Source organism: Talpa europaea (assembly GCF_964194135.1).
Source record: "Talpa europaea genome assembly, chromosome: 7".
NCBI lineage: Eukaryota > Metazoa > Chordata > Mammalia > Eulipotyphla > Talpidae > Talpa > Talpa europaea.
Window position 1 is genome coordinate 5293549 of NC_140074.1, and position 51884 is coordinate 5345432.

At 62.2% G+C, this 51884-nt stretch overlaps 1 protein-coding gene across 1 annotated transcript; it reads left to right on the forward strand.

Moving 5' to 3' along the window:
• Positions 1-5406: 5406 nt before the first annotated feature.
• Positions 5407-49600, forward strand: NIBAN2 (niban apoptosis regulator 2; the record flags this gene model as incomplete). Its single annotated transcript, XM_084237315.1, has 14 exons — positions 5407-5461; positions 33438-33568; positions 37285-37413; positions 39503-39608; positions 40770-40937; positions 44762-44877; positions 45339-45443; positions 45534-45696; positions 46586-46773; positions 47397-47552; positions 48082-48198; positions 48330-48437; positions 48592-48703; positions 49014-49600. 14 exons carry the CDS (start codon positions 5407-5409, stop codon positions 49598-49600), a joined length of 2241 nt encoding a protein of 746 aa, XP_084093441.1.
• Between the last annotated feature and the right edge of the window lie 2284 nt (positions 49601-51884).

Here is a 51884-nt window from a genome sequence, read left to right on the forward strand (position 1 = left end):
GCCCTGACGTGAGATGGAGCATGGCTGGTTTGAGGATGTGAAAGTTGAGAGAATGACAAGGAGAAAAGGAGAGGCTGCCAGAACCCTAGTGCCATGCTGAGGAGTTAACAGTATTTTTATATTGGGGTTTGCCCTGTAACATTTTGAGGACAGTGGGAACCACAGATCTGAAATGGGCTGACAGCGTCAGATGTGTATTTTAGAACAATCCAGCTCGTTACCCAGTGAGGGAGTAATAGGAGGCTGGAAGCCAGGAGGCCAGTAAAACATTGGGCAGTCAACCAAGATGGCGGCCATGGCCTGGACTTGGGTGTGGCAGGGACCTGGCTGCTGCAGGAGCAAGTAGGGAGTTGAGCAGCCAGAGGCCAGGTGACAGATGGAAAAGGCTGTGAGCTGAGTCTCCTTCCACCACCCAACAGTTAATGAAGAGGGGAGGTCCGGGCGGGGTGCCAGGGTCCCTTCCGCACAACGGGCCAGGCCAACTGGGTAAACAGCAGTGGACACATGATATTCCTTAAAAACAAAATCCTGATTCATTCACATTCCCTGTTGTTTACCTGAGGTGTTTGTTTTTTTTTCTCCCGGGCTATTTCAGGTCTGACAGGTTTGTGGGGAGAGCAGAGCTGGGGCTCAGAGCCAAGGGGAGGGCAAGGGACCAGTGGGGCTAGGAAGGGCCACTCCCTCTTCCTGCAAGACCAGGAGGGGTACCGGCCTGGGCCCCTTCTCTATCGTCTGGAGACTACACCAACCTCTTCCCTTCTCCAGGCCTCATCCAAGCTCTGGCTCTGACCTTCTGGACCCTCTCCTCTCTTTCAAAGTCAAATATTGCTATTCTTTAGCTTTTTGTCCTTGGTTCCAGAAGTGCTTTAGGGAGGGGCAGGGTGGGGCAGCTCTGCAGGATGGCAATGTGGCAGAAGCCACTTCCTAACAAAGAACTGGTGAATCAGGGGCTGTAGGTGGCATCCTCTGCCCTGAGGGGGCAGGCCCAGCAGGTGGGCAGAGGGAACCTCCACTCCCTGCTCCAGATCTGGATCACACCTATTCTTTGTCCACATGCCTGTTATCTTTTGCCAGGCTCTGAGCCCAGCCAAGGAAAGGGTGTGGGAGTACCAATGGAAAGAGAGGTCACCTGAGCCCTAGAAAAAGAGTAGAGACCTCCCCCTGCCTCACAGAGTCCAGATATTCTTTCTATAGAAAAAGCTCTGGCCTACACCCCAGCTCTTGTATGCATAAATAAAATAAGTCTTCAAGAAAAAAAAGAAAGAAAAAGCTCTTAAAAATCAATGAGGGCCTCCCTGGTGGCACAAGGGGTTAAGTCTCAGCACTGTCAAGCTATCCACAGCCACTACAGCAGGAGTTGGATCACCAGCTGGCCAGGGTGCTGACCCACACAGAGCAGCAGACCTCTCCTCTCTCCCCGCTGCTCCCCTCAGCAGGGTATTTCAGTCAGTCTGCCTGTTCTGTTTCCCTCTCTGTCTCTGGTGAATCCTCTGACCTCCCACACCTCTGGCCTACACTCCAGCTCTTGTATGCATACATAAAAATAAATCTTAAAAAAAATCAGTAAGAAAAAAGCTAAATATTCCAGTAGAAAAGCAGGCAGAACACATCAATTTGAAGAAAACAAGTAACAAAAATAACAACCCACAAATAGTCAATAAATGTATGAAAAGGTGCCCTAATTTACTCAAAACAAAAAACTGAACATGAAGCAGTCTCCAGAATAGGGGCAGGGGTCCCCCAAATTTTGGAATGAAGACATTTTCCTGAGCTCTAGCTTCCTGGATCTTTCTGTCTGCCTCATAGACTGCTGATGCCTATATTCATTTTCCTTTCCTTAAAAAAATGTTATTTTTCCTCCACCCAAAGATCATAACTGGCTTGATTTATTAACATAAAGTAGTGGAGTGCTGAGACCTTTCAGAAAACTTTACAACCTTCCCAGAATAAAATAAAACCCCTTTGTTCTGGACTTTCAAGCTCCCACCTGAATTGATGGGGGGGGGGGTGGTTCTCCTCTTTCCTGCTGGAGTCTAGAAATAGCCGGCAGGCCCCAGGGCCCAGAAGGCAGCCTCCGCCTTGCCTTTACTCACCCTGACACCTTCACTGGCTCACTCTCGCCCTTGGCAGGCCTGCTCAGCCAGCGTTTGAATGGGGATAGCTATATGGGTAGAATGGAATATTATCTTTTAAAGACCCTCACATCCACCAACAAAGCAGTTGTGAGAACTGGATGAGATGGAAGCCTTGGGCATGATAGCTGGTGTGTGCCACCTGGATCTCCAAGGAGCTGGCTTCTTCTTGCCAGTCAGACTCAAAGTCACCACCTCAGAGAAGCCTTCTTAGACTAACTTCCTAGGGGACATCCCTATATCTGTCACCTTAGGTCTGACTCTTGCTTTGTTTTATTAATGTTCATCACTCTCTAAAGCCATCTTAATTATTTATTGTCTTTCTTCTTCCAGCGTGAGAACACAACTTTGGGAAGGGCAGGCACCTTGACTATCTCACAGGGTGTGCCCTCCAGACTTAGAATAGTACCTGGCACTCGGCAGCTGTTCTTTTCATTTTTCATCTTTAAATCAACCTTTATTGATTTAAAGTTACTGAATTGAGGGCCTCCCCAGTGGCGCAGCGGTTGAGCGCTGGGTTGCGAAGCTGCCCGCGGCCTCTGCGGCGCCAGTTCCATCCCGGGCTGCTCCCCGGCCACCCACCAGAGGAGGGTCCCACATGGCACGCAGACCTCTCCTGCCGCCCGCTGCTCCCCTCAGCAGTGTACTTCGGTCCTTCTGCCTGCTCTGCTCCCCGCTCTGGCTCTGGTGAATTCTCTCACCCTCCCGTGCTGCTGACTGTACTTAGTACTTGTATAAATAAATAAATAAATCTTTAAAAAAAAAAATAAAGTTACCGAATTGATTTACACACTCAAATGCATCTGTTTTCAGTGGTGAAGTCTGATGGTTTGACAAATACGTACTCCTGTGTAACCATCACCCCAGCATAAACCATTCCCATCACCCAAAAGTTCTCTCCTGACTTTTTTGCAGTCCCCCCGCCCACCTCTCTCTAGACAAAGCCATTTTGTGTTTGTGAATTGAATGAATCATGAAATGGAAGGGACTGGCCCCAAGGTCAGTGGGGAGCTGGTCACATGTGGGCACAGCACCCCACAGTTTGCAATGCCCTTCTACTGCACGAACTCATTTGCCTTACACATGCGAGACCATGGGCGAACAGAGGGGCTAGCTGACACATGACAGAGTCCAAAGCCAAGAGGGAGGGCCGCCAGGTTGGTTTGTGGGTGCTCCAGGCTCATAGACCTGGGGATACCATGAAAGCTGGTGAAAAGCAGTCTGCGGCCCCACCTCTCCCCCAACTGGCCCAGGCCTTCAGCCCAGCCGAGGAGACGCCCCGGGATGTCCAGATGCCAGCTGGCTCCGGCTATCCCCTGCCGGCGCAGAGCAGGCCTTTCCAGCCCTGAGAGTTTGGCGGTGGGAAAAATGAAACGAGATTAGCAGCATCCCTGGCTTCTGCTGCTCAGAGACAACTGGATCTTGGGTGTTGGGAGACCTGGCCTCTGGCTGGGTTCTGCCTCCACCTTGCTGTGTGACTTTGGCAAGTCACTTTCCTTTTCTGGGCCTCAGTGTCCGTCTCTGGAAAAGGAAGCTAGTAATCGCTGCGGTTTGCTTCAGCTCCACCTGATGACACTGTTGCAGGAAGGCACCATGTCTTCTGCGGCCCGATCCCTCTCACTGCTGTCCCCACTCCCTGGAATGTTGTTCCCCAGTATCTACTGTCAAAATTCTGTTTTTTCAGCTCTGGTTCCCTCCCTCTGTGATCTTCCTCATAACAGAGTGTGCAAGCTTCCTGGGGCCAGGGACCCAGATGAATAGGACGGTGGGTGGTATGTTGTGAGGGGTGACTGACCCTATGCAGGACTCTGCATCTCAGCTAATCCTCACAACAAAGCATCACTCTGACAGGTGGGGAGGCTGAGGTTCAGCGCAAGGCCAACTTATCCAGGGTAACTTGTTTCAGCCTTACTTGACAGGGAGGCTAAGGTTCAATGGAAGGCCAAATTGTCCAGGGCCACAGAGCTGGTAGGGCAGCCTGGGCTTTCTCGTGCCTTTGCTCCCAGCATCTTGCAGAAGGCCTGGCTGGCAGGTGTGGATCACCTGTTTGCTGAATGACTGGTAAGTTACTGAAAGCATGAAAGAGTGCCAAGTGCCGATATCCCGTGAATCAACTTCAAAGCTTCCTTTTGTGGTGTTGACAGGGTGGAAGTGCCGGGGCTGGATAACGTTAGCTTTTATTGTCATCATTTTTGCCTGTCACAGCTGCAGTGAGAGCTGCCCAATCACAGGGCAGGATGCACAGGCAGGTGGTGAGTGCTCAGCCACCGGCGGGGTAAGGAGCAGAATCAGCAGCCCAGAAAGGCCTCTGCCACCCCGTCCATGATTTGGGAACCCCAGCTGTGAACCTGACTCTCTCCCCTACCGACTTGGGAGGCATGGGGGGTTGGAACGCAGACCCACGCCCAGCCCTGCAGACTCGGGTACCCAAAGTCCGTGCCACTGTTTTTAATCTGAGTCTTCCATAAACTGCAAAGTGGGGTTCCCCCATTCCTGACTCGCCCTGTCCCACAAGCAGCCCCCAAAGGCAATGGCCATCTGCTGAGCCAGAGGAAGGCCCGCCTGGCACTCGGACGGGTGTGGGGTGCTTTGGGTGCAAGTCCTCCACGAACACGCCCCTAACCCTGCAGATTGTGCAAGACGGGCCGGCACACCTCGGGGGCGTGTCCGATCAAGGGCGGGGAACTTCTTGAGAAAGGGCAGCGGCGGGAGGGCTGGGGGCAGAGGGGTGCAGGGGCAGGGGGCAGGGTGCAGGGGGCAGAGGGCGCCACGCCGCTCCCCGCACTTCTTCAGCCCAGGCGTCCCCACTCCCCCCGTCTTCCTCCGAGCGGCTCTTCTGGCGCCTGTCGGGGAGGGGGAGACACCCCGTCCTGCAGACGCCCCCACCCGCCTTCGTTGCGACCCGGGGCGGGGTGCGGCTCTCCGCGCGCCTCCCGCGGCCTCGGCCCTTCCCTTTGTCTCGGGCGCCCCGGCCCCCGGCCCCGCCCCGCCCACTAGCGGCCGGGGGCGGGGCTCCCAAAGGGGCGGGGCTTCCGCGTGGGCGGGGCTCTCCCGGGGTGGGCGGGGCGGGGCGGGGCGGGGCGCGCGGGGCGGCTGGGCCCCGGCTCTGGCGCGCGGCGCAGGCGGCCCCGGGAGCTTCGCGGCCGGAGCAGCAGCGCCAGCCGGAGCGGAGGCCACGGGAGGCGGCGGGGTCCGGGCGCGCCGGGATCATGGCGCCAGCGGCGTCCGCCTGAGCGGCGCGGGCAGCGGGGGCGGCCGGCGGCCCTTCCTCGCCATGGGGGACGTGCTGTCCACGCACCTGGACGACGCGCGGCGCCAGCACATCGCAGGTGGGTCCCGGGCGGCAGGACTCGCAGCGGGGTCGGCGGAGGCCCCCGGCCGCACCCCCACCCCGGCCCGCCGTGCTCGCGGGGCGCGGGGTCTCTGAGGGTCGGGCCCGGGCCGGCGGCGGCGGCGCCACCAGCCCGTCCGCGCGTCCCCGGCCCCTCCGCGGCGGGGCCCCTTCCCGCCCCTTTGTGCGCGCGTCCTTCCTCCCTTCGCGGGGTTCCGAGGCCACCCCGGCCCGTCTCCTCCGCCGGAAAGCCCTGCGAGCTGGTCTCCCGGGTCTCCAACACTGTCCCCAGCCCCCGCCCCCGCCTCGGGTACCCCGGCCTGGCGGCAGTCCAGGCCCCCTGCGCCGCCGAGGGCGCCCCGACCTGTCCCCAGCCGTCCCGGCCCCCCGCTGGCCTGGCCCCCGCCGCAGGACACGTGGCCGAGGCTTCAGGGGGCCAGCCCGGCGCGGCCCGGACTGCGGGCCGGGGCCGGGATAGCTGGGGAACGCTGGGGGAAGGGGGCGGCAGAGCTCAGCGTCTGGCACGGGCTCAGCCGAGCTCCTGCTGGCAGCCAAATCCAGGGGCTGGTCAAACCCCAAGCCCAGCCTCCTCAAATCCCTTCAGCCAGCCCTGCCCCCAGCCTGTCACTGAACGGCCACCACTTTCTCGCCAGGGCAGCTGCCCACTGGGCTCCCCGCCCCGGAGCACCAGAGGGTGCTGGGCTCCTCTCCCACCAACCCTGGAGAAGGGAGAGGTGGGGTGAGAATCTCAGACCATCTGGGACACTCCCTGCGGGGGCTCACCTGCCTGCCCTGCTCACCTGCCTGGCCCGGCTGGGGTGGAATCCCAGCATGTTTCCTGGGCGTGAGATCCTGGACAAGCCTCTCAAAGTCGGGGCACCTTGGTTTTCTCTTCTTTTTAGTGGGTCGAACGACTTCTTCCCTTGTGAGTTGTTGAGTCTTAAGTGACCTGATTCACGAGCTTGCTTAGCACAGGCCTGGCGCAGAGGAGGCACCGGTAGGCAGGGTGCCTGTTAGGGGAGGGCCGGGGCAGCCGATGGAGACAGGAGCCAGCTTCTCTTGGCTGAAGTTGCCTCTCCCTGTCCAGCGGCCCCAGAGCTCTGTGTCCACCTACACTTATTTGATGTGTCCTGCAGTCCTGTAGCTTTTCAGTTGTGTCCTGCCCGCTCATACCCCGTGAGATCAGGGACCAGGTGCCCTTAGCTCTGTGTCCCCACCCTGCTGAGCACAAAGGAGGTGCCGGGAAAGCTCGCCCACTGTCTGTGATCCAGGGCCTGTGTCCCGAGACCCCTCTCCCTCTTGTGCCGGGCCTGGGGCCAGGCCAGGGGGGAGGGTAATGTAGAAATGAGTCAGACCAAAGACGGACCAGCAGGGGGTTAAGTTCCCAGCTGCCTCCTTGTAGGGCAGCCCTGGACTCTGGGAGGAGGTAGGCGGGGCGGAGTCTTCCTGTCCCCTCCCTGTTGGTGGCAGCCTCCTGGGGCTCTGTAACAGTCTCTCCATTCACCACCTCCTGTGGCGGCCCCTCTCCGGTCTGGGTGGGGTATTCGATGGGGTTTTTCCTTCTTCCACCCCCAGCTCTGACTGTACCTCTGTACTTCCCACCTCCTGAGCTCACAACTGCCAGCTGCTTCCCCCTCTCCTGGCCATTTCACAGGGAGGAGACTGAGCCCACAAAAGGTGAAGTGTCCTCTCCCGGACAGGGTTAGGTTTGTTTTATGGACGCGGGGCTGGGTGAAGAGGGCTGTGCAATCAGAGCCTGCCGGCCTCTCTCTTCTCAACACTTCAGTGCTATTAATAACCCTCTTCAAATGCCTCACATTCCTGGTCCAGGCTCACCTGGGGGGCTCCTGAAGTGTGGCACGGCAGGAGGTTGGGGGAACCTCTATCCCCCTCCACAGCAGCAAACTGCCCTGGAAATCTCCAGTTCAGGGGAGTGAGGGCGAGCCCCAGCCACCTCTGGTAATCCGGGCGCCCTGCTCACCCCACCCCAGGAGCAGAACACTCTCATACCAGACAATTAAAATTCCAGAGCCCTCCCTACCTGGGCCTGCTCCTCCACCCCGAGGACCAGGACCGGGCCGCCCCTGTAGAAACGTCAGCTCTGGAACACCCCTTCCCTCCAGGCCGTGAGCGCCAAGGCCTGCGAGGTTTGTGGCTTGGCCAGCGGCTCCCGCAGCTTAGTGCCCGCCTGGAGCAGGTGAGCAGGTGAATGAATGCCAGCCTGCAAGTCCTGGCAGAGGTCAGGCACGCTTCTGCCCACGGTGCTGTTCTGCTGCCACAGTACCTTTCATCCTGGGATTCAAGGCCTCTGGCAAGCAGGGACTTGTTCCCACACCAGTGGCTCTGTGGAGCGGGTGCAAGATAGCTCCCACCTACTTTTGTGAGGGAGTTTGCGTGGAGGAAAGAGCCCTGGCCTGGGAGCCAGGACACCTGTGTGACAGGGGCGGGCCTCAGTTTCCCTAGTTGTGAACGGAAGTGGGTGTCTCCTGATGGCTGAAGTCCCTTCCTGCTCCAGGGGCTGAGTAGATCCCACTCTGCTCCAGACTTGAGCCAACTCGGGTCCCCACATTGATGCCACAGTGTGTTGGCTACCGTGACCGTGGGTAGCCTCTTCACCAGCTGCCTGCCCTGTAAAATGGGAATAGTGCCTTCCTGCTCGGCACCGTGGCAAGGACGTAATGAGCTGATATTCCGTGCTGGAGGCTTAGCGCGTGCTCTGCGCATTCACTACTGTTGCCGCAAACTGTCATTTACTCTGTTATTGATTCCCTGGTGGACGGGGGTGCAGGCAGATGTTTGGTGTTTGAGGGTTGTAGCTGTCGCCTCTGAGGTTTTCCCAGCCCTTGGGGTCAGGGTGGATGCAAAATCCCTCCTGGGATTTTCAAGCCCTTCACCGCGTGGGCCTCCTGCGTGGGCCTCCTGTGTCGGCACATGCGTGAGCTGGGTGTGGGTGACCTGGCGCGGCTCCAGAGGGCGGTGAGGGGGGCCCATGTGACTGGTGGCAGAAGGAACTAGGAGGAGCTTAGGTCCACCCACACCTTCCACCTGACCCAGAGGACGGGACTCACACAGGGGGTGGGTCAGGGCCGCGGGGAGCGTTTCTATCTATGGCCAGAGCGGTGCGAAGCGAGGAGGGCAGGTGAGGGAATGAGCTCGGCGCTGCAAGTAGGACCTGGGGTCTGCACCCTTGGCCGGGGACCTGCATCGGACCGGCATCTGCTTCTAGGACAGCCTTGACGCTCCCAGTAGTTCTGCTGGAAATTCTATTTGCCAGGATGAAATTCTGGGGGCATGGACATGCTCTCCCCCAGCCGCCATCACGGTTATTCCCAGTGAGGGCTGGCGAGGGGCTGACCCTACCTGTGCCCCTCCCTCTGCGGGGTTCACCTTCCCCCTGGCTAATTCTTCTTTAAAATACCAGCTTTCTTGAAACCTAATTCCCCTGCCGGAGGATTCAGCCCCTTAAAGCTTGTCTAGTCACAGAGTACGGCTTGCACCATCCAAGAGTGAAAAGCAAAAAACAAACCTCCCTCCATCTTCCCTCCCTGCTACCCCACGCCCCAGAAGAAACCCCTCGAGTGTGGCCTGGCCCCTCCAGACCTCCCCTGTCCCCCACGTCCACCTTGTCCATACGAGGGCGTTGAGTCGCACCTGTGCTGGGACTTTCACTCCGCTGTCGTGATCTCCCCCAACCCTGCGCCAGGGCACATGAGTACACCCCATCTTTATGGGGGGCTTCCCTCTCTGTGTCCCTCAGCCTAGTCCTTGAGTGGCGTGTGGGTCGCTGCCAGTGCTTGGCTGGTCCTCACCAACCGCCCAGCGCCTTACCCACCCGGCCGGGTTCCAGGGTCAGCACCCGACTCCCAGCTCACCTTGCGATGCACCGAGGCCTCTGGGGAGGCCCTGACCTCTGACCTCGCCCCTGCCTGTGCTGAGTGTGGGCAGTACTCCCGGCCTCGGCCCTGAGCGGCAGAGCCCCGGGACAGGCAGATGTGAGACAGGACAGCTCCTTTCTTGAGAATCTTTTCTCAAGTGGATGTGACAAACTTCCCTCTATTGGGAAGTGGCCAGAGGTCCTGGAGTGAAGGGGGGTGGTTTGGACACTTTGATGGAAGCGTGGCCCTAGGCTTTGCCGCCAGACCAGCCTGGCCGGAAGCGGCGACCGCCCCGCCTGGGCCACGGCCCTTTGCCGAGGTCTGGGTCAGCCCCCGGGGGTGAAGCGTCTGGGGATTCAGCTCCACTCTTGTGTCCTCTTACATAATGTCCTTTTGTTGGTGCTGACCCTGCTGCCCCCTCCCTCCAGCCTCCACGCCACCGGTGCCTCTCCCGCCCGGAGGCCTGGGATCCCTGCCTGGCCCCTCCGCCCTTCCCACACACACTGCCAAAGGGACCTTTCTAAACCCCCACTGGGCAGCGGCGCTCCCTCCCTGCCCCTGAGGAATGAAGCTTACGCTGAGAACGGGACTCACCACTAGCCGGCCGCCCCCTCTCCACGTAGCTCCCTCCCGTGTTGACGTTACACTTCGCTGGGATGACTCAAGGCCCGGTGTCTTGCTTCTGCCACTGGACGATGCCTGATAAACAGCTCTCCCAGGTCACTCCAACCTCCCTGGAAGCATTCCTGGGGCTGCTTCTTGCTCCCTCGACGCCGCGCATGCGGGTGCTTTCTTAGCCTTTTCCCAAGTGCTGGCTGTTGGGTAACTGCTGACACGGAGGCTGGTTCAGGACAGGCCGAGTCTGAGTCTGCCCTTCCCCGTCTGCTCGGCTTCCCTGCAGAAGACACATTCATCCTCTTGCCCGACCTGCTTCCTGGAACCTGGGCATTTTGAGGGAGACTTTCCCGGGAGCCCCTGGCACCTCTGAGCATCATCCCAATGGGAGTGGGCACCAAGGGGCCGCCCGTGAGCTGCGAACGTGGCCTGAGGATCTCACCTCTGGTGTGTGACCACGTGCCCACTTCCCCTGCGGCCCTGGCCACAGAACCACACCGTCTCTTGCCTGAGCACGGTGGAAGGACTCGAGCTCATTCAGGCCCTTACTCTGCTGTAACATGGGGTCTCGCGAGCACTCCCTGCGTGAGGCCTCCCTTTGCCTCTATCCTCTCACGGAAGGCTCACCCTCCCCTCCCGGCGTCCTACAGGTGGGGGAGAGCGGGCTGATGGCAGGCCCAGACCGGAGGGCCAGGCTTGCTGTTAAAACCAGGCCACACTGTGGCTCTACCGTCCCTGGTGCCCAGATCGGGCCGGGGGCATCGTGGAAGAGGCGCCAAAGAGAAGCAGGCTGTGGGGAAGGCGCTGGGGCAGGAGGCGCCGAGTAGGAAGAGGGTGGCTTGCGTCCCTGCCTCCTTCCTGGAGGTTGCACAAATGTGTCCCTCCCGCCATTACTCAGTCGGCTCTGCCACTCAAGACTCTCTTCGACCAGTTCTGTGCTCCTGCTGGTCCCGCCGCCCCCCCTGCAGCCAGAGCCCGTGACTCATTTCACCCCGGGTCTCCTGCAACATCATCTGCGGTTGCAGACATTCCTGAGCTGCTTTTTCCTGCCCCCTGCTCCTCCTCCCATCCACTTCCCTGCCCGGGAAGAAGGGTTTTCTGGAGCCAGGCTGGGCACAGTTTAAAGGGAAGATGAAGCAGAAGCCTGGGTTTAAAGCCCTCGGGGTGGAGCAGAGCTGTGCCCGCTCTTGGTAGAATCCTGCGGCCTGAGTCACAGAGGCCGCACTTTTGATGGTGTGGATTTTAAAACTGGAAGAACAGGAAGTGCCCATCTCCCGAGGCACCCAGTTCCACACCCTGGGAACCAGCCCAGATGGGAGATGCGCTGCTTCTGGCCCTTCGAGCTGCAGGGCCCCGCCCGGGGACACAGAGGCTGGTAAGCTGGAGGACGCAGGGAGTCAGAGGCCCAGGGCCAGCTCTCCGGGCAGACCCTTGGGCTCGAGGCCACTGGACAGCATGGTGCTTGTGTCTCAGCGTCCTCTGTAGAAGAGGCTTCTCAGGGGGTGCGGCCCCTGGGGGGCAGCACGAGGCTAGTGGGTGGTGAGAACACACCGCCTCAGGCCCCTCCCCAGCCCCTGGTCATGTGCCCCTGAAGCCGGCTTGCTCCAGCGTGGGGCGCCCCAGCCTGTGGCCCTGGACACCTCGGCGGTCAGAGGCACCTGGAGGGCAGCGAGACAGAGCCCCACAGCAGTCAGTCATTCAACACAGCGTCCTTTCTGTGCCAGGCACGGGGGATAGACGGAACAAGCCCCCTGCCTTGCATGGTCACGTGTCTGGAACTAGATTTGTGGGGCTCAATCCTGGCCCCTGGTTGCCCTTTGCTTTGTGGCTCTGGACCAATGGCGGTGCCTCCCTGTGCCTTCTCTCCCCATCCATGACCCCAAGGCCAGACTCTACTCGTGGGAATTCTCTGTCTCTAGGAGACCCCCTCCCTGGGGGTCTCAAGGTGCCTCCCAAAGGCGGGGTAGGTTTGGGTGTTAGAAGCTGAGCGGGCAGGTCCCTGTTTGTGTGAGGGGGTGTGCAGGGCTGGGATGGGCTCTGACCCCGGGCACACTTAGTCCTTCCTTTTTTTTTTTTTTTTTTTTTTTTTTTTTTTTTGTGGGACCCTCGCCGGCGGCCCGGGAACGAACCGGTGCTGCAGAGGCTGCGTACAGCCTCGCAGCCCAGCGCTCAACCACCGCTGCGCCACCAGGGAAGGCCCCACTTAGTCCTTCTTACATGCAGTCCATCATCATTACATGCACCTGCTGTGTGTCAGGCACCGCGTCAGCACCAGGAACACGCTGCTGTGCAGACCCCTGCATGGTCTTGCCTGCCTGCTGCCTTCCGGCTGGCCAGCCCCCCTCAGGGCAAGGCACGTTCTCGGGGGGCAAACCTTCTGAGGCAAAATGTGAGCGGGGGGTCTGGCCTCATGGGTGAGGGGGCGGGAGGTGAAGTGGAAGGAGCCGCCGGGATGGCCCTGGAGAAGGGGGCGACGTTGTCCTGAGGGCCCTGGGGAGGCCTCAGGTGTCTTTGGTCAGCTGTGCTGAAGGAGGATGGGCCTGGGCCAGGCTGGTGGGGTGGCGGGGACAGAGCTGCCAGGCCTCTGTGATGCCCACTGGGGTTAGAGATGTGGGTCTGTCCTTGGCCTGTAGGGGCGACACCCCCAGGCCTGCAGTCTCTGTTTCCCTCCCTCTGGCCATGGGAGGCCCTTAGGCAGGTCCCAGCTGAGAACCTTTGTCCCCCTTCCAAGAACGGCGTGGAGGGAGGGCCAGACCTGCGTTCTGAGATCCTGTAGCAGATGCCCTGTCACTTGGCAGCTGCCTCCCATTCTCTGGGCCTTGGGCGCCTCATCTGTGAAGTGGGTATCCCAGACTCATTATGCGGGCGGGGGCTAATGAGACAAGGTGACTCCTGGTGTGCATCACCCGTGGCAGTACATGCCAAGGTGTCCCTTCTCGGGAGACCCCAAGTGCTTGTGAGAGGGGCCAGGGTGCTGGGCATGGGCTTCATGCGCAGGGCTGCGAGCTCCAGTGGGAAACCTCGCGTCCAGGGCACAGGAAGAAAGAATTTTGGTTTGCAAAGTGTGAACCCCACTTTCCCACCCATACCTCTGCCTCTGGCCACGCCAACTGCAGCTGTGTCCATCCTCCCCATGCCCCACGCAGAACAGAGCTGGCTTGTGTCCAACCCACTTTGTTAAGACAGCATCTTCCAGAAGAGGAGGCCCTTGTGTAGGAAACTGCTCACGTCTTGTGCTCCACCCACCTTTAACCACCCCACCTGCCAGGAGCCTTTGTGGGTGCAGAGCCCAGGGCTGGCGACCTTAGGAAGCCTGTGCCCTCCTCGGGTGCTAGAACAGCCTCTGAGCCCTTCCAGCTCTGACCTCTTGGGAGCCAATAGCCCATGGACTGCATTGAAGGTACAGATCGGGGCCCAGGAAGTCCTCATGCGTGAAGCCACCTTGCTGTGGCAGGAGGAGCTCACTCTGAGTGTTGTCTTTGCCCAACCTGGGGCTGTGAGCCCTGACCTCCTGGGAAGGCCCCGTGCTGCGGGCTGGATGCAGTGGGTGGTGTGACAAAGGCAGCGGATCTCTGTGTCATCCAGAGCATGAGCTGGCTCGCTCATCCTGGTTAGCCCCACTCCAAGGGCAGCGTGTTTGGCTTGGTGGGGGGGGGGCAGCCGGCCTCGGCTCTGGGTGTGTGAAGATTCAGGGAGGTGGTACCATGGTCTACCTGGCCCCGGAAGGTGCTCAGGAGTTGGCAGATCCATTTTAGCTGAGTTTGGGGGGAGCTGTGTCACTTGCCTGGGCCTGCCAGGGCCTTCTGGACACCAGAGGGGGAGTGAGCACAGAGTTGCACTTGTCCTACCTTTTGTCTTTGCCTTTTTTGTGGCTTGGGGGTCATGGTGAAAGTGGGTCGGGGAGAAGAGAACATATCCTGCACCGGGCCTGGTGCACTGTGGGCTCCAGGGCACCCACAGAAGGCATGGCATGCCTGCGGCCTGCTGGGGCGACATCTCCCCTCAACCCGAGCTTGGTGCTTGCTGATGGGCAGTGGCTGCTTTTCTTACTCGGGCCCAGACCCTCTTCCCATTTGCGGCCGTCTCATCAATATCCTCCGCCATTTCCTTACTGAGTAAACTGAGGCCCAGAGAGTGGAGAGGACTCAGCCTGGGCCTCCGTGGCTGCAGAACCCAGGCCCGATTCTTTCCTCTCCTTCCTCCCCTGGCAACCAGCCCAGGACGACCCCAGACAGCAAGGCTGGCCAGGGACGGCGTGATTGGCCTGGGTGGGGCTGTGGAGGTTATAATTTTGAAAACCGAGTAAACAAACCCTTCGGGCGAGAGAAGCGGGCCCTGTGCCGGCTGCACAGATAGGCCTGTGTCTGGGGAGACAGCCCGACCTGTCCACAGGACAGCGAGGTGTGGCTATTCAGAGGAGCCCACCGTCCTCTCCCCCCCACCCCCCACTTGCGTATTTAAGACTGTGGGGAAGGGGGCGGGCGGGCTCCGGGGCCACCCTGCCCAGCCTGGCAGGGGCAGCCTGCTCTCGCTCTGCTCTGTCACAGCTGCTCTGTCACAGCTCGCGGTGGCTTCGGTTGGGGGGCAGCCCCTCTCGGCCTCAGTTCCGTCTCTAAGGTGGGGGTGACCCCATGGCTCCCGGGGGTGGCTCGGGTAGGGGTGGCGGAGCCAAGTGGTTGAATGCCCTGAGCCTCTCCCTCACCCTGACCGGAGGCCAGCTGGGATCTCAGAAATTTTTCCTTTCTTTGTGGCCTCAGGCGGGGCCTCTCTGAGCCGAAGGGTTACTTTCTCTGTGACCCGAGAGTCCAAACCTCCAATCCCAGCTAGTCGTAGCAGGCCGCCCAGCTCAGCTTTCCTGGTTTCCTGTTGAGATTGTGGCAGAATCTGAGAGGAGCTGCCTCTGGGGCCTGCCTGGCAGGCGTCGTGGGGAGGGGCGGGGGTGCTGGGCTGCTGTGTGACCTGGAGCCCCCCAGGGTGGGGCCCAGAGACTTCCTGGACGATTAGGGGCAGAGCCCCTCGGCTCCCCTCCCCTCTTTCTGCTTCTGAGAGTCCAGCTCTGTGGTGGGAGCAAAGTCTAGCCTCGCTCTGGGCCTCAGTTTCCCCAATGAAAGGGCCAGAGAGAGCCTCTGCAAGGCCTCTGGGTCAGGTTCCAGGCCCCATAGGACTGGCTGCTACAGCCAGGACACTCACTGGGCCCACCTGTGGCAGGTAGGTCACAGCCCCTGCAGACTTCTCGGGTGGTTGTGGCTGGGATTCTCGTCCTTGGTGAGCACACGAGGGCTGCGTTGGTCGCTGTGGCTCCCTGGGGTGGACACTGTGTTCTCTGGGGCCAGGGCCCCTCTGTCAGCCACTAGCCAAGTGCCCCTGGACAGTCCCTTTGGGTCTGTAGGCCTCAGTTTCATCAGCTGTAAAATGGGAATGAAGATAACCCGTCACTGGGTTGTGAGGTTTAAGTCACATCTTGTGGGTTTATAAATTTCATTTCTGTGTAATTAACACGGTGCCGGGCACAGTAAATGCTCGATAACCAGTAGCCAGACTTGGCGTCTGTCAGCTTAAGTTGCTTCAACGCCCTGCGAGCAGTGAGTGAGCGGACGTCTCTGCAGGGCTCGTCAGGCCCGAAGCTCCGTGGACGAAGGGCCTGGTGGGCAGCGTGGGCAGTGGGGCGGTCGGAGGGTGGGGCTCCCGTGGTGGGGTTCAGGCCCCCGCCAGGCGGTCAGACTTCCCCTCTGCCTCTCTGGAAGGAGCGGCTCGGGCCAGGCCACGTCTCAGCCCGCAGGCCGGAGCGCGTGCAGCCGCGCTGGCTTCCTTCCTCCAGCGCAGTCCTCTGTCTGACTCACCGGCCTTGAGCCCTTTGTTCTCGCCCTTGGGCTTCAAGGGTGAGGCCAGAGCCTGGGGATTCGCTCCCCGATGGGCTGACCCTCCCCCCGGCTCCTGACCCTCTGCAGCTCTGGGGTGCTGGGCCTCCAGGCCTGAGCCCGAAGCGTGACAGGACCGGAGCCCCGGTCCTGGTGTCCCCACAGACTCCCCGGGCGTCAGGCACCGGGACACTTGCTCACGGAGCCCTCATACGTGCTTGGCACCCAACCCGGCCCAGCCCGCGGAGAGCTCCTGGCTCGGCAGGAGAGGGGCGTCCAGCGGCTACAGTCAGTCATTATTCAGCAACTGGCAGAGGGCAAATGGTGGGGTGCCCAGCTCTGAGAGCCAGCCCGTGTGGCCCTGCGCGGGCTGTGGGCAGGGCGCCCTCGGCCTGTCCCCGCCATGCTCTTGTTTGCTCTCCTGTCACAATGAGGGAACAGGCTCCGCAGGCCTGGGGGCTCGCCCTGTGAGCGGAGTGGGTGGGAGAGGCCGCTCTGGTCCCCTCCCTCGTGACCCTGGTTCCTTGTCAGGAAAACGGACCGTCTGGGGTGGCGGGTGTCTTGACAGCCACACAGGGCTGAGCCCGGGGGACACCAGCCTGGGGCCGGCGTGACGGCGGGGCCGAGCCGCAGTCCTTTCTCTGCGACCCTCGGCAGAAAGACGGGCGCTCAGGCCCCTCAGACGCTGGGTCTCTAAAAGCTAGGGGGGCAGGGGCTGCCGGGAAGGGGGTCCTCACCATCCCTACCCCACAGTGGGCGCAGCGGCAGACAAGTGGCCCGGAGCCTCTTGGGGAACCCACCACCTTTCCCGGCGGGAGGCAGCCTGGGTGCCCGGGAGGAGGGGAGAGCCGGCGCCGCGGGCGTGGTCAGTGGCGCGTACGCAGCCCGGGAAAGCGGCCGCATCGCTGTGTCTGCAGGGGTATTCGTGGAACAGAGGGTGGAAGGAGTCAGCGAGATGTTAGTAGGGGTTTTGGGGGGATGGTGGGATAATGGAGTGTTTACATTTTTATCTTCATTCTTTCTTTTTCATGGTGGTGTCTTAAGTCAGGAGGAAGAGCTCCACTGACTATATTTTGGGAAAAAAATTTGATTCTTCTTGTCTGACTCCAGAAATCTGAGCTACCCTGCCCCAACGAGAGCACCAAGGGGGTCGCAAAGTGCTGAGTGCACCTGGGAGAGAGGGAGAGAGCAGGGAAGATTCTGGAAGGGGGTTGTTGGAGCTGGGTGGGTCGGGGCTACCTTAGTCGGGGTGCAGGCAGGTGGAAGGAGTGGCCTGACATTGCTGCCTATCTGCGGTGGGGGTGGCGGGGTGGGGGCAGAGCCCCGGGGGTACAGCCTGAGGGCCAGGCAAAGGAACTTGGGGTGGGGCCCCGTCTCATCAGCACTTGCTGGCTGGGCTTCAGAAGGAGGATTTCATCTCTGCTGCTATGGTCAGGAATGACAGTGAACATTTACTGGGCACCTTGAGCCTGGCCTGGGAGGCGCCGCTGGCCTCGCATGGGTGAGGCTGAGATGTGGATTGATTCCACAACATGGAGTCTCCCAATGAAGGTCAGGTGTGGGTGGGGGCAGTGGGGTGGAGAGACTGGTGGGTTCTCATCTAACTGGGAGAGTCTTTGACCCCCAGCCTCCAGCCTTAGGGGCCCCGGGCCCCCGGTGATAGCCGTGCTGCTGAAGGAGTGTGGGGAGAGGCTGGGCTCGTGGGCCCCTCCGCAGGCTCGAGGCTTCTCCTTCCGCCTGTCTTGGCCACCTCAGTGCTCCGTGCCTCTGTTTCCCCATCTGTAAAGTGGGGGCAGCTGTAACTTCCTTCGGGAGTCTTGTGGGCCTTATAAGGGATGCCTGGTGCCTGGCGCACGGCAAACACCCAGAGGAGAGTTTCTGCCCTTGAGGGAAGGTGCCATTGTCCCCACCAAGGTGAGGGCTTCCGTCCTGGACGAGGCCTGGCAGACTGGACTCGAGTGACAGCTCAGTGGTGAGCTCTGCCCTCCGGCTCAGTCCTGTAGCAGCTCCTACCTCCTGGCACCTGCCAAGGGTGCTGTCCTCACAGCCCCGAATGTGTTAGCAGGTGGCCAAGGGGCACCCCAGCACCCCCAAATTTGCAACCACAGAGTTGAGTCTGGCCATCCATGTGCACAAGAGTACTCTGTGTAAAGGAACTTGAATAGAATTGGGGAGAGAGGAGAGAGGAAAGGATTACAACTCCCCCATAGAATACCCGCTTACCGGTAGAACACCCGCTTACCCGTCCCCTTGTGGCTAAATGGCCCAGTCTGACGGGATTGGCCTCAAGCGGGTGTCCGGGGCCTGAAAGCTTGCCTGCCACAGGGAAGGCGCTCCTGGTGGGGGACCAGAGGGAAGAGGCGGAAGGGAGCAGGCAAATCTGGGGCGAAAGTACAAATCAAGGTAGCTGCCGCCACCGCCAGCCTCCCCGCGGGCCCCTGACCCACAGGTCTCCTCCAGGAGCCTCTACATGTCTCTCGTCCCCGGGCCTGCTCCACGCTCCCCGAGTCCCCGGTACACGCGCGAAGCCTCCTCCGGGGCTCGCCCGAGCCCGCCTGCCGTCGGTGGCGCAGCTCACCTTGGCCGCTCGGCGCCGCCCTGGCCAGGCGGGGCTGGAAACGCGGTCTCTCTCCCGACAGTTGCTTGGCCTTGCCACGGGGGCGTCCTGGCGCGCCCCTCTCGCTGCCGTTGCTACACGAGCAATAGCTAATGATGAAGGAAAAATGAGAAAGTCAACATTCGTCATGGTGAAAAATGAAAATCGCCAATAATCCTACCACCCAGAGACAGTGGCTTTCAGGCATTTTCCTGATACATAATCACCGTGGATGGTGGGCCTACGCGCCTCCCCTGCAGCCGCTGACTACAGAATGTTCCACCTTAACCTGCACCTTAACCTGCTCAGCCCTTTTGCTGGGCACTGAGTTGTGAGCTTTCGCCGCTGGAAACAGGGCTGTGGTGGAAACCTTGGTCATTTCCTTGGGACAGACCCACCCATTCCCCCCCCACCCCCGAAGTTTGAGTCCAGGGCCCCGGGGTGCCGGGTGGGGAGGTGGTCTTCACCCTCCCAACGACCCCTTCTGGGAGGACAGGCCCCCAAGGAAGCCCAGTGGAGCTGGGAGCCGGGGAGCAGCTCCGCCCCAGACATCAGACTAAGCCGGCTGAGGGAGTGAAGGGGGGAAGGGGACAGGCAGGGGGCAGCACTGCAAAGGCCCAAAGCTGGGAGAGCACAGGTCCAGGGGGACCCCGGAATGCCCCAGAAGCCGGTGGTTTTGCTGAGGTTCTCTGGCTCTGCTGGCTGCTCCTCCACGTGTACAAGCTGCTGGTACCTCCGTCCCTTTCTTTGTGGGCTGCATTTTCTTAGTGGGGGAGCAGAAGCAGGGGAATGTGCCTGCCCCAGGAGGGGAGGGGAGGCTGGTAGACCAGGCAGTGCCTGCCTCTCAGTGTGGTCCCCGTCCCAGCGCCAGCCTAGAGGGGGCAGGGCCTGCCCAGCTCCTGTTTCCCAGGCCCTCTGCAGGTGCTGTATCGATTGACAGAATCTGCTGGAAGAGGAAACTGAGGATGCCAGCTTAGGTGACAGCTCAGTTTGCGTGACTGGGTGGCGACCTTTGCTGCTGCTGGCGTGTTGGCATGTGACCTTGGGGTGGCCTGGCCAGCTCCAGACTGGGCCCCAGCTGCACAGGGCTGGAGAGCCGCTGACTGGTGATGCCCGGGGCTGGGAAGCGTCCGTCCCAGACCTCGTGGGCCCTGCCCAGAAAACGCCATCCTCTTCCTGTCTCTTCAGAGGCCTGGGAGACTGCTTTGGGGGGCGCTGGTGTAATCTCACACAATCAGTAAACAAACATTTACGTGCTGGCTGCCAGGCCAGGCGCCGGCTCTGTCATGAATGAGACGGACAGAGTCCCTGCCCTTGCGGGGAAAACCACACCAAACAGTGCCTTATTAGAGCAAAGTGTGCTAATGACTAATGGGCTTCTGGCTTGAATGGGGGAGTGACGTCAGGCTGACAGGGGATCTGATCCCAAACTGGGCCACCCACGTGGTGCTGCGTGGACAGGGAACATGCCTGGATTGATCACCACAGCATATCAGGGCCTTGAGGGCCCAGCACTGGAGCCACTGGACAAAGGAGCCCAGTAGACAGCGGGGCCGGAAGGGTGAGGGACTTGCCGCAGGTCACCAGTGCCCTCTGGCGCTTGAACTCAGGGCCCAGGACTCAACCCACATCACCAGCCAGCGCTGGGGAGATGGTGAACCCCTGCTCTGGGCACCCTGGGGCAGCAGAGACCACGTGGGTCTGTTGGCTGAGGGCAGAGTTTCCCGTGAAGTCACGGTGGGGGTCATGCAGGCACCTGGGACAAGGAATGGGGTCTGGCAGGGCCTCTGATTTGTTCTAGTCCTTTCCCTGCTGGTCCCTGCTGGAGCTGGAGGAGACCTGCAGCTCTGACCCAAGGTCGGGCAGTGCTGGGAGGAGCAGGCCCAGGGAGTCTTGTTATTCGAATAAACTTTCCAACTTCTATTTGCATAGAGCCTCTGCATCCCGGCCCTGGGTTGGGTTTCCTTCTGGCCCAGCAGCAAGCAGGAGTGGATTTTCATACGGGCTCATCCTCTCTCCCTGCCCCGCCCGTCCCCCAGTTTGGGGAAGCGGGAGCCTCCCGGGCCTCCATCTCACTTGCTGTGAAGACCCAGAGAGCCAGAGGATCGGGCAGCAGAGAGTGTGTGCACGCACGCGAGCGTGAATGTAGGCACGTCCATGTACGAGTGTGCATGTGAGAGTGTGAGGGTGTGCGTGAGCGTGTGCTGTGTGAGGGAGATGGATGGGCGCCGGGCGTTGGGGTCCCCAGACCCTGAACAGGGTGCTGATGTCAGAGCGCTCGGCTAACGAGAGGCTGGGGTGTCTCCGTGTTACACCCACTTCTGTTGGGTTTGGGCCCCAGGAACTGGCGCTGGTGAGCGGCTCTAACCAAACAGTGGCGGACAGTCACCCGGCTCGCTGCAGCTCTCAGACAGGCCAGACGCCTCTCACGCCTTGTCTTATCCAGCCCTCACAACTCGGAGGTTCCTACTAGCAATATTTTTACGCCCGTTTTATGGTTGAAGAAGCCGAGGCTCGGAGGTTACGATTCGTAGCAGACTCGGGTCTGTCTGGTCCCAAAGCTCGTGTCTTCTCCTGGGACAGAAGCTTCTTGTAGTGCTTTGCTGACGGCCGTCCAGGCTCTGCCTGCACACCCCCCAGTGATGGCGGCTCCCCTCGGAGGGTCACCAGTCCAAGGTCAAGCGCTCACGCTGAGTCCTTGGCGGGTCCCTTGAGAAGAGACTCCAGTTTGGGCAGGGCCCCGGCCGGGGGCGCTCAGGCGCCTGCCTTCCCAGGAAATGATCCAACTCTTGTTTGAGGAGAGTGGCGACGTCCTGCCTTCTCCCCCTTAGCAGCCCTGCTCGGCCCCTCACAGCTTCATTCACCACACACTGAGCAAACTGAGGAAACTGATGTTAAGCCCAAGAGGAATTTTCATCAGAGTGGATCTGGACACGTCGTCAGCGCGGCAAGGAGACAGCGGGCGCAGGACACGCTCGGTCCACCGCCCGGAGCTCGGGCCCGGGGCACGGCTGTGGGTGTGCGGTCTATGGGGTGTTTGCTCTTAGAATCCTCGCCGGTGTTTCTCCTTTCTGATGAGTTAGCCTCAGATCAGGGTCCAGAAGAAACGGACCCCAAGTGTGTCCTCTTCCCCATCCTGGGTGACCTGCTGAGGGCTGGGTGCCTTTGCTGGCCCCCATTTCGTGGCATAAACATCGCAGAAAGTGACCATCAGCTTAGGTGGACGCGCTGTGGGGCCCTTGAGCTTGGGAGAGACCCCCCACCCGCCACTGGCCCTCAGGCAGGTGGCGCTCCCGCCGCTCTTCAGACACCACCTGTGACGGCACAGCCCCCAGCGGCTCAGGCTCTGGGGCCCATCACGTCTCTGAATCCTTTGACAGCCCAGCAGGGTGGTGTGCGGCCAGGACAACTGAGCTTCAGAGGGAGGGAGGCCCCAGGCCTGCCGCCAGCGAGCCGAGCTTTGGTCTGGAGCCTGGACGGCTCTGTCCGTGGAAGCACACCTACGCTACCTAGGAGCCGGCGTGGCACATGGGAGTTTGTGCTTTTCCCAGGTCTTCTGCTTGGCGCTCTCCCTGCCCCCTCCTCCCTCCCCAGCTGGCTCCTCCTCATGTCCCAGGAGCCACCTCCTTCGGGAAGTCTTCCTTCCCTGCCCCTGCAGGCCGGGCTAGCTGCCCCTCCCCCGGGTTCCCATGACTCCCCATGACTCTCCACGCCGGGGAGCGTAGGTTTATGACAGCCTGTCTCCCTAACTAGTCTGGAGACCCAGCGCCCGCAGTTTGCTGAGTGACTGAGGTCAGCACGAGCCCTTGGCCAACATGATTAAGCCCCTGAGACTCTCGTCTGGCCTTGGCTCTGCCCCCAGCCACTGCCTTGGTTGGCCCTGAGCTGGCTGACGGGGCACGTGGATTTGGGGCTGCCTCATGGAGGCTGGCGGTGGTGCTGGCTATCAGGCTGCTGAGGAGGGAGAAGCTACTTAGCCCGTGCACGGAGGAGAAGACCGAGGCTCAGAGGCAAGGCTGCTGACCAGGGGCAGAGCAGAGGCCTCGCCTGTCTGGCTCCCAAGCCAGGGCTCCTGCGGGGCTGAGGGGCGCGGGCCTGAGCAGGGGTGTGCTCAGGCAGCTGGTCCTCTTGGGGCACCTTGCAGCTCGGGGGGTCCTCTGGCCAACTTGACCCTCCTCTGGGTCTTCCTCCGTGGGGTTGGCCTTGGCCCTGGCGGGGCATGGTATGGGACCTCAGATGTGCCCCCTGGAGTGGAGGTGCAGCCCTCCAGGGCAGGCCCCCAGGTGGGCCCCGGGTAGCTCTGGGGAGATGGCTGCTGCCCTGGGCACTCCTTCACCCTTCCTGGCACCCTTCACCCTCACCAGCCTGGGTCTGTGTTCCCAGGGAGCAGGGGCACCTGGGTTCTGGGCTCCCAGACAAGCGCCAGTGCAGGCTGTGGGCACCGGGCCGCTGCCAGGCAGGCAGGGAGGGGCCGGAGGGGCTGAGAGGGCTTTTGTTTCCTTCTGTTTGTATCAAGATGGGAATGGACCTCCTCCCACGCAGCAGCCTGGAGGTGTAAAGGAAAGGGCATTCCCGGGTTGAACCGCCCTCTGGCCTGCCTTTTTTTGGTGTGGGGGGGCAGGTGTGGGGGCATTTCTCTGGCGTCCACTGAGCCACCTCCTTCCTTCCCTCCCTCTCAGGCCCTCCCGCCTCAAAGCACACTCTCCCCCACCAGACCTGGGTCGCTGGGCCTTGGTTAAATATTTGCTAACTGAGAAGAGTTTTAGAGGCAGCTTTGTGAGAACTCCGGGGGGGGGGGGGGGCTCCTCCTGGCCCCAAATCCGCCTTGGCAATGGGGAGACCCAGGCAGCCTCTGCCCTCCTCGGCATCCTTCCCAGGCCCCTGGCGGCCTCCTGGGCCATCTGGGCCTCCGAGCCTGGATGACCCCTCCCCCTGGGTGGTTCCCGTGGCGCCTGCTTGTGGAGCACCCATCCGGGTCAGGCAGGAGTGGGGTGCCTGTCTGTGGGGGCTGGTGGGCGACCCTTCCCAGGCTGCAGTGATTGAGGGGGTTCCCGGGAGATGTGAGCTGTGTGGTGGAGGCTGCTGGCTCTGACTCTGGTGTGGGTGGGGGCCCTGAGCAGGCGGCCCCCTGAGGAAGAGGAGGGGAGCAGGAGGGGCGATGGCCAGGCCAAGGGCTGGCGCTGGGAGACCCCAAGACACCCCAAGACCCGAGCCAGCTTGCCCGTCAGGGTCCTGAAGTCCTCTGACTCCTTTTTCTGCAAGCTGGGCTCACGAGGGGCTGGGCCTCTGACGACCATGGGCCCCAGCTGCTCTCCCGCCCCCAGGCCCATTCCTCCATCTGCCTAATGGAGAGCGAGGCCTTGATCTCTGCACCCTTCCCAGCCCGCAGCCTGGTGCCAGAGTACGTGGCCCACCCATTAATGAGGGTCCCTCAGGGCTGGGGTGCTGCCGGCACCAAAGGTTAAGGTAGCAGACACATACCCCTGTACACCCCTGTACACCCCTCCCCACTGACAACAAAAGCCAACATTTCCCCAGGACCCTCGGGCGCCAGAGTTAGGTGGGGAGGACCACGATAGTCCGTCCATTTTACAGACGAGGAAACGGAGGCCCGGCCGGCGGTTCTAGCCCAGGGTCTGTTCTGGTTTCAGGCTGCCTCTGGGCCGCCCTCTCCTCTCTGTGCTGGCCGCCCGGGATGCAGACGTGAACAAGAGGTGGCTCTGCCCCGCTGCTCTGCCGGCTGGGTGGGGAATGTCCACAGTTCTAGGTGCTGGGGTAGGGCGTGATGGAGGCCCCCCGGGGGCTCACACCCTGGCTTTGCTCTTACCTGGGTGAAGCTGGGCGGGCCACTTGGCCTCTCCGAGCTCGGCTCCTCAGCCACCGGAGGGGTTTAACAATGAATCTGGGAGGGGTAAAGGAAAGAATGTTGATGATAATTGCTAACACTCTAGGAGCGGCCTGGCGGGGTGCTAAGTGTTACAAGCATTGACTCATGCCCCGATTATTATGATAATTATATGCAAATGGACAACTGTAAAGTGTCCTGATGGACTAGATGCTTGAATAGGGCCTGGAAGTCTGGTTAAGATTTCCAACTCCGGCCCCAGGGCACAGCCTGGGTGAGGGGTGGAGGTGCCTGAGCTGGTGGGAAGGGGCCAGGGTGGGTCTGCAGGCCCCAGAACCCCAGTGGAGGCTGAGATCGGGTGGTGGGTGAGCCCACAGCCCCGGGAGTCTGGTTCAAGGCCCAGCTTGGCTCCTGGCTCTTGCACTCTACCGCTGCTGACCTTGGACGCGGTGATGCCCGCGCCCCCCTTCCTGCACGGTGGTCAGCGCTGGGCTCACCAGTCAGCAGGGTGCCTGAGCAGCTGTGTGACGCTGGCAGGTCGTCACCCCCACACTTTGAGTCCTCCTCTGTCACGGGGTAATGGCGGGTTGTCCTGGGGGGGCTGTTTTGATCGCCCACATAAAGGCCCTGGCACAGAGCTGGACACAGGGTCAGGTGGCTGTCATTATCGGGCCTGACATGCTGTGGCTGCTGCATTTGTGGGGAGAAGTTTCCTTATTAATAACTGGCCCCAGGGAGCAAGCGGCCCAGCCAAAGGTCCTGGGGGCACCTGAGGTTAGCAGGGAGGGAGCCCTGTGGGTGGCATCCACCTTCCCCAGGAAGAAGGAGACACGTTCTCATCCCGGGACCTGGCCCGGCCCTGGGAGGGGCAGTCTCCCTTTCTGTGGTGAGAAATCTCTGGGGTGTGTGTGGGTTTATTGTTCAGTGGGAGTGGGGCTCCCTGCTGGGGCGGCCCTGCCGGGATCACCGCCTCTGGCCTCTGGCCTGGGTTTCCTTCCCCTTCCTTCTACATGCCTGTCCCCGTCCCTGATGTAGTGGGTGGTGTTTGGGGGCGTCAGACAGGAACAGCCTTTATTGGTGGTGCGATCAGGGGCCTGTGGGAGTGAGGGGGGCACCTCCCAGCCCGAGCACTGCCTGGGTGGGGGGATGTGCTGCGGAGGCAGGCTCAGCGTGCTGTACCCCGGGGTGGGGAGGCGCCCCAGGGACCTGGGGCACTCTGGGGGCCTCCGTCTTTTCCCCAAAGAGAGTGGGCACCCGAAGGATTTTGAGCTGGGAGGTTCGGGCTGAGAGTTTGTAACAAAAAGATGCCTGTGGAGACTGTGCGTGGGAAGACCCAGAGGGAGCCCGGAGCAGAGTGGTAGAAATTGGGCGACTGAGGCAGGCATCCAGAGGGCTCGTCTGAGCTGAACCGTGCTAGCCCCTGATCAGCTCGGCTGCCCAGCTCATCCCGATGGCCTTGCCCAGAGGGAAGGGCACTGCCAGGCGGGCTGCCTCTGCGGCCAGGGGTGGGGTCCCGGGACCTGCCATTGCCAGACCTGTGCTCTGAGCAAGGGGTGCTCGTGGGGTGACCCTGGGTCAGTCCTTGCCCTGTGTCCCCCTGTCTGGATAGAGGCTGGCCAGAGGGGCACTCAGCTGCCCCAGCCCTCCAGGTTCGACTCCGCAGGATGCCTGCTGTTCTCTCAGGCTCTCGGGGCGGGCTGCCAGTCCCCTTCCCCGCTGGTGGGAGCCTATCATTACCCCCCTCCCAGCTCCCCCCCTGATTACAGGTCCCAAGTGGGATCCGTGTCAGCTTTTCCGATGGCGGCCACCCACGGGGCTATGCTGCTTGACTGTCCCAAAGCCTGGCCGTGGGAAGGTGCTGTGAAGGATTTGCCCAAAATCTGGTTCTTGGTTAGAGTCAGACTGTCTTGGGTCTGCTTCCTTGACCAGCTGTGAGTCCCCAGAGCATCACTTAACCTCTCCGAATCTTGGTGTCTCCCTCTGTAAAGTGGGGACCGTGCAGGACATAATGCATGCACACATGTAGCCCCATCCCGGGACACTGAGCTGTTGCCATTTTGTTAATAGTGATACGGGGTGGGAAAGCCGACAGGCCCTGAGCGAGCTAGGGAGGCCCTGGGGGCCCGGCAGGCCAAGCCAGTTCTGTCCATGCGGACGTGCTGTGTGACCCTACAGTGGTGTCACCACCTCTCTGGACCTCAAACTTTCTCTGCTCTCCCAGGCACATGATGGAGATGGGGGTCCTTTGACGGCTCCACCAGACAAGGGCAACTGAGTCCTGCCTCATTGCCTCTGCTGTTCTTTGGCTCTGGGCTGGGTGGGGTTGGTGTCCCGGCTGCCTCCCCCCCCCACCTCCCCACCCGGGTCTGCTCCTCCACTGCTCGGGAACTGGGCAGGCAGGTTCCGGGCCTGCCCCACCCTACAGGGTGCTGCCTACTTGGTTTCAGTCTGCAAATCTCTCAGCCCTGAAACCCGGCGGGGCCTCGTGAGAGGGGCGTGTCCCTGGAGCCCACTGGAGGGACCGGACAAGCTGGGAGCTGGCCTGGCACGGTGCCCTCAGCACCTGCCTAACCAGGCTGGACCCAGCATGAAGCCCCCAAGGCTGACATGAGGCTGGGGCCCACCCCTGATGGGGTGTCCCCCCCATGGGCATGGTGGGGGGGTTCCAGACTTGGGCTCCAGTCTTGTCTCAGCTGCTCCTTTGTGGATGGGCTTGCCAGGGGGCCTCAGCTCTCTGGGTCTTAGTTTCTTCATCTGAAACATTCTGCCCACACCTAAGCCACCTGCCTGCCCCAGGGGTGAGCCTAGGACTGGGGGAGGGGGGGCGCGAGGCGGGCCGCATGATCCGGGTGTGGCTGTGCTGGGTTGGGGAGGGCCAGGAAGCTCTTTAACCCAGTATTTGAGGCCCTCTGGGGTCTCCCTTTCCAGATCCATTATCTGAGAACCCCTGCACACCTTCCTCCCATCCTCAGCTCAGCAAGGCCCTTCTCCTCGCAGAGCCTCAGTTTCCCCATCTGCACAATGGGCCCAGGCTTCCAGCCCCCCAGAGTCTCCAGGGGACTTCAGGTCACCGTGGGGGCCACCCTGTCCTTCAGCCCCTGCTGTCTGAACTTGAGTGGAAGGGGTGCAGGGGGAGGGGATGCCAGTGCAGGAAGTAGCGTGATACTTAACGGTCTGGAAAATCAGAGACCAGTGTCCTTCCGGCTGTCTTGGCCGCTGGGCTCGCAAGTCCCGGGGGTGCTGGGCCTCTGTTTGAAGGCCCTTTCCTTGGGTTGGAGGAGCCATGGAGATGCCCGATAGTGCTGGGCCTTCTCCTTGCCAGTGCTTGACGCTCTAGCTCATTGATCTTCTTGTAATCCAGTCGGGCAGAAACTGCTGTGCTCTGGCTGGAGAGGAAATTGAGACTCAGAGAGGGGAAGTGCCTTGGCCAAGGCCACACCTGGTGGGTGGCAGAGCTGGCACTTGACCCCAGAGCCCGTGTGCCTGGTGGGGGTGGGGGTGGTGCTGCCTGCCCCATCCCTCTGTCCAGCCCCAGGGGGTCCGCTCAGCCCCGGAGCTGACTCACCAGTGGCTCAGGGGAGGGGCCGAGCCCAGCATCCGGTCAGCTCCGGGGCCCGGGCAGCCCTGCTTAGATCATCGTTTGAGATTTTAGATCTGCTGAGCCGACAGGGACCCACCCACCCATTTCCCAGGTAGGAAAATTGAGGCTCAGAGAAGGGGGGTGAGTAAGGTCCGGTGGGTGTGGCGGGTCCCTGGCAGCTCCGACTGGAAGGGGGTGAGAGGCTGAAGACCCTTCACCCTGGCTCTGACTGTCCCAATCCTGTGACCTCAGGGCTGTCACGACACCTTGCTGAGCCTCAGCTGTAAATGGGGATAGTGAAGCCGGCTTGGGCGGCCTCCTGGGCCAGGCGAAGACCAGCAGGGGCGGTGGGTGAGGCAGGGCTTTGGAAACTGCTGTGTGCAGCGTGAGAGGCCGAGGGGATACAGCGTGGGGTGCAGTGTCACGGAGCAGAAGCTTCTGTGGCCGTGGGAGCAGCCAGGTGTGAAGGCACTTTTCCTTTGCAGCTGTGTCTCTGAACGGGTCCTGGGCCTCCCCTTAGCCTCAGTTTCCTTATGTGTAATTGGGGTAAACCCAGTAGCTCTTGGGTCTGAATGAGCGATGGGGTTCAGTGGACAGACACAGGGATAAACACTGGGAGTTCTGGGTGCAGTTAGAAGGACTGGAGGGTGGGGGGACGTCTGGGTCACCTCTGTCAGTCCCGAGGAGGCGGCCCGTAGAGACAAGGCCCCAGCCGTCAGGGGGCAGAACCTCTCCAAGATCCAGAGACAGAGACACAAGACCCCTACTTTGGCTCGAAGGCAAACCCAGGACTGTGTGCACACGTGTGTGTGTGCACACTCATGTGCAAGCGTGTGTGCCCATTCGTGGGGAGGTGCCCTCCTCAGGGCCGCGGGGAGCCCAGCATCCTCACTGCCTGGAGGTAGAGGCCCCACCTGGGTCCCTGGGGTCACGATTGGGTCACGCAGCTCCACCCCCAGCACTCTCGGTGGCCCTCTCCGGCTAAGAGGGGAATGGGGGGACCCCCCCTTCCTGCGACACCCCCATGTAGGTATTCAGTAGGTTTTGCTGGCTGATGAGGGAAGTGACCCCAAGAGCCTGTGGTCTTGCTGGTCCCGCCTTGCTTGTCTGGAAAGGGTTTCCTCACCTGCCTTCCCTCGGGGCTGTCTGCAGGCCCCGGAGCGTGGCGGTGCAGCGCAGGGTCCAGCCCCCAACCCTGCGGATGCCAGCGGCGGAGGGGCGCCAAGGGCGGAGGCTGGCTCTGGGTACCCGCAGAGGCCAAGACGTGCCCGAGGGAGGCCCGCGGAGGCCGGGGCCGTCCCTGGTGCTGCGGCCCCACCTCCGACCCCCTCCCCTGGCCTCGGCCTCGCTGCGGGAGGCCTCCCCGATCGGCCTGTCATCCTGTGATTCTTACCCTGCTCCTTTGGTTTTTTTTAAGTTGTTATTGGATTTTTTTCCCAAACTATGGGTGTTACAGCTGCCCACGGGAGCGCCACGTTCCTAAGCGTCGCCGCGAGCTGAGCGCCACCGTGGCCGGGGGCTCCTGAGCCCGCGCCTGCCGCTGCCTGGCCTAGCGCAGCCGCGGCTCCTGTTGGGCCCTTTCGGCAGAGGAGGAGCCGAGCTCTGAGCAGCTTGCGGGCTGGGGCTGCGCCCGGGTGGGAGCTCCCCCAGGCCCGGCAGCCCATGTTCGAGCCCCTGGGGCCGCACCCCCACTTCCCCACCCTCTGGAGGGAGGGAGGCCCAGGGGCAGAGCCAGGGTCAGCAGGGGTCAGACTGACGTCCCCCCACCGGCTGTGTGACCCCAGGAGAACCCTCATACTCTGTGGCTCAGAGTCCCTTGGTGGTGTGATGTCTCAGAGGCGGGTGAGGAGGCAGGAGGAGCTGGGGGGCAGGTGCAGACTAGAGAGCCCCAGGACCACCCACAGACACCAGGTTGGGGGGGCACAGGAATTTCAGTTGGAAAATCTCTGGCAGCTGCGGGGAGATAGCCTCGGCCGGGTGGCAAGAAGGGCAAGGGGTGCTGAGCAGTGCCTGCAGGGAGGGGGCTGTGGGGGGCCGAGGCGAGGGGGCTGAGCACGAGGAGGTCTGGGGGGGGCCATGGAGGCCCGGTCCAGCCTTTGCCAGCCTGAGGGCCTGCCTGGGTGCTCCAGACGCGATTGGCCAGAGGCCGCCGGGTCTCCCTGAACAGGGCTTCTCCCTGTGAGCCCTTTGGGGACCCCCTCCCTGCCCGCCTCTCCGGAGCCCCCACACCTAGGCTCCTTTCCGTTCCCCACCCTCTGCCCGCCAGTGCCGCTTCCTGCGTGCCAAGCACGTGGCGTCCCTCCCAGGCTGTCTTAGGACATCACTCAAGAATGTGCTCGGGCCGACCTCTGCCAAGAGGCCATCCGTGGCCTGTTCCCTCTGCCAGCTCTGCCTCTGCTGCCAAGATTAGGCTGAGCATAACCAGTTCTGGGTGCTGCCCGGGACCCTCCTCTTAATTCCGAACCCCTGGAGGTGCCACCCCCACGCCCGGGCTGGAGCGTCCCCCTCCTGGGGGCCTCTGCAGAGCGGGCGCTCGGGAGCCGCGCCACGTGGTGAGCAAAGCGAGGCGGCTGCCCACTTGGGGCTGCAGCCAGCCCAGACGCCAGCATCCCTCCCCTCCCAACCGGTGGCCCCCGAGCTGGGAGAGCGAGGCCGGCCAGAGGGAGACCCCACGCTGCCTGACTCGTTCTGTTCTGGAATTTTAGCCGGCAGAGCGTTTGCCGAAAGACGGGCCCAGGTCTCTGCAGCCCTTAGTCTGCGTGGCAAGGCTCACCTGTAATTGCAACTGGGGTGCGGGAGTCTAGTTTCAGGGTGCCAGGCAAATGGGGCTACCTGGTCTTTTCCTACTCCATTCAGCGAGGTGCTCCCCAGGTTCCTGCCTGCACCTGCTGCTCTGCTGGGTTACTGCACCCCCAGTCCTTCGTGCCTCGGCTCCTGGACCCTGGTCTGCACCCCAACGTGAGAGGGCCAGAACGGCTTTCATCCCGGCCCCGCCTGCGCCGAGCCTTTGCCCTCATGCCTCATTCAGGCCCGTCAGCCTCCTCCTCATCTTCTGCTTCCGACTGGGTCACCTTGCCGGGGTTCTCACGCCTTCAGCCTCCCCTAACTTCCTCTTGGACCCGCAGCTCAGCCAGACTTTGGCCTCATAGCCCCGATGGGACGGTGCCAGGGGCCCTCTCCTGCCGGGCCTCGGGCCTCGCCCAGGCTTCCTCCTCCCCCGCGCCCACTCCCGAGGATGCTCTGCTCCCTGCCTGGACACCGGGTGTGGACTTCGCTGACCGGGCGGCCGAGAGCAGGCTGCGGGGCAGGCAGGCCCAGGTGCAAGTGCTCGCACAGGATGGCAGCTTCCTCCTGGCCTGGCTCCCGAGGGCCAGGGCAGCAGATTCTGGCCCTTGGGGCACAGTGCTCTGTCTGAGCGGGGCAGAGCCATGCCGAAGCCTGCCCGTCCTGCACCCGAACGAGTGCCCATGGGTGCCCACGTTCTGCTTGGAGCAGAACCCCAGACTGAGGCCGCGTGGGCTGGTGACTGGGAACCTGGCTCCCCAGCCCTGGGCCACGAGCCTCCTCCCTAAGATGGGGAAAACCACAGTGCTGGGTCCCGAGGGTTTTCACAAAGGTTTTTTGGGCTCGTGCATTGGAGACTTGCCCGGCGCGGGCTGGGGCCGGCCCTCGGTGCGTAGAGGCGGTTACTATGGTGGCCACAGAGCCATCCATGGTGTCCTCTATCACCCTGTTTTCGTTATTTGGCCCCAGCTCACCCCCCATCTCTCCTGACGCACCCCGTCCTGCCTCCTCATTTTCCAAAAGGATCCCCGTGGTCTTTGAGAGATTTCTGGTTGTGTATAGTTGTTTTTTTTTTTTTTTAAATAGGCATTCAAAGCAAATTCCTCATTTGTTCCCCCCTTACTCCCCCCAAATAGGAATCTGGACAGACATGACCTCACTCCTGGGAAGGGGAGCAGCACAGGCAGGGTCTGCGCAGAGGGGCCCAGGGGCTGAACCGCCCGGGGCCGTGGAGGGAGTGGCGGGCCCGGGCCTAGCGTGCCGTGCAGCTGACGGCTTCAGCCCTTCTCCCGGCTGCCACCTCCTGGCTGCGCCCCAGCTCCGCCGCCTGCTGCTGTGTGACCTCGCGCCATGACTGAACCTCTCTGGCTGTCATTTTCCTCTGGTGTAAAAGGGGGATCGTGCAGCCCTTCTTCACGGAACTATCAGAAGATTAAGTGAAATGCTGTGCGCGCTGGGTGCCCTCCGTGTGCAGAGACCACCCTTGGGGGGCGTGGGAGGGCGGGGACAGCGCCCCATCTGCCCCTTCTCCTTTGACAACGGTCCAGGGCTTTGGAAACTGGAGTCCAAGACTGTCAGAGCTGGCAGGGCCTGTCCATCGCTGAGCTCCGTCCTCTCAGCGTGCAGGGAAACTGAGGCCCAGAGAGGGAGCAGCTGCGGGCCAGAGCAAACGGGGCTTCCTGGGGCCAGGAAGTCTCTCCCGAGGAGCGGCCCCTCGTCGTGGGTCAGGACCCTCTCCGGGCCTCAGTTTCTCCGTCTGTCACTGGTGTGATGCCGGGTGTCTGTGCTGTGCTGGCCTGAGGGAGCCGAGCCCTCACCTCTGCTCAGAAACCGCCTTTGCAGAGGCGCAAACAGCTGGTGAGAGCTGAGCGTCCTCACCCTGGCGGGCGAGTTAATTTTAGAATGTTTATTTTTTTACGGTGAAGAGACGCATGCTCGTGAGATCATTCAAATGCTCTAAACGTGAATAATGCAGAAAATGAAACGCACTATGCCCAGAGGGCCCACCCTTCATGTTCTGGGGTGCTCCGGCCGGCTGGGGGTGCTCCGGGCCAGCCCTTTCCCGCGTGGTTTCCGCGCACACATCATGCGTGCGCACACATGGGAGTCCCTGGGGGGTGAGATTCAGCGTGCAAGTCTGGAACCCGGTTTTCTTTGGGGTTTAGCATAGCGGGGTGCACCGTCCCCGGGGGGGCCTGTACCCGTCCATCCCACCATCCTCCTGGTGCCGTGAGCTGGAAGGGGGTTGTCCCGGCCCGCACACACATGGACGGTACCTGGGGGTGTCCTCCGGGCCTTTGTGTCCGTGGCTCTCGTGTGAGCTGCTTGCGGCGTGAGGGCCACAGCGGGGCGCGTGCCAACACCCCTACGGCCAACACCCCTACGGCCTCGCAGGTTCCCAGTCACCAGCCCACGTGGCCTCAGTCTGGGGCTCTGCTCCAAGCAGAACGTGGGCACCCGTGGGCACTCGTTCGGGTCAGGACGGGCAGGCTTCGGCATGGCTCTGCCAGGCCTGACCTGGCCCCGGTGCCCCCACAGACAGAGCACTGTGCCCCAAGGGCCAGCTGCCAGCTCCCTCCAGAAAGGCGGCCCCACTCCTAGCCCTAGCACGGCCCCGGGGGCCTGCCCCGCCCCACCCCGGGTGCTCCTGCGTGTCCTGCCTGGGGTCCCCGGGTGCGCCCAGGAGGAGCCTGCTCTGGCCGCGCTGCTGCCGCGATGGGGGGAGCAGGTGCGCAGCTCTGCAGGCGGGGAGCGGGGCTTCGCGGGCCGTGGCTGAGGTGGGCAGCCTCACGCTCACGTCCCGTTTGTCCTGACCTGTCAGAGAGAACCGGGAAGATCCTGAAGGAGTTCCTCCGCTTCTATGAGGACCAGTATGGCGTCGCCCTCTTCAACAGCATGCGGCACGAGATCGAGGGCACCGGGGGGCCGCAGGCCCAGCTGCTCTGGCGCAAGGTGAGAGCGAGGGTGGGGTCGGGGTGGGCTCTGGGCCCCGCACGCCACGCGGCCCGGCCTGAAGAACGGCCCTTCTCTCAGCCTCAGTTTCCCCTTGCTGGCCTGGCGCCCCCCTCCCAGCTCCTGAGCGGGAGGCCAGCCCGGGGGTGATATTGGGGCCTGCGCTCACGGTGGGGGCTCCCTCCCCCAGCTCAGACCCTCCACGGGCTCTGGATCACCCTGGAGGCCTCACTGGCTGCGGGCTTTGGGGACGCCAGCCGGCCCACCTGGGACTTGGGACCTGCGCACCTCAGGGATGTGGGGGTGGGGGGCAGTCTGCGGGGTGCTTGGGGAGCCAGCTGACACCTCCGCAGCACCACCACCTGTCGCCATCCCATTATCAGGGGCAGGATGGGGTTTGCCTGTAAATATTTGCTGAGCGGCCTGGCTGCAGCGGGGTGGGGGGGCAGGGGGTGTCAGCACAGGCCAGAGGGGGAGAGGGAAGCCTCCAGGGAGGAGAGCTTGGCCTGGTAGGGAGGCAGGGAGGGGTGAGGAAGTCAGGGGCCCAGGTGGAAGGCGCAGGGCCTCGGCCTGGGCACTCAGGGTGTGAGAGGCGGTCCTCGCCCTCTGGGGGTGCAGCGGGAGCCCCAGTGGACCCAGCGCTGGTCTTTCCATTTCAGGGACTGTCACCCCCTGCTGCCTGGATGGGGTGGCAGAGGGGAGGGGGTTGAGGAAGGGAGCGGGCCCTGGAGGGCCGAGGGCAGCCTGGAGCTACTTTCTCCTGACTGGAGCCCCAGCGCAGCGGGCCCAGCAGCTCCCCTCTGGGGAACCCCTCAGGCCAAGCTCTTGGGAAGTGGGTCTGGACCAGGTTGGTCGGCCCCCCCCCCCCCCCCCCCCCGCCGGCGCTCAGGCCAGACTCCGCTCAGGCCAGACTCCGTGCTGCCCCCCCCCCGCCCCCCCCCCCCCCCCCCCCCCCCCGTCACTGCCCGCCGGCTGCTGGCTCTCTCCGGGCCCCCTCGCCAGCATGTGGGGCGCTGCGGCAGCGGGGCAGAGGCGGGAAGTTCTGGCTGACCCTCCATTTAGCCGGAGCAGCTGATGCAGACGTCAGGCCTCAGTCTCCTCAGCTGACTAGTGGGGCCCCCCGGGCAGGGCGTGGTGAGGCCTCAGGCACGGGCCTGGGGCCTGGGTCGGGGAGGATGTGAACCCCGACTTGCGGGGTGACCTCTGGCATGCGGGTTTTCCTCACTGAGCCTGTTTCTCTGTGAAGTGGCCTCCAGAGAGAGGAGTTACCCCGGGCCAAGAAAGCAGGGTGGGGGCGCCCTGGGCTCCCGAAGGCCGGACGGGGATCAGGTCCTGGCAGGACTCTGGGAAGGGGTGGTGTGGGCATAGCAGACCCAGGGGAGGCGGCGGCACCAGAGAAGACCCTGAGAAACCACAGGCTGGGAGGGCTGGGGTGCTTCCAAGGTCTCCCCACCCTTACCCCAAATCAAGTGACTGAAAGTGTGGGGGTGACCAGGAGACCAAGGGCGGGGGTTGGAGTGACACCCCCAGAGCTGGTTTGTCACCCTCTGGCATCTTCTCAGCGGCGGGAGTGGGCCGGGGCTGGGGGAGCTGCTTGCCGGCTGGGTGGGGCCCCCCAGTCTTACTGGAGAGGAATCTTTCCCACCCGTGCGCCCGAGAGGGAGGCAGGCCCGTCGTCGTCGGGGTCACGCCGACTGTCAGGTCCTGACGTGGGGCCTGGGAGCTGCTGGGGAATCATTCACACCATACAGGGGGCGCTGTGAAGGCCCCGGCGGGGTGAAGGCAGACAGGGACCCACAGGGACCTGGTGGGAGAGGGGCCAGCAGCCCGCGGGGGCTGAGCCCGTGCAGGACGTGGCAGGGCCAGTGGCACCAGCTCTCCAGCCAGGTGCCCCGCTCAGGGCTCTTCCCACCTCCCCCCCGATCCTGTGTGGGGTGCAGGGGAGTCAGGTGTGTGTCTGAGCCTCCCCAAGACCACACACCCTTTTGATTGGGGACCCCTAGCCCAGCCCTAACCCTGACCCCGTGACAACAGGGGCGGTGGTGCCCGGAGACGGGGCCGGGCCCGGCAGGCGCGCGCCAGTGAGGTTGGACAGGAGCTGGGGCCGCCCCGGCTCGCGGCATCGGGGGGCAGAGCTAAGGCTACGTCCCTCTCTAGCAAGACATGTCACCGGCAGCTGCCGGGACGGCCCTAGACGGAGGCTGGTGAGGGACCTGGGCCTTCCTCCGGCATGAGCCACCGTCGTGCTCGCGGAGTGAAGTCGCGTGTGAGAGTCAGATCACCCCGCATCCCTGAAAAGCGGGGAGCCCTGGCCTGATGTACCACCCAGGAAACGGAGTCTGATACTAAGGCGCGAGGATGCCGCCCTGTGGTGGGAGATCAGCGCCGGCAGGGCCCGGGGTGGGGGGGCGGGGGGGGGCCTCCATTCTGGCCGCATCACCCCCAGACGCTGGGAGGGAGGCTGCGAGGGTGCACTCCCTCCTGGGGTGCAGGAGAAGAGGCCGCAAAGAAGACTTGACTGTGGGAACTGGGCCTCTGCCCCCAACCCCTCACCACCCCCAGAGTTTCCCAGCGCCGGTCCCAGGGCTTTCCGGCTGCAAACTCTGCCGGCTGGGCTGGCGGGTTCCCTTTCATTTCCCGAGGGCCTTTCAGAGGGAATCACGACACGGTTTGTCTTAAAAATAAAAACTGACTCGCAGCCAACCACCCGCTACGCTGCCCAGGCTCTGGGGGTGCGGGGGCCGGTGCTGTGAAGACTGGCCTGGGGGTCCTGTCCCACACGGGGTGGAGGCAGCAAACGAGGGGCTGCCCAGGGTGTCAAGAGCTCCGTCTGCTCCTTTCTGGAAAAGACGGGGATTTGGGAGCTGGGTTGAGAGTAGGCTCCGCTCTAAATATAGACCACCAGGGGCAGCAGCTTTGCCCTCTGGGGGGGCTGGGGGAGCCATTTTCTTTTCCTGTAAATATTTTTGTCCCTGGTCGGAAGCAGTCTGCGGGTCCTATTGTTTCAGTACAATGGGCCCTCTTTTTCCAAGAGTGTTTGGCATTTCCCCTGAAGAGTAGCAGGGGGTTGCTGGGAAAGGGGCTCCCTCGGAAGGACCTGGGGGGCAGCTTAGGAGGGGCTCCTCGCACGGACCCTAGCTGCAGAGGCAGACCCAGAGCACGGCAGGGCCGCCAGAAGGGCCTGGCCCCCTGGAATGATCCTTTCTGCTCTCACCACATTTGATACGCGTTTCCTTTTGCAAAAGACACCGCATTTATCATAGAACAGATGGAACCTTCTAGAAGCTGAACACTAGACTCCCCGACTCCTTGCAGATGGAGCAGGCCTGTTCCCTTGCAACCTCTTGAGTGTCCCTTCCTGAGGCTTCCCGATGCTTGTCCACTCAGGAAGCGCCCTGGGGATGGCTGCCCCCTCCTACCCCCAGGTCAGGCCAGCCTGGAGCCGGCTGGAGAGGAAGGCTCTCACCTGCTGGCCCTGAATTGTGGTACCTGCCTGGGCTCAAGCCCTGACATCACCGCCGTCCCCCCAGCCCAGGAGCCCGGGGAAGGCCCTTCACTGCCCAGAGCCTCCCTTTCCTCGATGCCAGGTGGGTGTGGCACTGCCTGGAAGGCCCTCAGGACATGGGGCCGGAGCATGTGCTCCAGGGGCGCTCAGGCCGGGCTGTCGCCGACAGGGCAGCAAGGGCCACCCCTCACCCCGCCCGGCCCCCCCGCAGGTGCCGCTGGAGGAACGCATCATCTTCTCGGGGAACCTCTTCCAGTACCAGGAGGACAACAAGAAGTGGAGGAACCGCTTCAGCCTCGTGCCCCACAACTACGGGCTGGTGCTGTACGAGAACAAAGTGGTGAGGCCCCCCTCCTCCCGGGCCCCCGACCCTCTCCACAGCCCCCTGCTTCTGTGCTAGTTCCCACCGGTGCCCCCCACTCCTGAACCCCAGACTCCAGACCCCACCCTCAGCCCCAACATGGCATCTCCCTAAGCCGAACCAGAATCTCCCCAACCGTCCCAAACCTCGTGTCCTCTCTAGATGGCACTTCACCCGCCGGGCACCAGCTCTTCCGGGGTCACCTTGCACTTTGCCCATCGCTTCAAAACCACCTAGTTGGTCACTAGCTCCCGTCCCCCCTGCCTGAGCCCTCCATGTCCAAGGCCCTGGCCCCAGCCCGTGCACTGCAGCTGGGTTTCCCACTGCTCCTGGAGCCCCAGCTTGCCCCTGGGGAGCAGGGCCGCCCTTTTCCTCCGACTCCCCCACTGTACCTCCCTGCCTGCAGGGGGTGACTTGTTCCTTAATCTTTGCTTTGGGCCTTTGGGGAAGCTGTGCTTGGTGGAACCACAGACCCAGGGTCAGTGCCCAGCATCCTCCAGAGCAGCCCAAACTGTTTCAAGGCAAATTATTGTTGGAGAAACGAAACCGGGAGCAACCTGACGCTCCAGGGCAGCGGTTCTCAAAATAGCTTGTGTCAGAATTGCCTGGAGGACTTGTTAAAAACAGGTGGCTGGGCCTAACCCCGGTTTGGGTCGGGGGTTTGCAGTTTCCATCCAACAATTCACAGTGAGGATGAGGATGGTGATCAGGGACCACCTTTGCCAATCACGGCCTTGGAGGTGCTGAGCCACTCTGAAGAAACTGGTGGCGAGTGACACCTAGTGGCAAGGCGCGGCATGGCGGCCCTGCTGTATGAACCACTACAGCCGCTGTTTCCCAGCAAGCAACCGCCAGACCCAGCTCCCCTCCAGAGGCGGCTGTGTGGTGCTCCTCAGCTAAGAGGCTGCTGGGCAGCTCCAGTTAATGATCAAAGACCCTGGGTTCAGGAGGCTGAAAGGCCAGGTTTAGGGCCTCCCTGGTGGTGCAAGGGGTTAAGTCTCAGCACTATGAAGCTATCGGCAGCCACTGCAGCATGAGTTCGATCCCCGGCCAGGGAACTAACCCACATGGCGCAGCAGACCTCTCCTGTCTCCCCGCTGCTCCCCTCAGCAGTGTATTTCAGTCAGTCTGCCTGTTCTGTTCCCCACTCTGTCTCTGGTGAACCCTCTCACCCCCCACACCTCTGGCCTACACCCCAGTTCTTGTGTGCATAAATAAAATAAATCTTTAAAAAAAAAAAAAAAAGAAAGGCCAAGTTCATGCCCTAGGTTGGCTCCGTCCCAGCATTATGACCTTGTGATTGGCAATGGACTGTGAGAATTTGATGGAAGGAAACGTGCAGCGCCCTTTGAACAGAGCCCGGTGTGTAATAAACACGGTACTAGGGTAATTGCAGATAACAGAGGCAATAACAGTGGTATTCAAAGCCCCGGCGGTGCTTACTGTGCTGGGCACTGTGCTGGTCACTTTATGTGACTCTCTCAGTCCTCGCACAGGCTGTGAGTAGAGCTGTTATCACCCTGGGTTTTTTTTTTAAGATTTTTAAAAATTAATTAATTTACACAAGCACTGGGTACAGTCAGAAGCGCGGGAGGGTGAGAGAATTCACCAGAGCCAGAGCGGGGAGCAGAGCAGGCAGAAGGACCGAAGGACACTGCTGAGGGGAGCAGCGGGCGGCAGGAGAGGTCTGCGCGCCATGTGGGACCCTCGCTGGCGGCTGGGGATTGAACCGGCGCTGCAGAGGCTGCGGGCAGTTTCGCAGCCCAGTGCTCAACCACTGCGCCACCAGGGGAGGTCCTATCACCCTGGTTTTTTAGATGAGGAAGCTGAAGCCTAGGAGGCCAGGAACCTCATTCTCACCAGTACCCAATGGCGCAGGAACTGAGCCTGGAGCCTGGGTCCAGGTCACTCTGACGCTCAAAGTCCTTTCTCATCTCCCTCCTCCCCTTCTGTCCTCCCCACCTGGGGCAGGCATCACGGAGCAGGGCCCTGGAGCCAGGTTGGGGGCAGGATCTGGGCTGGGCCTACCTTTTACCCCCAGGGACCGTCTCTCTTGCCCTCCCCTCAGGCCTATGAGCGGCAGGTGCCCCCTCGTGCTGTCATCAACACTGCAGGCTACAAAATCCTCACCTCCGTGGACCAGTACCTGGAGCTCGTTGGCAACTCCTTACCAGGTAAAAGATCACCCATCCCAGGCTGAGGTGCCCTGCGTGGGCCGGAGGATTTGGCCAGGGGAGAGAGCGCCCTGATCCCAGAGCTCAGGCGACACGTTTGCAGAGAGACCGGCTGGACCTGAACTGACTCCAAGCAGCCCCCTAGGAAGGTCTGAGAGGGGTTTGCCCCACCCAGGCCGCCTGGCATGGCGGAGGCTGGGCCAGCGTGGACCCCACCTAAGTCCCCCACCTGCTTCCTGAGCCCTCTGAATACCAGCCTGCAATGGACTCTCTCTGTCCTTCCCACCGCCCTGGGTCCTCAAGACCCTAAGAGAAATCGCAGTGACCCACTTTACACCGTTGAGTGAATATCACACGGGGGAAGAGTTATTTTGGGCATCCTGTTTTCCTCTGCCCTTCCAGAGACTCCCAGAACCCTGCAGGGGCACAGCGGGATTCCCCCAAGGGGACCCGAGGTGGAAGGCTCACTGGAGCCCACATCCTCCACCCAGCTCTTTAGGATTATGAAGCAGGGCACTAAGAGGACTGACCTTGGGGTGTTGTGTAGACTCCTCGAGTGGCTGCCTGCACCCCACAGAGCCAGGGCGCAGAGCAGGACTGTCATTGTCACATTCACAGCCGTGGCAAGGTCACCGCCCGGGACCACTTATCTCGCTGGATCTCAAATATCCATGTGGGCAAAACAGAGCAAGAGAAAAATCCCTTTGGTTAGTTTGTGCGCCTCGGCCCCCCCCTACCTCCCTCCTCCCCCACCTGGATGTTTAAACCACACTTTGGCCTCCACAGCTGGAACTTGGAGGGAAACCCAAGAAGGAAATGCCCGGTCTCTGACCTGAGCCTGGCCCCTGCGTCACTTGCGTCTCACGCACTAACTCGCTCTGGAGCTTAGAACTTGACCCAGAGGGGTGTGGATACCAACTCATTAGTTCTAAGAAATGGGTCTAAATGGATGCCGGGGGTCCCCAGTTTCCTTAGCCAGGCTGTGGAGGACAGAGCAGGAAAGGGGAGGCAGCTCTCTGTGGACCCACCGGCCCCCCAGGACAGGCCAGCCGTCTCTGGGCCTGCCCTGCCCCTCAGAGCAGCCACGGAACCAGCTGCCTGTTGACCTCTGGCCGACGGCGAGCACAGAGGGCAGCAAGTCAGTGGGCTCTGTCTCTGCAGGGATCACGTCCAAATCGAGCACCACGCCCATCCTCAAGTGCCCCACCCAGTTCCCACTCATCCTCTGGCATCCTTCTGCGCGCCACTACTACTTCTGCATGATGACAGAAGCGGAGCAGGACAAGTGGCAGGCTGTGCTGCAGGACTGCATCCGGCACTGCAATAACGGTGAGCAGCCCTGGTGGCCGCGTGGCCTGGAGTAGGAGCTGGACGCTGACACCCAGTGGCCGAGTTCGGTGCGGCAACCCTGCTCTATGTGCTGTTCCCATTTCTGCCGTTGTGAGAGACCATTGTAATGCTGCCCTTAACCTTCTTCCTTGATGAAAACTGTTCTGTGTTGCACAGGAAAAAATCAGAAAATTGTTCTCAGAGGGATATTGTTGCTGAGCCTTTGGACCCTGGGTCACAGAACCACATTCCTGGTTCTGCCACTTTCTAGCAACATGACCTCAGGAATCAGAGCTTTCGGAGCCTCTGTTAAATGGGGTAACTCCTCCTGTGTCTTAGGGGTTTTGTGACACGCAATGCCGGGTAAAGATTTGTTGTTACAAAGCTTCATCCTTACAGCTGACCTATAGAGTCGTCTGGAAATTCCTCAGGCTCTCACTGGCCGTATATGCAAGTTTATGGTATCTCTTCCAGCTCACTTATTCATTCAACAAACATGTTTAATATCTGAGTGCTGACGATGCTTCAAGACAGCAAGGCATTGTCTCTGCCTTTGTGCTGCCGGCAGTCTGGTGGAGACAGATGTTAAACAGATGAGGACTAGGGTGTGATGAGTCACAGCTGGGCTGGGTGCTGGACAGGAATCACCCGGGGGCTTGGGCTGGGTCTGTACTGGGGAGGGTGCTGATCCCATGGATGCCACTGGGACCTGAGGGATGAAGAGTCCTAGACAGAGGAGGGCTCAGAAAGGGTTGGCAGCTGGCATGGAGGGAGGCCGAGACCCAGCAGTTTGGAAGAGCAACTGAGAAGCCCTGAAGTGGGGAGGGGACCCTGGCCTGGGGCTGGAGGGGCTGGGGCAGGCCTGGAGGCGGTATGTGGGCTCTAGAGCATGAGATCAAGAGGCTGCTGATTCTTCGGGGTGGGTGGGGGTCGGGCTGGGCGTTAAGGGGCTTTGTGCCCTTGGGGAAGGAACAACCTGGTCCTGGACCCTGAACTTCCTTCCCTGTACCTGGTCTCAGGAGGCCGAGGGGGCAGCTGCTCTGCCGTCCCTGCCCACAACCCCCTCCAGGCTGGCAGGCCTTGGGCACAACTCCACGTGGCAGGATGGCTGGTGTGGGCACTGACACCTGGAAGCTGACCACTTGCGGGGACTCGGCTCACCCCACCCCTCCCCTTGACTCCCCGGAGGCATCTCTGCCTGCATGGAATCTGCCAGGAGGGAGGGACCAGGTCTTTAGTCAGGCCAAGTCCTGCCACCTGGGCCGGGCCCTGCCGCCCACAAAGGGCCTCCTGTTACCAGGTCCCTGGGGGCTGCCAGGCCGGGACTGGGTGGAGGCCATCTGGGCTCTGGCTGCCGACCTGTGGCATCCTCCCTGCCCCTTCTTCCTCCCTCCCCCCACCCAGGCCTAGTTCACCCTTTCCAGGCTGACCTGGCAGGTGACCTCAGGCCAGGTGGGGTATGGGGGAGGGCGGGAGCCCTGCGCACTTTGGCCGTGTTGTTGGTATCTGAGCTCTGTGGGATTCCTGGGAAAGTGAGTGAGCTGGTTGGGGCGGGGCTCTGGCCTGCGCCTGGCACATAGCAGCGCTCATCTCGGGAGGGGAGGGGAGTCCTTCGGCTGTGGGTGTTTTGGGCAAGAGGGGAGGCCTGGGAGAGCTGCTGGGGGCGGAGGGGGTGCATCCTGTGACAGGAAGGTTCCAGGCCTTCCAGGCTGGTTTTAGATGTGCCTTTCCTCCACCCTGAGCACTGTGGGAAAGTTCTCCCTTCCTCTAGCTCAGAGGCTGGCCTGGAATGTGTGGAGCTTGGAATTGCTCACTCCAGGGGCTGCCAGGAAGTGGGGGAGGCCACACTGGGTGGACACCAGCTGGTGCAGGGCCCCCTTCACATCCGGCATTCCTGGAGCAGCTGGGGGTAGCAGAGGGGACCAAGGGCACGGCAGGCCTGGGGTACAGAGGGCAAGGCCTTTTCCTGTTGGACTAGTCCCCCTCTGCCTGCCACCAGGACTGAGGAATGCAGTTTCCTTTCTTAGCCTGACCTGGGAGGGAAAGTGGGAGATCTCAGCCCAGGGCTGGTGTCTTAGTCAGGACCCAAACTGGGGGGTTAGTGTCTCCTGATTCTGGAGGCTGCGTGTCCAAGATCAAGGTGTGAGCAGATTGGTTTTCCTCTGAGGTCTCTCCTTGACCTGCAGATGGCTGCCTTTCCATGTTTTCTTTTTTTCTTTTTTTGCTTAGAACTGAGGTGTAGCCAGAGGTGGGGGTGGGTGAGAGGAGTCAGCAGAGACAGAGTGGGGAGCCAAGCAAGCAAATTTTATGGAAATCCACTGCTGAGGGGAGCGGCGGGCGAGACAGGAGAGGTCTGCTGCGCCATGTGGGCAGCAACCTGGCCGGGGATCGAACTCAGGCCTTCGCCGTGGTAGCGCTGAGACTCAACCCTAGGCCTTTCCCCCTTTCCATGTCTTCACGTGGTCCTCTCTCTACGCTCACATTTTCTGGGTCCAAATTTCCCCTTCTTGTAAGGAAATCAGTCATTTTAACTCAATCTTCTCCTTAAGTGCCCCAGTCCAAATAGTCACATCTTAAGGAACTGGGAGTTAGGGCTTCAACAAATGCATCTGGGGAGACACAGTTCAGCCTGGACAGCTGGGTGCATGGGGGCAGCTCAGGCGGGATGAGCCCCACTTTTGTCAAACTGCAGCTTGGTGTGCAGACTCAAAAAGAAAACAAACCACCCCTCCCCCACACTCGCCTTCCTGCCGCAGGCCTCGGCCTCACCTGTCCGAAGGATGTCAGTGCCCGCTGGGGAGAGGTTCCTCCGCTGGGGTTGGTGGGCAGCCCCCCACCCTCCCCGCTGGGAGCTGCCTGGTGTCCCAGCTGGAACACCCCTGCTTTGCTCGGGCTCCCCTGCCTGGTCTCAGGTCCCTGAAACTCAGGGTGACACTCCCCTCAGGCCCCCATCCCACTCCAGGCAGCTGTGGCTGCAGGGGTGGATTCTGGGCCTCAGTTTCCCCACCGCTGCGCTCCTGCCAGCTCTGGCAGCGGTTCCTGCGGTCGGCTGGATGTGGGCGGGCAGGGTTCTTCCCCACCAGAGTGGGGCTTTTTCTCTGTGGGGGTGACTCAGCCGGTAGTCATCACAGCGGGAGCCAGGGTTTCTGAGGCGCTGGCGGCTGGTTCCTGGTTCCCCTTCTCTTGGCTCTGGAGATGCGGTCGGAGGCCGCCGCCGGGCTCTGGTGTTTAACCACCCTCTTCCACAAGTTGGGTTTCACAGCTTCTGCTGCTTCTCCCCTGCCCACCCCGGCGCTGGCCTGCAGGCCCACGCGAGGCCCGCCTTGCTGCCACCGCACTGGCTTGTGCGAGCTTCTCAGACCAGGCAGGCTCGTTGATTTGGGCAGAAGAAAAGAGAATTTGGAGCCTTCAGTGTCTCTAACATGCCTTGAACGCTGACTCGGGCCTGGGCCGAGGCCGACCAGCAGGCAGGGAGGCAGCAAATGAACTCCAGCCCTAGACGCTCCCCTTTCATCCCTCATTTGCACGTGCGCATGCCCTGCTGGCTTCTCTGCCTGGTGTCAGCGAGCACAGATTACAGGTGCGAGGCCCAGCTTACCTGTGGGCAGGTAAAGGTTGGCAGAAGTCAAAGGAGGCTGAGGACCCCAAGTTTCTTCCATGGGTGATCATCTCTCCTGTCATCAGAGCTGCGTCTGCCACAATGACGTGGGGGAGGGGTGTAGGTGGGGGGGGGTGCACACGTGGGAGGGGGTGTTGGGCAGTTGGTCTTCGAGGAGGCCCCTGGGCCTCCCTGCTGACCTCCTTGCACCCTCCCTCTCTGGCAGGGATTCCCGAGGACTCCAAGGTGGAGGGCCCCGCTTTCACGGATGCCGTGCGCATGTACCGCCAGTCCAAGGAGCTGTATGGCACCTGGGAGATGCTGTGTGGGAACGAGGTGCAGGTGAGGCTCAAGGGCCAGCAGGGGGACCGGAAGTCACCCGGGAAGGGGCTGGGCCAAGGGATGGGGCTCTGGGCGCTACAAGTTTGGAAGGGGATAAGCAGCTCAGATATGGAGGCTGGGCGGGTCACGTAGGTGGAGACAGTTGCTATTTTGTTCAGTCACTTACTGACCAGGTGCTGGGCTGCTGCGCTGAGCAAGAGGCAGGCAGCCCTGGACTCAGGGAGCAGAAACAGATGTGTGACAAATAGACACACACTTGCTTGTGCAAGAAGGCAGTGGCGTGGTGTTCTAGACAGGGAGGCAGCATGTGCAAAGGCCCTGAGGTGGGACTCTTGAGCCTGAGGATCCTAAAGGTCACCAAGCAGATCAGCTGGGACCTGTGGGGACAGTGGGGGGGGGCATTTGGAATGCAGAGAGGGACGTGGCAGCTGGACATGCTCCCTGCACTGGCTTGTGCCTAGATCCTGTGCAACCTGGTGATGGAGGAGCTGGGCCCCGAGCTGAAGGCGGAGCTTGCCCCGCGGCTGAAGGGGAAACCGCAGGAGCGGCAGCGGCAGTGGATCCAGGTGGGCAGACCTGTGCTGGGGAGTAGGGCCTGGGGGCCGCAGCTGTGGGGGACCCGCAGCCTGGCACTGACACCACGGCTCTGCCCGCAGATCTCCGACGCCGTGTACCGCATGGTGTATGAGCAGGCCAAGGAGAGCTTCGACAGGATGCTGTCCAAGCTGCAGGTGGCCCGGCCAGCCATGGAGGCGGTCATCCGCACCGACATGGACCAGATCATCACCTCCAAGGAGCACCTGGCCAGCAAGATCCGAGGTAGGCAGGCTGCCCCGGCTCTCGTCACTGCACCTGTGCGTTTTATGGATCCATTTCACAGCTGCAACTGGACCCACTGATCATTTTAAAACATGGCGATCGTCTCTGAGCCATTGTTCTTCCAGCCCCTGCGGGCTGTGTTGTGGCTGTTCTTTCTGCCAGCCCAGCTCTCGCAACTCTCATGTCCGGCAGGCGCCCGCCTCTGCTCACGGGTTTTCCCAGGGTCCTTGTCACTGACGATTCCTTTCCAGCAAGTCTGACCTCCTGGGTCGTCTGTGCTCCCTTCTGTGCCCAGCCCGATGGGAGCCCTCGGCTGGCCGTCACTCCTCACACGCTGGCCGAGTGCCCTTTTCAGAGGCGTCGGCACCCGAGGGTTCTTCCCTACCAGCTGGATTCCAACTGTCTTGGATGCGAGACAGCGGGCATTTATTTTGTGGAGCAAACAGCAGAGGGAGGGACATCGAACCCCCTGGGTGGAACGCCTGGCCGGCATGTCCAGGCAGTGTCTGCCCGCTGCAGGGCAGGCGCGCTGACCCAGCCACGCCATCAGGCAGGAGCCGGGGCGGTGCTTGTGAAACCCAGGCCTCCCGATTCTACTCAAGTAATTCTTGTGTTTTTTCTGTTTTAAGCCTTTGGACGAGTAGTTTTCCTAATTTCTTGCCATCACAGTTTCAGAAATATTGGGGTCTAGTCTTGGAATGCCCTGTTATTTTTGCTGTGCAGATATCTTCCCTTATTGACTGTTTCTCTAGAATCACTCGGTTTGCTGACGTTGCCACCAGTGGTTTGCTTTAAGAACTGACGCGGCAGCGCGCCTCTCAGCGGGTTTCTGGGGTGACTGGGGGCCTCCCCTGGGTGCCACGTGCTAACCAGCTCCCTGTGGGCACAGCCTTCATCCTCCCCAAGGCGGAGGTGTGTGTCCGGAACCACGTCCAGCCCTACATCCCGTCCATCCTGGAGGCCCTGATGGTGCCCACCAGCCAGGGCTTCACCGAGGTGCGGGACGTCTTTTTCAAGGAGGTCACTGACATGAACCTGAACGTCATCAACGAAGGCGGCATTGACAAGCTGGGCGAGGTGAGGCCGGAGGGCCGCGTCCTGGCTGGGCCTGGGCCGGGTCTCACCCCCACATCAGCCCTCGCTGTTGCGCCCTCCAGCCTTTAAACAGAGGGGCTGCTGGAGGCCAAGGGCACGGGGCGGAAGCTGCTGGCTGTGCTGCTGGGGGCAGCAGTCAGAGCAGAGGGGTGGGATGCAGGCCTAGTGAAGAGCCGAGGGAGCAGGGCAGGGGAGCAGGGCCAGGCGGGCTACGGGTGTGAGTGATCATCAAGGCAGAATTAAACGCACACGTGCCAGTTCATGCTCCCACAAATGGGGACAGCCTCTCTCACTTGTCCTCAGTTGTTTGATTTTTGGGGTGGACTATCCTCACACAGACCCTGGGCCTGGAGTCCCACAGCTGTCAGGTCCTAAAATCTCAGCCTCCACTTCCATACCCCCCACGGGGGAGTTCACAGACCACAGTCATAGAGTTTGAGAGCCTGAAAGGACCTTAGGGATCGTGAAAACTATGAGGGGCCTGCTCGAGGGGACCCAGCACCCCAGGAGGGACAGGAGCGCCTCTCCCAGCACCGGTGGCTGCTCCCCGCTCAGGCGCCCCAGCTCAGTACACGGAGCTCAGTACGCGCCCCTCCTCCCTGCAGTACATGGAGAAGCTGTCCCAGCTGGCGTTCCACCCCCTCAAGATGCAGAGCTGCTACGAGAAGATGGAGCCGCTGCGGCTCGACGGGCTGCAGCAGCGCTTCGATGTGTCCAGCACGTCCGTGTTCAAGCAGCGGGCCCAGATCCACATGCGTGAGGTGGGCCCGAGCTGCTGCCCTGGACCCCACGCACCACTGACCTTTGTCCCGGGCCTCTGCTCACCCTCCATCCCTGCTTACTCCGGCACACCCCGACCTGTTGACCTTACACCCTACTCACCCTGCACACTCACCCCTCACCTGTACCCCACACCCCTGCTCACCTGCACCCCTGTTCGTCCTCGTCTCCTGGGCCTTCCACAGGTGCCACGCGGCAGCTGCTCAGCCCAAGCCTGCTCTCCCAGCTACGTGGAGCCCCCGTCCTGCTGTTCACCTTCCTTGGGACCCCCTCCTTGCTCCCCAGACCCCGGCCCGCAGGGTCCAGGACCTCTGACCCCTCTTTCCTGGCCCTGGTGCCCACCCCAAGCCTCACGCGACAGACAGTACAAGCGTGACAGTGGACGTGGGAGCCGGCCCACGGGCAGCCCTGCTCGCTCCGCCTGGCAGGCCTGGGTGGGCGACTCTCGGGCCTGGCGGAGGCGCGTGCGACACTCCAGGCCCCTCACGCGCCCCCCGCTGTGCCCTGCAGCAAATGGACAACGCCGTGTACACCTTCGAGACCCTCCTGCACCAGGAGCTGGGGAAGGGGCCCACCAAGGAGGAGCTGTGCAAGTCCATCCAGCGCATCCTGGAGCGGGTGCTGAAGGTGAGGCCCGCGCCCGCGGCTGTGGCTGCTCCCCGGCGAAAGGGTGCTGAGGCTCAGGCCAGAGCACTGGCCTGCGTCCTGCCGCGGGGGTGGTGGCCCACTGAGCAGAGACCCCCGTCCTCTCCCCGCAGAAGTACGACTACGACAGCAGCTCGGTGCGGAAGCGCTTCTTCCGCGAGGCCCTGCTGCAGATCACCATCCCCTTCCTGCTCAAGAAGCTCGCCCCCACCTGCAAGTCGGTGAGCGCACCTGGCCCCAGCGCCCCCGCCTGGCCCCGGCCCCAGGGCCTCACGCTCTGCCCGGTGGACAGGGTGCCCGCGCCCGCTCCCCGCCCGCCTGCCGGCCCTGACCACCCCTGACTGCCCCCCCACCCCTGTCCCCTCACCCGGGCAGGAGCTGCCACGGTTCCAGGAGCTGATCTTCGAGGACTTTGCCAGGTTCATCCTGGTGGAGAACACGTACGAGGAGGTGGTGCTGCAGACGGTCATGAAGGACATCCTGCAGGGTGCGTGCGCCCCGCCTGGGCTGGGAGGGCCCGGGTCTCGCTGCCGGGCGGCGGTGGAGGGGGCGGCCCTGCGGCCTTCCTGGTGGGGTTAGCGGGGCTGCAAGGAAGAGGCCGGACTTCCGCCCGGGGGCTGGGTCAGGCCTGCGGCTGGCCGTGCGGACCAGGAAGGCGGCCCCGGGCCTGCCTGCGCGCCTTCGCGGGTCCTTGGCATTGCGGGAGCCGCAGACAAGGGACGCGGTGGTCGCTGGCTAGGGCTCGGGAGGACTGGAATCGGGGGGCCGTGGCCTGACCCCGCCCCCTGACCCCGCAGCGGTGAAGGAGGCCGCCGTGCAGAGGAAGCACAACCTCTACCGGGACAGCATGGTCATGCACAACAGCGACCCCAACCTGCACCTGCTGGCCGAGGGCGCCCCCATCGACTGGGGCGAGGAGTACAGCGGCGCCGGCGACCGCGGGGATAGCCCCAGCTCCCCGGAAGCCACCACCCTCTCGGAAAAGCGGCGGCGGGCCAAGCAGGTGGTGTCTGTGGTCCAGGACGAGGAGGCGGGGCTGCCCTTCGAGGCGGGCCCCGAGCCGCCGTCACCTGTGTCCCCGGACAGCGTCGCCGAGCTCCGCGGCCTGCTGGCCCGGGATCTGCGGGCCGAGAGCCCCCCGCCGCCGGCCGGCCCCCTGCTCAACGGGACCCCCGCCCAGGAGGGTGCCCTGCCCGAGGCCGTCCCTGAGGCCTCCTCGCCGCCTGCCTCGCCCCCCCGGCACCTCCCACCTGGGAAGGCGGTGGACCTTGAGCCTCCCAAGCCCAGCGACCAGGAGACCGGGGAGCAGGTGTCCAGCCCCGGCGAGCGCCCCGCCATCCACACTACCACCGAGGACAGTGCCGGGGTGCAGACTGAGTTCTAGGCTGACCCTGAGCCCGGCCGGACACGGCGCGCGGGTCCCGCCCTCCGAGGCACTGGCCCAGCGGGCTCCGGGCGCGGGCACCACCTCGGTGCCTTCCCCGGAGGCGGCAGGGCTGCTGCGGACCCTGGGCTGGGACAGGCCCACCGGAGTCACTTTACTGGGTTCGGTCACCCTGTTTTGCTCCCTGTTTTCTCTTCTGTGGGGTGACCTTGGGCTTCCTCCCTGCGCTGGGGCCGGGCACGGCTGCGGGGGCTGAGCTCCCGGGTCCCCGCCTGCCCTTCCCCGTGGCCTGTTTCCCTCGCCAGCCTTGCATCCTGGAGGGCGGGAGGGAGGGAGGGGAAGCCGTGTTGGCTGTGACGGGAGCCGGGAGCCAGCCCTCTCCCCCACCAAGGGGCTCATCAGCCCCGCGGAGTGGAGTGTTGAGGCCCAACTTGGGGTCCTGTTCCCCATCCTGCTCCTCCCACGGGGTCCCAGAGGCCAGCTCCGCTTTCCCCGTGTGGGCACTGGCCTCGCTTCCCCCGTGTGGGCAAAGGGAGGTGCAGGGAGGGTCTTCAGACTGCAGCCGGGCCGGGGAAGGGGGGGTGGGGGGAGTGGTAAGCCGGGGCCCTGGGGGCCTGGGGGTGGCATGAGAACTGCCTGGAATGTGCTGGTCCGGGGAGAGGAGGCAACGAGGAGGAGGAAGCAAGCTCGGGAGGGAGGTTGCCGGGTGGGAAGGCAGGGGAGGCTGCTGGAGCCCAGGTGAGGCCTTTGCCTCCACTGGCCCCACCCTCCAGCCCCGGGCCTCTTGCTCCCCTCCCTCTTGCGTCCACACGTGCTCTGGGCTGGGGCTGGGGGGTGGCACACTGTCAGAGGCAGGGCTAGAGGGCATGGATCCTGCCTGCTGGGCCACCTCCTAGGTGCGAGCGCCGAGGGAACTGGGCATGGCTCCCGAGACATCGCTGGGGCTACTCTGAGGATATAGGGTCAGGCTGTGGCTTGGCCCCTGCTGCCTGAGTCGCCTCACCCTGAAAACTCCAGGCCCCTTTTTAATGTCCTCATGAATCCCTTGGGGCCAGCTGTCCTCCTTCCTTAGCCCCTTGTCCCGGGAGTGAGGGTGAAGCCCAGGCATTCTAGCCTGGAGGCCCTGTCCCAGAGCCTGGAACTTTCCCCAGACACCCTCCCCTGCTGCTTGGAGGGGAGGGAGGGCAGGGCAGAGACCAACTCCATAAGGGTCCTCAGCGGGGGCTCCTCTCCAGCCCCATGTCCTCTGTTCCCCAGTCCCTTTCCTGGGGCCTGGGACCCACAGGACATGTGGCTGGTGCTCAGGGACCCCCCTCTCCAGGCCCCCAGCCCTGATTTCAATTTCATCAGTAAGCTCTTCTGCAGACACATTCTGTCTTAAGACTCTAGTGCCTTTGGGGTTTTCAACCATCGTTCCCAGATATTGTATTGAAAATATTATGCAAACTGTTTAAGCTTCTACTACTAATCAATAAATGCTTTATTTAAGGCCAGTGGCCTGTGTCTATGTGGGGGGGGGCAGGCCGTGGCAGGAGGAGATCTGGACAGAGGCCACGTCCAGGAGCACCTGCACCTTGGCTTTCGGAGCTCATGGCGTGGCTGGTACCTCCGGTGCAAGCTGAATTCCTATTCCACTTTACAGAGGAGGAAACTGAGGTTCAGAGAAAAGGGGCGCAGAGTGCACAGGTGACTGACCTGATGGCAGCTCAGGTGGGTTGCTCAGGGGGTCCATGCAGGGTGGTCCTCAGGCAGCCTTGGGGACCGTGAGGCCAAAAGATTTGTCAGCGACTTTAAGGCCACTTGGTCCTGGGAGCCCGCAGTGGGGGTGGGCCACAGGCTCCCACAGCTCGTGTCCAGAGAGCCCCCCAGGGGGGCGTGTGCCTCATGGGCTGCAGGCCCAGGAGCCGGGTGCCCCCACCGCCACCCTGTCACCATGGTGTAAACAGGCGCAGGAGGTAGGAACCTCGGCTGAGGTTATGGGGCACAGACACCCCTCCCACAGCTGGCGGGGACGGCTTTCCCCATCCGCGCTAACATCCATGGTGTCCCTCCTGGGAGACTGGCGGCCAGTCTGGGGGACGGCGGCTCTCCTGGTGCCAGCCTGTCCACATGGCCGGTGGCCAAGAGCTTGTCAGCAAGGGTTGAGCTGAGGCCTAGGAGGGGGCGTGGGGGCCAAGGCCAGGGATTCAACTGCAGACTTGCTGTCCTTGACGTGACTAAACTCAAGCTCAGGCCCCTTGTCTGCGAGCAGGATCAGAAAAGCTTTCCCCCAGGCCTAGAGAAG